This window comes from Papaver somniferum, unplaced genomic scaffold (assembly GCF_003573695.1).
Source record: "Papaver somniferum cultivar HN1 unplaced genomic scaffold, ASM357369v1 unplaced-scaffold_7, whole genome shotgun sequence".
Classification (NCBI taxonomy): domain Eukaryota; kingdom Viridiplantae; phylum Streptophyta; class Magnoliopsida; order Ranunculales; family Papaveraceae; genus Papaver; species Papaver somniferum.
The window spans coordinates 521,353-592,365 of record NW_020649859.1 but is presented as its reverse complement, the minus strand read 5'-3'; the positions used below and the strand labels follow the sequence as shown (position 1 = coordinate 592,365).

Sequence of the window (71,013 nt, the reverse complement as noted above, 5' to 3'; positions counted from 1 at the left end):
TACAGTTCGAAGTGGAATACTAAGGACTTGGGAACAAAAAGCTTAAAGCTAACTAAAAGCTAAAGAGAGAAAAAAGAAATAAATTTTTTTTTTTAGGATTGTAAATAGGCTTTATTTTTCATAATTTTGTAATTTTTTGGACTTTTTATTTGGACTTTATTTCTGGACAATTGACTTTATTCTTTTTTTTTAACCTACGGAAGGGTATTATAAAAAAAAATTATAAACTGTGTGCAGGGAAGGACGACGAATTACTTATCGTCTCGGCCCCTCGGGTTCGTACATGACATAGAGTCGTGGCCCGAGTCGACTTCAACGGTTCCCCCCCCCCGTCTGGTACGGGAGGTAAGTCCATCGAAACACTCGCGAATCTCCTGTAAGCGAGTTACTGTATTCCTTAAGGTGATTCATTGATTGAGGACGAATTTGGACTGTTTTTAAATTCCTAGTAAAGGGCAAGGCCTGGCCAATACAAGATAAGGGTTCGGATTTTTCATCACCGCTCCCTTCTTGCCCGCCTTAGGAAAACGAAACCTAACGCGAACCCAAGCTTAAAACTTGCGACTAGAACGAGACCGATAGGTAACGCGCTTATAGGAAAAAATTTCGAAGGATATTGGTACTTTCTTAAGCAACCTCGAAGTTCATGATGGTTTTTGTGAGTTGAATGCGTGACTGAGCGCCTTGTGATAGCGGTGAGCCTTGGGTATCAAAGCTCCACTGAGCTTCCCGCCTCAATTCAACTTACTTTGACTCGGATTGATTCCAGAGGGGTTTGCTCAAATTGCAACGAATTCCCTTTCGAAAGATAGAAGATGGTCTAGAAACAATCTAAGTGGAGCATCATGCTTTGTTTGCTAATTTTATAGGTTTGATTTGGTCGAGTCAGCCTTGTTTGTGATTGTGTAGAATTCCCTTGCAATTAAGAATGTCGAACTGGTATGATAGAAGCCATACAATGATTATCGACCTGATTTTGAATATGGACATCATCCTTTTTATGACCATGTTGGAATAGTGGTTGGGACGCCATCCTTTGGAAGGATATGGGTCATAACCTTGGTGAGCCCAATTACTATCCACACATGCATCAGTCTTACGAAAAGAGATATAGTACTACTTCTTCGTCTCTAGAGGATACAATCAAACTATTGAAAAGTAGTCCTTTTTATGATCTCTCTGTTCCTATTCCTCCTTTAGAAGAGTCCCTCAGGAAGTTAGCTGAGTCGACGCGTAAGTTAGCTGAGATAATAGTATAATTATAGACGAAAGAACTACAAAATGAGTGAACCTTCTTTAGAAGACCACCTCAAGCGGATAGAAGGAAGGTGAGACGAACGAAAAGAAATAGCTGAGACGAACGAAAGAATTCGAAATTACTTGAATTGCCAATATAGTGTATCCAATAATACCCTTGAGAATAAAGATAGTTATTTACATAATCAAGATAACAAGGTTAGAATTGGTAGCACTACTTGTTTTGATGAGGTTCGATCTTTTTCATGTTATGATGATGAGGATAGTAGTAATGAAGAAATTTATAGGCATAGTAATGAGGAATCTGTTACTCCCAATGAGATTTATAATGATAATATTATTTCTAGTTCAAATCCAAATAATTTTAATAATTATTCACCTATTCAAAAGGACGAGGATTTGACTAGAGATACAACCGTTTTAGACGAGGATTACGAAGCCGATAATGGTTTAGAGAAACGAGTTTATTCTGAGAATATTGTTTCAGAGTCTAGCGATTTAGAAATATTAGTCTTAGACGAAGAACATGAACTCGTAGAGATTTTAAATATGAGTGAGGATGCATCACCTGAGTATAATTTACAAGAAGCAATTGACCATTTTCAGGATTCTGATGATCTAGAAATTAGGAAAATTGTAGCTAGTCTATCTAGAGACACCCAAAATTCTAAGTTTGGGGGTGGTTATCATCCATGTGATTTCACTCTTAGAAAGGTCCCTCACTTGGGACTTGACATATGTGCCTCAACCATTTTACAAGATTACCTTCATACTCGTTTTCCCAAACCTAATGATGTCCAGGAAGAAGTTCAGTCGTTAGAAACCCATCCTCTGGTTGATGTGGTTTGCCCAGGCTATGATCCCCAGATTGACTTTGTTTTCCCACCAAATAGTTTTCTTCCAACTGTGGGAACGTTTATATTCCAAATGTGTCGAATATTAAGTTGTGAGACTAAACCTAAATGCTTTAGGAAATTAGAATCGATACATTTTCTTAAGAATGACCACTACTCTCATTTTGGTCAATTATGTAAGTCAAATATTATTGACTTAGATGATCCTCAGTTATTTAGGTTATTATTGTGCGCTTCTAAGATCATATTTGAGTTTTTCCAGACTCTAGGACCTAATGATTCGGATCCCACCTATGAAGAAACGCAGCCAATGAAAATTTTCTATTTAGACCCTTTTATAGAACCTGAACCTGAACCACAATTAGATATAAATTTCTTAATCAGGAAACTAAGTAAGGGCATGCTAGTCTTGTTCACTTTCTTGGTTCATTGCAGTTTCCTTTGGTCAGCTCTATTTAGTTTTGAAGATCCACAGTTATTTCGACTGTTATTTTATGGTTCGAGTTGACTAATCCTTTCCTAAGTCTGGATGAAGACTTTAAACTTAGCACTTCTTGGGAGGTATCCCATGCTCATGCAACACGGTAATATCTTTCCTTAACCTTCCGCTTCAAATGGTAACAGTTTCTCCTTGTTCATGCTTTTAGTTTCATCTTTAGAACATTGAGGACAATGTTAGATTTAAGTTTGGGGGTATGGGAGAAACTTTTTAGTTGCAATAAATAAACTCCATAGCCTAGAAATTTATGCGTATTAAGGTTTGCACTAACCAATCTAAGTGGATGGGAACATCTTGGTTATAGGAGTTGAGGAACCAATCTGATTAGATGGAAACATCGAAAGATTCTATTCATAAAAGCACAGAGCTCATGTGTTAGAAATAACATGATAGTTGCACCATATCTCGTTGAGTCCTTTTCATTTCTTTTTTATTTTTTCATTTTAAACTATGTTTCTCTAAGTGATTAGGTGGGGCACACGATTCAAGTTTTTACCACTGCTAGGGTGAATTAGAGTGACTGAGTTACTAAAAAAAAAATGATCGGACCAGTTAGACCAATCGGAATAAGTATTAACACTTGGATAACAATATGCGTGTGTTCACCCTGTTTCCGTCTCCTAAGCAAGCGTGGAATGCAGGACCCGTGGGAACTATCGTGTAATCTGCTGACAAGAAGCATGCGCTTGGATCAAAAAGATCTATTCATGCCGTTAAGTTAAAAATAAAAATGGTTATTGTTCTGTGTAGTCAACTGTTGGTTCCCTTGTATTTGCCAGTTTGTTGATCTAGATTTAAGTTATTAACCACTGGTTCCCTTGTATATTCCAGTTGTGTTGATATTAGTCAGACCGGTATCTCAGTTCATTAGGATAGGTTCATTCTGGCAGTGGCCTTCAGACAAATATGTGAAACATCGATCATTTGGTTAACATCAAAACCATCTACATTTTTCTATTTCCATCTCCTTTTTCTATCCATATGATTAGTTTGACTCCGAATATGATGTCCATAGTGCAACTATCTTAGTAGAGCTCTGTCACTTTATATGAATTTTAGTATGCTTGAGTACAAACTCGTGTACAGCAATTGGAATTTCGCATCAGGGTACTTCCTCCTATAGTCAATAAGTATGCCAACCAAGGAGATTCTTTAGTGCCTTCCAAGGTTCTGCATAGATAAGCTAGGGTCTGGAGTAATGGTTTTGTGGGCACACCTCTGGTAAACCCTCCCGAGATTAACTCGGTTTTATTTATTTATTTATTTTATTAGTTTTGCTCGAGGACTAGAAAATAATAAGTTTGGGGGTATTTGATAGACACATTTTTGTGTCTAATTTGTCCTCAATGTCCGTATTGTTGGAACTCTATTTTTGTACTAATATTGTGTTTTTATGTATTTTTAGGAAATAAACATTTTTGGAAAATTCGGCTCGAAAAGTTGATTTTGGCACCCGGAGAACAAGTGTTATTCGGACTCTCGCTTTTGGATAAGGGGTAACCTAATTACTAAGGGGCACCCCCATGTCACCCCCAAGGAAGCTGCTACTCGCACCCCTACTCTGGATAGGGGGATACCAGTTTCTTCCCCATTTGAAACGATTTTGGCGGGAAATTTCTAAACAGTTCTGGCAGAATTTCGATCGTCAAAATGAAGGGGTTCTGGGTCGATTCAATTGCTGAAATTTGGTATAGAGATGTGATATAGGTTAAGGAACATAGTATGGGTGACATGATCGATCAAATTTGGCTGGAATTTTCGGTATGATTCACACACCCAAAACAGAGCACGTGTACTGTAACACGAGCAAAATTGAAGTTCTTGTGTGCATGGGGGAGTTCTGCTGGCGTTGGAAGAGTGTTGAGGCGTGAATAAGTTGAATTGGAGCGTGCTGGACCAGAGAAAACGCGTGAAAAGCTAAAACAGGAAAGAAAATATCCGAAAATATTTTCTTTCACTGCCGAGGATTTGTGGAGTTATGTAGGAGATTCGATGCATGCTTCGGGTTTAAATAGAGTCCTTGGAGGTCAGAGAAAGGGTGTCGAGAGTCTGGGGGGCTGAGGAGAGCCAGAGAAGAAGAAATTCGAGTTTTCCCAAACTCGGTTTCTGCTGCTGGTGCTGCTGCTGATGAACATGAAGAACACGAAGAACGGACCTGAAACAACAGTCGTTTTTCTACAGTGATAACGACTCACACATGTGGGTCGTACATCAGGCAATCTTATTTTCCACAGCGTTTGCGACACAGCCGCAGCAGTCGTATTTTGTCACTGAGGGTCGTAGGTCTCTGGTTTTATTGTATTTCTCATATTCTCATCATTTGTAAACCATTTTTGAGCCATAATAAATTATTTTGAGAGCATTTTTACTATGATGAGTTAAAACCCAACAGTGGGACGACGGAGGAGGCCTAGCTTCATACATGGGTAATTTTATTAATTCTTTTTAAGACTTTTGCATTAAAAATTAATTGAAATATGATTTGATTAAATTGGGTGTTATTTGATTATATGGGTCATGCTTAGCTTAGGTGATTTGATGTTCCATGCTTAACATTTACAATCAATGTTTTGAGAATCTACTTTGGCAAAATAAGAGTCCATATATGTTTTGAGCGATTATTGTTGAGAATAAATCATTGAGCCCTATGTTATGAAGATTGGCCGAATCATTAGTCCCAGTACCTCTCTACCAATTTATCAATATTTTTGTATATAATTTTTATAAATCTAAAAATCCTTCACCTTCACAAGTCCGAGAGTTTGAACCTTCACTACTACAACCCCAGAAAATCATAATCACATGCCAGCCACATCTCTGCGCCAAGGAACGCCAACCATGCCAGCCGCACCACTGTGCCAATGGAAAACCATGCCACCCACATCTCCGCGCCAAGGCTGGCCAACCATGCCAGCCGCACTACAGTGCCAATGGAAAACCATGCCAGCCACATCTCCGCGCCAAGGCATGCCAACCATGCCAGCTGCACCACTGTGCCAATGGCAAACCATGCCAGCCGCACCACTGTGCCAATGGAAAACCATGCCAGCCACATCTCCGCGCCAAGGAACGCCAACCATTCCAGCCGCACCACTGTGACAATGGAAAACCATGCCACCCACATCTTCGCGCCAAGGCATGCCAACCATGCCATCCGAACCACTCTGCCAATGGCAAACCATGCCAGCCACATCTCCGCGCCGAGGCATGCCAACCATGCCAGCCGCACCACTGTGCCGATGGAAAAACATGCCAGCCACATCTTCGCGCCAAGGCATGCCAAAGGTGTCAGCCGCACCACTGTGCCAATGGCAAACCATGCCAGCCACGTGTGCCGCGCCAAGGCATGCCAACCATGCTAGCCGCACCATGCGCCAATGTCATGCCAAACCCTTGGCTCCACCATGCCAAGCCAACCGCACCTTGCCTTGGCCCCAACCATGCTAGCCGCACCATGCGCCAATGGCATGCCAAACCCTTGGCCCCACCATGCCCAGCCAACCGAACCTTGCCTTGGCCCCACCATGCCAAGCCAACCGCACTTTGCCTTGGCCCCACCATGTGCCAATGGCATGCCAAACCCTTGGCCCCACCATGCCAAGACAACCACACCTTTCCTTGGCCCCACCATGCCAATCCAACCGCACCTTGCCTTGGCCCCACCTTGCCATGTCGTCCGTCCCAAACCCTTGGCCCCACTATGCCAAGCCGTCCGCGTCATTTTCCTTGGCCCCACCATGCCGGCCTTCCCTATGCGGCTACCAAAACGAAGGCATGCGACGATCAACGACCACCCTTCAATCCTAGATGCAAATCCTATCCGTCCAAGGTCGCCAAACAACGCATGGTAACCTTTGCCCAAAATCCTAGTTTTGGCCATGCCAAACCGCGCCAAGGCATGCCATGCCACATGTGCCAATGGCATGCCAACCACCTTGCCGCGCCATACCATGCCGGCCTTCCCTATGCGACTACCAAAACGAAAGAGTGCGACAATCAATGGCGACCCTTCAATCCTAGATGCAAATCCTAGCCATCCAATGTCGCCAAACAACGCATGGTAACCTTTGGCCCAAAACCCTAGTTTTGGCCACGCCAAATCGCGCCAAGGCATGCCAACCACCTTGTCGCGCCATACCATTCCGGCCTTCCCTATGCGGCTACCAAAACGAAGGCCTTCAACAATCAACGGCCACTCTTTCATCTAAGGTGCAGATCTTAGCCGTCTAAGGTTACCATCTAACGCATGGAAACCTTTGGCCCTAGTTTGGTCGCGCCTAAACAAAGCCACAACCCTAACTTTTGGCCGCGCCTAAACTAGGCCATATTAAAGCCATATTGATCATGTTTTCAGGTCACTGGCTACCAAACGAAGGGTTGCAATAATCAACGGCTACCTTTCCTCTTAAGACGCAAAATCTCGACCGTCGAAGGTCACTACCGAGTCGGCAAGTCTCCCAATCTCAACTTTCCAGACAACAACAACGTGCTACATGTTTTCCATGAAAACACTCGAGACATCAACGCATGTCACAAACTGGGGGATGCTCATTGGGTAATGGTTTGGCGGTTTACAGCGTGCGGCGTACACTACGCCCGTTATAAGAAAGTGTCATAAGGATGAGGAGGTTAGTAAATACAGGGAGTAATGGTGAAACGCTTTCTTTTATGAAACATAAATTCCAGGCGTTACCGGTTACCACCTCCTCCCATTTACTCACCCGTTTTCCATTTCTTAATGAGACCAGAGTACGTTTCACTTCGACTTGGATAAATAGGCATTACCTATTTCCACCGAACAACAAGTTCAGGTCAGGAGCATACAACACTCAGAAAACATTTGCTAGCTTTCCATCTGTTAGCTTCCCACTTTCTGATACAAGTCGTAGAAAACAACTACTCTTCCAGAGTCAAGTATTCTGGTCTCAACACTTTCTTCGCTTCCCTCCCCAAAACCAACCCATCTCCTTCACTTTGTGACCGAAGCAAGTCTGGAACGGCCATTTCTTGGTTTAGGCCGGATTTGGACAGATTGATCCCTCGAATCTAAAGTACTCCCTTGCGGTACATTGTTTAGGGTTTAAATTCGTTTCTCACCCACACACCCGAAATTACCCAAATCAGCAGAAACCGTTTTCACCCTCAAACAATTGGCGACCACAGTGGGAGATTGATCTTTCGGTTACAATGTCAATTTTAAATCCTCGATCTCATACTTCGACCCAGACGTCAGGACGATAGAGGCAAACGATCCGCTCAGGGATGGACGACTGAGCTACCAGACGGACCGATACGATCCGCTCAGGGATCGACGAATCAGTTACTAGACAACCCAATTACTAGTCATGTTATGTTTCATCCCATGTCATCTACCGATACGCAACGTTCACGGTCCCATATCTTCCCTGAGATGTTTGTGTCAGTTACAATCATAACTAAAAGCGGCATCATCCTAAAACAGTTCATCCCGAATAATAATCCAAAACTTTCATAGGTAACACTTGTCTATCAACCCAAAGATCCAAAAAATCAAACCATAAACTTGGCGCTTTGTTTGACTTACAAAAAGAAAAAAAGGAAAACCCTAACGCCTGGTTCTTCGTGGAATCAGTCACCTACCCATAAGTACCCACTTTGCATAATAATGATTACCCGTCACTATTCATGAGGTAGCCGACGCTACTACGGTGATATTCGAAGAGGAATTGTTTACGATGAATTATTTCTACAAGTTTATGAAAGGCATCCCTACGGCTAGGGTTTACAACAGTTCAGAAGAACAATATTTCTACAGATTTATGGAAGCATACCTATGGCTAAGGTTTGCACCAACACAAGAAAAACAAAAAAACAAATTGAAAGAGAGACGCTGGAGTACATACCTGGAATATGCTTTCCAAATTTATTGCTACCGCGCCACGCAAAGCCAGCGCCATGCCAAGTTAGCGCCTTTCCAAGCCAGCGTCCACGCCAAGCCAGCGCCCAATCCAAGCCGATCTAGCGCTAACAGCTTGCATCCATCCAGCGCTAACAACTTTCATCTTTCCAACGCCAGCAGCTTGCATCTCTTCCAGCGCTGACAGCTTGCATCCTTCCAGCGCTAATAGCTTGCATCTTCCCAGCGCCAGCAGCTTGCATCCTTCCAGCGTTGCTCTTGAACGCTCAATAGAAGGGAATCAGCAATCCAATTTCATCACACGTAGAGATCAGGAATGACTTCTCCAAAATCGAGGCAAGGAGATCAGCAACCCCTCTAAGTTCAAAAAGGCTCTCTTCCCATCAGGAGATGCATGATTGCGGGGGACTTCGCCCACAAAATTGTGCAGTCTATGGTGGAACATTTATGAGAGATTTTATATTTTACCAAGGCGCAACGTCAAGACATATTTGCAGCCCTCAACCGCGTTGTGTCAGGAAAACATCTATTTCCATCCAAGAAGCCGTTCCCAAAAATATCTATTTCCAGCCAAGAAGTCGTTCCCAAAACCCTACCTCTCTTGGAAAGCACGATAGATGAAACTGGGGACTCCTAACCACTGTTCGCTTGAAGGGTGTCCAGTTTGACAGCATACTGATTGAACCAGCCTCTCCGTTTCAACGTCCTCCAGCAGCGGCTCCGCTTCAACATTCACTTCAGCAGCCGTTCCGATTCAGCATTCTCTCCATAAGCTACTCCAGGATCGAAGTCGAAGCTTTAGCGTTTGTCTTCTTAAATTTCAACATCCTCTCCAAGAGCCGAAGCCGCCTCAACGTCGCTTCCTCCTGCCAAGGATCATACCGGGGCCGCCACTCATTCCTGCAAAGGGTCGTACATCCACGCTCCCCATGTTAGGATCATAATCGCAGCCAGCCAATTTTCGTACTCATGACCGCCTTTTGATCTATCCCGCCAAAACTCATGATCATAGACAGTTTGCTCGCTTACGCATCCACCCAATCCTTTTACTTCCATGGGTGCCCATACAATTCCATCCAACCCACTTTGTTACCACGAAAATGTAGTCTCTTCTGATTACATCTGCTACCAAGAAATGTTACCACTCATTTGTTGATACCATCCAGAGCTTCACCACAACAACAATCTCTACAAAGATGAAAACATGTAAACCATACTTGGGGACTGAGGATATACACGGAATCCGTTCACTGTCAAAGCTCATAAGACACAGTCAACCAAAAGTTCATAGCCACAACAAGGTCATCTACTCTTCAAGGATGCACTGCAATAATATCATCACCTCTCTGTCTAGAAGACGCCTTCAACACTTTGCGAGTCCGCGGAGGATCCCAAGCCTGCTTAGAGGAAAACAACTTCAGAAACTAAAGAAAAATGCGACTGGGGACTGCTCATCGCACTCGACGACCATCAAAAACTCATGAGATAACTCCAGAGACGCGGCTGAAACATTTTCTTGAAGAAAAATAGGAAACCACGATAAACAACATAACTCTCTCATTTCTACCTCTTCGCTATCCAGAATATTTCGTCCATGTGATATTCTGAGCATCCCAGCGTCGCATCCAAAAGAATACAATAAGCTTGTATCAAATCCCGTGGACGTGGAGTCAAGACGATGCAATGAAAGTAGGCTACACATGGGGACTACCAGCATGGGACGCTTTCACTCCCCTCAACCAAGTTATTTCTGATTTCAACATCATCACTGTCGAAATTTTACGAGCCACGGGAATTTATCAACACAAAGCCGTACATGTGCATCGAAGACTCCAAAAGCACGCCAAAGAGATACATTCACATGTTCGGCGGTGCCATCGGATCTAACAGAAATATAACTGGGACTGCTCACCGCATCTCATTCCATAAGATAGTCCAAGATTCAGAAGATGGTTTGAAGGATGTATCTAGGAACAAAGTCCTTGAAGACTTGATAGCAGCACGTAGGTAACGAAACGTCTCCCAACTCATCTATTTCATCCAGTGGCTCCGGAAGATTTCGACCATACAAGCATCCACAACATACTGTCATCGCGATCAGAAAATCCAGGACTGAACAACCTAAAATCAAGGATGACCGACAACGCAACCACATCCATCCGTCCCAAGAATGCAATGGAGTTTGGTAAATTTTGGAATCCACTGGAGAAACACTGCAGACGAAAGCACGGATCCGGACGAGCGACAGAAAAAAGAAGAAGGTTAGTACCTCTTTTCATATGGACGAAGTTTCTAGAGTTTGCACAGAATAAATTTTCCTTCTTGCTCATTGAACAGGAATAGATGATTCGGCGCGACTATGTTACCCCGAGCCCGCAACATCCCTCCTGAATTCTTTCTGAGTTTCACCGTCGAGACGTTTTCACATCCTAAACGAGCTCAAAACCTAAATATTCCCACGTTGGGAGATAGGAAATTCTTTTCCGGTCAGATGGAGGGGAGGACCGTCAAAATCCGAGTTCGTACGAGAATTCTACAACGATTTTAGTAAGGAGCACTAATTAGGGTTTCGGCATCCCAAACCCTGATTTCAACAAAGTTGCCAGGCGTCATCACCATCGTTTGGTGGCCGAAGTTCCAGCGCCATCACCACCGTTTGGTATCCGAAGTTCCAAAACGATGGTGATGACGCTGGAACTTCGGTTATCAAATGGTAGTGATGGCGCCTGACAACTTTGTCTAAATTAGGGTTTGGCATGCCGAAACCCTAATTAGCGCCCCTTACTAGAATCGTTTTAGAATTCTCGTACGAACTCGGATTTTGACGGTCCGTCACTCCATCTGACCGGAAAAGAATTTCATATCTCCCTACGCGAGAATATTTAGGTTTTGATCTCTTTTAGGATGTGAAAACGGCCCGACAGTGAAACTCAGGAAGAATTCAGGAGGGATGTTGCGGGCCCGAGGTAACATAGTCGCGTCGAGTCATCTATTCCCGTTCATGGAGCAAGAAGGAAACTTTATTCTGTGCAAACTCTAGAAACTCCATCCGTATGAAAAGAGGTATTGACCTTCTTCTTTTTTCTGTCGCTCGTCCGGATCCGTGCTTTCGTCTGCAGTGTCTCTCCAGTGAATTCCAAAATTTACCAAACTCCATTGCATTCTTAGGACGGATGGATATGGTTGCGTTGTCGGTCCATTCTTGATTTTAAGTTGTTCAGTCCTGGACCTTCTGATCGTGATGACAGTATGTTGTGAATGCTTGTATGGTCGAAATCTTCCGGAGCCACTGGATGAAATAGATGAGTTGGGAGACATTTCGTTACCGACGTGCTGCTATCAAGTCTTCAAGGACTTTGTTCCAAGAGACATCCTTCGAACCATCTTCTGAATCTTGGATTATCGTATGGAATGAGATGCGGTGAGAAGTCCCCAGTTATATTTCTGTTAGATCCGATGGCACAGCCGAACATGTGAATGTATCTCTGTGGCGTGCTTTTTGAGTCTTTGATGCACATGTACGGCTTTGTGTTGAGAAATTCCCGTGGCTCGTAAAACTTCGACAGTGATGATGTTGAAATCAGAAATAACTTGGTTGAGGGGAGTGAAAGCGTACCATGTTGGTAGTTCCCATGTGTAGCCTACTTTCATTGCATCGTCTTGACTCCACGTCCACGGGGTTTGATACAAGCTTATTTTATTCTTTTGGATGCGACGCTGGGATGCTCAGAATATCACATTGACAAAATATTCTGGATAGCGAATAGGTAGAAATGAGAGAGTTATGTTGTTTATCGTGGCTTCCTCTATTTCTTCAAGAAAATATTCCAGCCGCGTCTCTGGAGTTATCTCATGAGTTTTTGATGGTCGTCGAGTGCGATGAGCAGTCCCCAGTCGCATTTTTCTTTAGTTTTTGAAGTTGTTTTCCTCTAAGCAGGCTTGGGATCGTCCGCGGACTCGCAAAGTGTTGAAGGCGTCTTCTAGACAGAGTGGTGATGATATTCTTCCGCTGAACCCTTGAAGAGTAGATGACCTTGTTGTGGCTATGGCCTTTTGGTTGACTGTGTCTTATGAGCTTTGACAGTAAATGGATTCCATGTATATCCTCAGTTCCCAAGTATGGTTTACATGTTTTCATCTTTGTAGCGATTGTTGTTGTGGTGAAGCTCTGGATGGTATCAACAAATGAGTGGTAACAGTTCTTGGTAGCAGATGTAATCAGAAGAGACTACATTGTCGTGGTAACAAAGTGGGTGTGATGGAATTATATGGGCATCCATGGAAGTAAAAAGATTGGATGGATGTGTAAGCGAGTAAACTGTCCATGATCATGAGTTTTGGCGGGATGGATCAAAAGGCGGTCATGACTACGAAGATTGGTTGGCTGCGATCATGATCCTTGACATGGGGAGCGTGGATGTACGACCCTTTGCAGGAAGGAGTGGCGGCCCCGGTACGATCCTTGGCTGGAGAAAGCGGCGTTGAGGCGGCTTCGGCTCTTGGAGAGGATGTTGAAACTTAAGAAGACAAACGCTGAAGCTTTGACTTCGATCCTGGAGCAGCTTATGGAGAGAATGCTGAAGAGGAGCGGCTGCTGAAGTGAATGTTGAAGCGGAGCAGCTGCTGGAGGACGTTGAAGCGGAGAGGCTGCGTCAATCAGTGTGTTGTCAAACTGGACACCCTTCAAGCGAACAGTGGTTAGGAGTCCCCAGTTCCATCTATCGTGCTTTCCAAGAGAGGTAGGGGTTTGGGAACGACTTCTTGGCTGGAAATATATGTTTTTGGGAACGACTTCTTGGCTGGAAATAGATGTTTTCCTGACACAGCGCGGTTGACAGATGCAAATATGTCTTGACATTGCGCCTCGGTAAAATATAAAATCTCTCATAAATGTTCCACCATACACTGCACAATTTTGTGGGCGAAGTCCCCAGAAATCATGAATCTCCTGACGGGAAGAGAGTCTTTGTGAACTCAGGGGGATTGCTGATCTCCTTGCCTCGATTTTGGAGAAGTCGTTCCTGATCTATTTGTGTGATGAAATTGGATTGTTGATTCCCTTCTACTGAGCGTTCAAGAGCAACGCTGGAAGGATGCAAGCTGCTGGTGCTGGGAAGATGCAAGATGTTAGCGCTGGAAGGATGCAAGCTGTCAGCGCTGGAAGAGATGCAAGTTGCTGGCGCTGGAAAGATGAAAGATGTGTAGCGCTGGATGGATGGAAGTTGTTAGCGCTGGAAGGATGCAAGTTGTCAGTGCTGGAAGAGATGCAAGCTGCTGGCGCTGGAAATATGAAAGTTGTTAGCGCTGGATGGATGCAAGCTGTTAGCGCTAGATCGGCTTGGAATGGGCGCTGGCTTGGCGTGGACGCTGGCTTGGCAAGGCGCTAACTTGGCATGGTACTGGCTTGGCGTAGCGTGGTAGCAATAAAGTGAGAAAGCATATTCCAGGTATGTACTCCAGCGTTTCTCTTTCAATTTGTTTTCTTGTTTTTCTTGTGTTGGTGCAAACTTTAGACATAGGTATGCCTTCCATAAATCTGTAGAAATATTGTTCTTCTGAACTGGTGTAAACCCTAGCCGTAGGGATGCCTTTCATAAACTTGTAGAAATAATTCATCGTAAACAATTACTCTTCGAATACCACCGTAGTAGCGTCAGCTACCTCATGAATAGTGACGGGTAATCATTATTATGCAAAGTGGGTACGTACAGGTAGGTGACTGATTCCACGAAGAACCGGGCGTTAGGGTTTTCCTTTTTTCTTTTTTTTTTTTGTAAGTCAAACAAAGCGCCTGGTTTATGGTTTGGTTTTCTGGATTTTTGGGTTGATAGACAAGTGTTACCTATGAGGGTTTTGGATTATTATTCGGGATGAACTGTTTTAGGATGATGCCGCTTTTAGTTATGTTTGTAACTGACACAAACATCCCAGGTAAGATATGAGACCGTGAACGTTGCGTGTCGGTAAATGACATGGGATGAAACATAACATGGCTATCGGTTTTATCATTCCCGTAAAAACTTAAAATAGTAAACCATGTATTTGTCTAGGCAAGACTTACTCGGTTTTTTGGATCTGCTAACGAAAAATGAGTCAGGTGCAAGTCCGAGTTTTTTGGAAGCACCGCGATTGTGGAAAGTCCCCAGTCGTCCCTGAGTCACTTGATAATGGAGTCGTCGATCCCTGGGCGGATCGTTTGCTTTTAACCTATGGGAAGTCCCCAGTCGCCCCTTGCGGTGTCATGACTGGTAATCGGGTCTTCTGGTAACTGAGTCGTCGATCCCTGAGTGGATCGTATCGGGCCGTCTGGTAGCTGAGTCGTCGATCCCTGAGCGGATCGTATCGGGTCGTCGATCCCTGAGCGGATCGTTTGCCTCTACCTTCTTGACGTCTGGGTCGAAGTATGAGATCGAGGATTGAAAATTGACATTGTAACCGAAAGATCAATCTCCCACCGTGGTCGCCAATTGTTTGAGGGTGAAAACGGTTTCTGCTGATTTTGGTAATTTTGGGTGTGTGGGTGAGAAACGAATTTAAACCCTAAACAATGTACTGCAAGAGAGTACTTTAGATTCGAGAGTTCAATCTGTACAAATCCGGCCTAAACCAAGACATGTCCGTTCCAGACTTGCTTTGGTCACAAAGTGAGGAGAAGGGTCGGTTTTGGGGAGGGAAGCGAATAAAAGTGTTGAGACCAGAATAGTTGACTATGGAAGAGTAGTTGTTTTCTACGACTTGTATCCGAAAGTGGGAAGCTAATAGATGGAAAGCTAGAAAATATTTTCTGAGTGTTGTATGCTCCTAACCTGAACTTGTTGTTCGGTGGAAATAGGTAATACCTATTTATACAAGTCGAAGTGAAACGTACTCTGGTCTCATTAAGAAATGAAAAAAGGGTGAGTAAATGGGAGGAGGTGGTAACAGGTAATGCCTGGAATTGATGTTCCATAAAAGAAAGCGTTTCATCATTGCTCCCTGTATTTACTAACCGCCTCATCCTTATGACACTTTCTTATAACAGGCGTAGTGTACGCCGCACGCTGTAAACCGCCAAACCAATACCCAATGAGCATCCCCCAGTTTGTGATATGCGTTGATGTCTCGGGTGTTTTCGTGGAAAACATGTAGCATGTTGTAGTCGTCTGGCAAGTCGAGCTTGGGAGACTTGCCGGCTCGGTGACCTTCGACGGTCGAGGTTTTGCATCTTAAGAGGAAAGGTAGTCGTTGATTATTGCAACCCTTCGTTTGGTAGCCAGTGCCTTGAAATTAAGCATGCTCGGTATGACTTTAATATGGCCTGGTTTAGGCGCGGCCAAAAGTTAGGGTTTTGGCTTTGTTTAGGCGCGACCAAACTAGGGCCAAAAGTTGACATGCGTTAGCTGGTAACCTTAGACGGCTAAGATCTGCATCTTATATGAAAAGGTGGTCGTTGATCATTGCAGGCCTTCGTTTTGGCATCCGCATAGGGAAGGCATATATGGCGTGGCGCGGCAAGGTGGTTGGAATGCCATTGGCACATAAGGCATGGCATGCCTTGGCACGGTTTGGCGTGGCCAAAACTAGGATTTTGGGCCAAAGGTTACCGTGCGTTATTTGGCGACCTTGGATGGCTAGGATTTGCATCTAGGATTGAAGGGTGGCCGTTGATCGTCGCACGCCTTCGTTTTGGTAGCCGCATAGGGAAGGATGGCATGGTATGGCGCGACAAGGTGGTTGGCTTGCCATTGGCACATGTGTCATGGCATGCCTTGGCGCGGTTTGGCGTGGACAAATCTAGGATTTTGGGACAAAGGTTACCATGTGTTGTCTGGCGACCTTGGACGGCTAGGATTTTCATCTAGGATGAAAAGGTGGTCGTTGATCGTTGCACGCCTTCGTTTTGGTAGCCGTATAGGGAAGTCCAGCATGGTAGGGCCAAGGCAAATGGCGCGGACGGCTTGGTATAGTGGGGCCAAGGGTTTGGACGGCTGGCATGGTGGGGCCAAGGCAGAATGGTGCGAACGGCTAGGCATAATGGGGCCAAGGCATAATGGTGCATATGGATTTTTATAGTGGGGCCAAGGAAGAATGGTGCGGGCGGCTTGGCATAGTGGGGCCAAGGCAGAATGGTGCGGACGGCTTGGCATAGTGGGGCCAAGGTAGAATGGTGCAGATGGCTTGGGATAGTGGGGCCAAGGAAGAATGGTGTGGACTGCTTGGCATAGTGGGGCCAAGGCAGAATGGTGCGGACGACTTGGCATAGTGGGGCCAAGGCATAATGGTGCGGATGGCGGCATAGTGGGGCCAAGGGTTTGGACGGTTTGGCATGGTAGGGCTAAGGGTTTGGCATGTCATTGACGCATGATGCGGCCAGCATGGCTAGGGCCAAGGGTTTGGCATGCCATTGGCGCATGGTGCGGCCAGCATTGCTTGGGCCAAGGGTTTGGCATGCCATTGGCGCATGGTGCGGCCAGCATGGATAGGGCCAAGGGTTTGGCATGCCATTGGCGCATGGTGCGGCCAGCATGGCTAGGGCCAAGGCAAGGTGTAGTTGGCTTGGCATGGTGGGGCCAAGGGTTTGGACGTCTTGGCATGGTAGGACCAAGGCAAGGTGTGGTTTGCTTGGCATGTTGGGGCCAAGGGTTTGGACGGCTTGGCATGGTAGGGCCAAGGGTTTGGAAAGCCATTGGCGCATGGTGCGGCCAGCATGGCTAGGGCCAAGGGTTTGGCACGCCATTGGCGCATGGTGCTGCCAGCATGGATGGCATGCCTTGGTGTGGTAAACGTGGCCGGCATGGTTTTCCATTGGCACAATGGTGCGGCTGGCATGGTTGGCATGTGTTGGCGCGAAGATGTGGCTGGCATGGTTTGCCATTGGCACAGTGGTGCGGCTGGCATGGTTGGCATGCCTTGGCGCGGTGATGTGGCTGGCATGGCATGCCATTGGCACGGTGGTGCTGGCATGGTTGGCATGCCTTGGCGCGGAGACGTGGCTGGCATGGTTTTCCATTGGCACGGTGGTGTGGTTGGCATGGTTGGCATGCCTTGGCGCGGAGACGTGGCTGGCATGGTTTGCCATTGGCACGGTGGTGCGGCTGGCATGTTTGGCTTGCCTTGGCGCGGAGACGTGGCTGGCATGGTTTTCCATTGGCACGGTGGTGCGACTGGCATGGTTGGCATGCCTTGGAGCGGAGACGTGGCTGGCATGGTTGGCATGCCTTGGCGCGGAGACGTGGCTGGCATGGTTTTCCATTGGCACGGTGGCGTGAGAATTAGGGTTTGGTATGTACGAAGATGAAGTCGGTCAATACTAAGGGTTCTGCCATGGAACATGACACATGTATAAAAAAAAGGTACCCTGGTAATTCTTACGTAGGAATGCTGATTGATTTAATAAATGCGCTAGTGCTCATAGTGACGTCATGTCAGATGTATGGTTTTACGATTGTAACCCTTAGCTAAAAACCACCATCAACAACGGGACACTATTAAAATAGCCCACAAAGGGCAAAAGGCGAGGAGGAAATATGTTATGTACAAAAGTCCACAACTGTAAGCGATACCTTATCCATTTAAGGAACTGATCACTCATTGGCTTTGTCATCCATGGTTGGACCAACAATGCATACGATAACTCCTCAAAGCCATGAAGTACCGACGCATAAACAAACAATGCCATAAAAAAGACAAACTATTATTTATTCCAACAAAGAAGCCACATTACATAACAAAATAAAAGAAGTTATTGGATCGGAGCATCGTGTCCACGCCTCTCTGGGAGCAACTGACTTAATACCCGTCCGAGCCTCATCCGGAGCAAAAGCCACCAATTGGGGCACGAGCGATCCCATCCCTACATGAACACCTCGGATAGGAGCAATAATCGGAGACCTCCATCCAGCCAACGTACCTTCACCTCATCACCAGCCTCCGATGCTAAGGCATAAAAAAGGGGCAAGGTATATATATACATATACGTTTGAATATAAAGGCAGTATTTTATACCTCAGCACCTCCAGCAGCAAATATTACTAAGTGAAAAACGTGTGAACACAAACACGCAGTGCAAAGTGTTCCCAAGACCAATCGCAAGAGGAAACACAATACATGAAGTGTTTCCAAGCTTGCCGGTAGAAGGAAACACAATGGTGAACACGAAATCCCCTGGCAGAAGGTTCAGTCACTTGACGAACGGATAAGGCTAAAGACGTTATGCGAAAAGATAGGTCTCTCCGAGAAGACATTGATGATGATCTAGAATCCGGAGCAAGACAAACCGAAATAACACATGAATGAGAAGACATACCGTCATGTTGGAGAAAGTGTAAGAAAACACCTCGCCGCCAAGGGGGACGAGGAGGGAAACGCTCAACACACATGGAGGCCTTCTACAAAAAGGACTCCGAACTCTACAGAAGGGAAAGAGGAGGAAAATGAAACTCATACCCTTACCACAAAAGGATCCTTCTTAAATAGACGTAAAAATCCTCGAAAAAGCCAACCGGTTTCTTCAAACCAAAGAAGGTCAAAGACGCGGCAAACAAGACGATAAGAATCCTGAAAGAAAAGTACAAAAGAAAAGATATCTTCCCTCCCATAAAACATAAGGAAATCCTACAGGCACCTTAAGGCTAATAGACAAGTACACACCTGGCGATAAAGGACGGGACGGTCACAAAGTTTTCTTCCCATCATGCCCTCGGCAAGTTGCAAAGAAAAAGATCAAAATGTGAGGGTAAAATACCCGATGGCCACGTGTCAATATCCTAAGGGATGAGCCCATGATAAGATGATAAGATAGGAGCACCGAATCATCCTTTAAAACAGAGAGTTTGTTTGAATCGAGACGCCTGCTACAACGTTACATGAACGACGCATGTAAGGAGTAGTCTAATCAGCTCATACGGTCAAGTCTAAAAAGAAGGACCGCATTTAATGAAGGATAAGGGCAAGATGTGGGCAGATCTATATCGTGACAAAATACTCGGACGATCTATACTGCAACCTAGAAGTGACAAAGCACGAGGTTCTCCAGGGAAGGGCCGCACGATATGGAGGAGAGCGAGACAACTCGGAGGGAGAACCAAGTAAGCCATCACGAGGGATAGTATAGAACCAGTCCTAAGCAGCGAAGACGATGTACGATGGGCCACCAGCTCGGACGATCAAGCCTTCACGAGTCTAATTTCCCTATAAATACCAGTCCATGTAGAAGGAGTTGGACAACTTATGTATTATTAGATGGTCTTTATACAGAGAATTCCTGAGAGAGATCTAGACAGAGGAAGAGTAAGAAATCTAAGTGATATTTGTAGCTCTTTCAAGGGTAAGACCTTATAATCAATAAAGAAAACATCTTCTTTCCCGTGGATGTAGGTTTTCATGGCCGAACCACGTTATATGCTTGTGTTAATCTTTACTTTTCATGCTCTTTACATTTGATCATCTTGAATCTTGCATGTTTTAGTAGTTTATAGCCTTTAGATCTATTTGGGTGTAGTCATCAGAAAAGATGCAACTACAACCGAGGCTATGTTTTCAACAAGAAGAAAAGATCGATGACATCCGAAGACAATGGAGAATAAACTAGATTAAAAAGAAACAATGGAATTAGTGTTACTCAAAGCTTGCTTCATGCACAGAGTTAGAATTGATTCTCCATGAATATTCTATTTTTATGAATAAGCATGAAATATGCAGAATATGACCTTGTAAATGATGAAGAAGTATTCTACTTTTAGAATCTTGTTATAGGACGGATGGGTTTTTTGGGTTGTATAGGGTCATCAAATAGTAATCCATAGAACCCCTTATCCTGATATTTTATGTAATACCTAATCTACCCTCAATTTGATTAGTGCTAATTAAATTGATTAAGCAAACTAATCAGTATTAGTGAATGGATTAGACTAATAATCTTTTGGAAATCAAAACTTGATTTTCCTTGATTTTGATTTTGAAGAAGGAAAAATGGTGATTTTGGTGAAATATTTTTGAAAAATTTGAAGAAAAATGATGAAACCATTCGTCACAGAACTCGGGATAACCTTATAATCAACTCCCAACATCAATTTTATCGATTCAAATCCATTAAAAATCAGAGAAAAGTCTGAATATTTTACCTGTTACGGCTGAAAAAATGTGTCAAACCAGCCGTAAATACGTAATTACGGTTGGGAACTGAGGAACTCCCAGCCGTGAACACATAAAACGGATGGGATGTGAAGAACTCCTGGACGTTATTTTTCCCAGAATCACCTGAGTCTGTATTACGGCTGGGCTAACATATTTTTCCCGTTTGCAAATGAATATGTAAGTTGAGAAATTTTGAGTTTTAACATGAATACATACTAAGACTGAAAATTAGTAATACTTTCGTTAATTAGACCACAATAAAACCCATTACATACTTAATAGATCCCCATTATAAAGTTGGTTTTAATAACATCCCTTTCGATGTATGAAGATGTCTTTGATGATGACGAATTGAGCTTCGAAGTTGAAATTATAACCTTTCCATTTTCTCCATTCTTTCTTAGCATGAGCTATGACTTCTTCATCAGTCTCACTTCTAAGTCGAAGTTTCTTGCATATACGAGGTAAAGCCATATATTCTTCCATTTATTTTGTGTATGTCTGAAAATCGAAGATACAATTCAACCCCACCGCGGTTGTTAGTGTTACCTGTTAAACTACAAAAAATTTCAAAAATCTTACTCCAATATGATTTACTGGCTAAACCACATTTTCTTCGTTATTCTCCCTTCTTTGGATAGCATAGTACAAAATTTTTGCAAAGAGATAAGTCATCTTCCAAAGTAAAGAGTACATTACATTGAGTTTGTAGGGGTTTTGGTGGAGATTATTGATGTAGAAGGTGTGATTTTGATTTGGAATGGGTGGTTATATGGAGGTGGAGTTAGTTCAAGTTTAAATAAGTGGTTGAACAACTAGAACCTTCTATAGATCATTCTTCAAAAGGAAATATTTTTCAAAATTCAAAAAAATAGCCGATATGATGTAGTACAAAAGGAAATTATAGGTGTTTACGGGTAGAAAATCGATGGGTCGACCAAGCCGTAATTAAGTATAAGCCTGCAGGGTTTGTGGTGTGTCGGATTTACGGCTAGTATTTCTGGCCGAAAATAATAGTTGTTACTTTCTATCTAAACTAGGCCTGGATATATAGCCGTAACCAGGAGCCATTTCTTTTTGGGTTATCGGAGTAATATAAGGCTAGGTATTTCCCGACCGTAAACAGATTACGGATGAAATTCCTAACTGTTTTGACTTTACGGATAGGAACTAGAAAGGTTGACCAAGCCGTAAACTAGAGTTATAACTTTATGTCAGAATTACGGTTTGGAGTCCTAACCGTAACAAAGATACACGGTTGGATATATAGCCGTAATCAAGAGCCATTTTCTTTTTGGGGTGACCAGAGTAATATACGACTAGGTATTTCCCAATCGTAAACATGTTACGGAAGATTTTCATAACCTTTTTCTGGGTAACGGCCGGGAGTTTCTAACCGAAAACCTGTGCAAGTTTATTTGACAACAATTATATGTATTTACGGCTAGGTTATGTGAAGCATCGACCTAGCCGAAAGTGTCCAAAACTTTCAATAATGTTGATTTTTTCCTCGTTGTTCTTAGATTAGATAGATGGAAAGACTAACTTTCATTCATACATCCAAAAATATAAAAATCCATCCGTCCAAATCCATAACCAAAAAACGAAAAATAGTAAATAGACAAGATCTTAAATAATAAAAAATCCATGAAGTAAAAAACTAAAAAACCAGTAAATATTCATACACTTGATTCCTCCTCCAAATCCGAGTGCAAAAACCCATCCAAATCGTCGTTCTCTTTTTCCTGTTCCACAACCTGTTCTACAACTCTAGATTTTTTACCTCTTCCACTACCACCTTGAATTGAAGTCTTTTTACCTCCACCACGATCACTTGTTCCAGCACGGCCACCTTTTTTGCCTCTTTCAGACCTAATTTTTTTGAAAACAAACTGAATAATCAGTAAAACACTTAAATAAAGAGTGGGTTTTCCGATTCATACCTTATTGCAGTCATATCAGGAGCCTCGGGGCTGGTTCATCTCCTTCATTCACTTCTTCTTGATCTTCAGTTGATGAAGTTGATTTCTATGCTTCAGGAGGAGGTGGATTCGACGACGATTGACCTAGATTTTCCTTCGGTTTCATGGTTTTATACAATGAATTTAATTGACGACGATTTTTTTTTTGAATCGACGATTAAATCGTCTCAAACGAAGAAGAGAAGAAGATGAAGAAGAAGAAGAAAGTGAGGAGAAGATGAGAAGAAGAAGAATAGAAGGGAATGAGTAAATGATTTCCGTTTTTTTTTTTATGATTTTCCGTTTTTTTATTATTAAATTAATTAGTTAATGGAAGGGTATAAGGGTGATATGTTAAAATGATTGAGGGTATTTTTGAATTTTTACATAAATTAGGTCTCCATATCCACGTTTTAGTTTTGATTATCATTTTAATCCCCAAAAACTCAGCCCCCTATAATTCTATTTTTAAGCCTGGCAAAAATCTAAAGCCAATTTTTATGATTGTTGAGGTGATTTGGTTCCCCATTTTGTTGACTGAGAAAATTAACAAAAAGGTGATGTGATGTGATGTCCATCATGATAAGTTTTCCCTTATTAAAACTTCTATAAATGTGTGTTGACGTTTTTTCCTTGTTTTAGTTTGATTATTTAGGGAAAAAAAGAAGCCAAGAAACACGTACTTTTACATCAAAGAATTCCTATCTTCTACCATCAAAACCCTAATCGTAAAATAGATATTGGTTGGCAGATAGAGGTTTAAGCCTTAAGATAAATACCTTTTGGTTGATCATGATCTCTTCCCTAGAAGAAATCCCTTCGATTTTACTGAGCTCCCTGCGAAGGCTTTAGAAGTTTAAAGCAATTCATTTAGTAAATATTAGAGATGGAGGTAACAGTGGTTGTCGTAGTAGCTATTCCAACGGGTTCTTACTTTTACTACCAGTCAAACAAAATTTTAGTTTTTCAATGCGCGGTTTGAAATTTTTTATCTTGCTTCTACGAGAATAATCAAGATGTGCGATTCGGCGCACAACGGAAAGGTTCAAATCCAACTTGTATGATTTTTAGTTCAGTTGGCTTATTGATTAGGCAAACTTGAAAGAGTAAAACAATTAACTAGTTCGAAGCATAAAAACGAAAAAAAAAAAGAAGCTACCCACCATCATTTTCCTGCTCGGATCTGGTCTTTGATAAGATCCAAGCATGGGTTTCCTTGCAGATCATAGAGTTATTATTTTAATTGCTTTAAAAAAGAGATTTGGAGGTCGGATCTTACACCCGTGGCCTTTCTGTTTTTCTTTTCAAGTAACAAATAGATCGCTCAAAAAAGATTACTTGAAAAATGAGGAAAATTATTTTTATTTTTTGAGACACGCGATAGCCGAATCCTTATTTCTACCCGAATCCAGCCAATTAGACTGGCCACACCGTCAGATTCAACCCGTCAAACCCAATTGTACAACTACTTTAATACAAACCTTTATGCTGGGGATTTAAGCTAATTTCTATGGGCTAGATTTGGATGCTACACTAGCCAAAAAGCGTTGCACATTTTCCGACACTACTTCTCTTTCTATATATATCTCGCATTCCAACTAGTAGCGAGATAGTTTCGTCGAATGGTTCAACGCAGGCAAAATCACCTTTTCACAGTTTGATTCAGCGTATATTGATTTTTTTTTGGTCCGACGGCTGAGATGTGTTGTTTCATTCAGCGCAACCTAATTTTACTTTTCACTGTTCCATTCAGCGCAACTATTTTTCGCTGTTCCATTCAGCATATCTAGATACTAGATTGGAATGACCATAAAACTTAGCTGCCAATCTACATGCTAGATTAGAACATCATCCGAGTTCGCGTTAACCCCTGTGTTCCTCTGGAGTTGATGGAAACCATTGAACTATATAGCTTGGACCCAAAATGAGGCCCCTCCTCCTATCCCATACCCCCTTGTCAATATCACACTCCCATACGCACGCATCGTATCTCACACGCTTATTCAGAAATGTAAAAATTAAATAAAATAATTCCCACAGTCATTTTCTTTTGATTTCTCTCCTAAAATTTCTCCCAAAAAAATTAAATAAAAATAAAAATCCCCCCTTTGTTGAAGAAGAAGAAAGAAAAGAAAAAAAAACGGTCTCTGTTAATGACGACCATACTCTTCTTGAGCTCTCTCTGCATCACAGCAGAGATCTCAATTCCCAACCCTAATTGTTTTAGGTAATTTCATTTCATTTTTAATAATTCGTTTTGATTTAGATCGAAATTTACAGTTGGGTTTTGTCAGATTTATAGATCTTTTGATTCATTTCTGATTTGGGTTTTTGTTGTTGTAGATGATTAGAGAGTGAAAAATCAAGAAGGGTTTTTTTTTTTTGATTATGTCTGATATTATTGAGGGAGGAAAAGAATCAACAAAAGAAAATAATAATAATAACAATACTAATAAACAATGGGGTTGTGGAGGAAAGTCTGGTACCGTTGTCAATTTACAACGTGTGAGTTCGATCGTCAAAGATATTGGAGAGCCTTGTCTTCATCAATCTCCTACAAAAGTAAGTTTCTTTTGCGATTTTTCGTATTCATTTCTCCAAAACAATGGGGTTTTTTTTTATTTTGTTTCAAGATTGCTTGCTTGTCATTATTAGGAATTCAGATTTTAGTTCAGATGTGTTGGAATTTAGTGTAATGTGTTGTGCGAGACACTGCACGGTGGTCATTTCGGTGTGATTTATAGGGTTTTCCTGTAAAATGTGTTAGCTTCACACGAGTCGATATGTTTTCAACTTAGTAAAACATTCAAAATGTATGATTATGGGGGAAATGAGAGTTTTGTTTTAGATAGTAGGAGACAGAACTGTAAAATGGTGTTGTCGTTGTTGTTCTTAGATACGAAATAGGAAAACAGTGATTGCTGGTGATGCTATTTTCATTAGTTTGCCTAGAACTACAACAAGATAGGTTTGTTTGAGGATTTATAGTGTCTTTCGAATGGATATGCCGTTGCTGCTTCATTATTGATAGGAAGTGTGGCACTGAGACATTACACTTTTTCTATCAGATTGTTCGTTCAAAGCAAAGGACCATTCGACGGGACATCAAGTGTTCTTTTGGACAGTTGAATTATTTGAAGAATCGGTTGAGGAAGCTAAAGATTTTTGCCTCAAGTTGCTTACCCTGTCGTAGTCGTATCATGGTAGGACAAACAAGAGAGTCTGTGTGTCTTACAGTTCACACTAGTAATCATTTGATGCATCTCCATTCATTTCCTTTATACTGGCTTAGTAAAGCGTCGAATATGTATAAATGTGGGCCATGCCATGTTTTCCATCTCCAGCTGATTCATCTTATATCAAGTGGTAGTAAATTTTTGTACTTATGATACCGCTTAAAAGTGATTGATACTCATGGAATTTGGATTAAGCTAGTGGATTGGTTGACAATCTCACCTTTCCGAAAAGGAGATATCGAAACTACAGCTAAATTTAGTGGAAAAGGAACAAAATGGGATGTGAAAGGTGAACAGTTTGTATAGCATGTATGTGATCCATTTTTAATGTGGAGTGGAGCCTTTATTTTACTAAGGATTGTTGGAGTCTGGTTTTAAGTATCTCCTTGCAAGAAGATGCTCTTTAAGTGTTGGGCAGAAAGAGAATCCTCATGATTTTTATTTCATGTTCTTCATTAGGTTCCATATGATCTTCTATATATTTTTTTTTAAATTTACATCTACCATGAAAATAGATCACATAACAGTGTGCCTTGAAACACTGCAGTTAGGGAATTAGAAGCGGAACTTGCAACAGGATAAACGGAAAAGTCCCTTAACATCTGAAATTATAACATTCATAAAAAATGCCTACTGAGACTTGGGCCCTTTCTATTGTAGCTTAATATATCCCACACCAGAGTTTTCCCTGCTTTTGATTTCAACTAGTTTACTTTTAGCACTTTGTTCATTCTGTTTTCTGTTTGTATTTAAAGTTAATAACTAACTCCCTTGTCTCAATTGTGCAGAGTAGCAAGATGCTCAGGCCGGATAAGTGGCGAGCCACATTTGATAGTGATGGGAAGGTTTTCGGTTTCCAGAAGGCCCTTAAGTTGATTGTCTTGGGGGTAAGCTGTTTCACAGTTAAATTATTGTTACTTCAGAAAATTTCTTAGTTTAGATGCTTAGGTTCCGTTCTGGGATTGGTAGTGTCTTTACACAATTAGAGATGTCAGTATGCTACCTTCCATGGAGTATAATTATTAATTACTTACGCATTTTCATTTGCTAAATATGTTTTTACTCTGCCCTCTGGATGTTCACCGGCATTTGGGAGGGTAATGTGAATAAATATTCTTTAGTAGCAATACCTTGCATTTGAAATCTATCTTGAGATTTTCGTGACTCACACGTAGCAGGTGAACCTTGTGATGAAAGAGATGATCTTAAATACAAAGATGTTGTAACCCTTGATCAAAATAATGTTCTAAAGTTACCACTAGATATTCTGATACACTGAAACCTAGTAATTAGGTCTTTTGTCGAAGTTTATGTCCCATCTCATTAATCTAGTGTATACGAGGTCATCCACGGATGACGGATGGCAACTTTATAATGGCAGACTTGTAACATATATTTTAGTTTTAAAAATTCTGAAATTTTGTATTATTTTGAAATCGTGTTCATTGGTATCATGTTATCGTTTTCCATTGCTTTTCCATTGATGTTAAAGAATTCTATATACTTGGCAACTGAATGTTAAAAACCTTTATATCTGCTGAAAGGTCTAATAGATATGCCTTATTTTTTGCACTATCAGGGTGTGGATCCATCAATACGGGCCGAAGTATGGGAATTTCTTCTTGGTTGTTATGCGTTGAGCAGTACATCTGAGCACCGAAGGCAGCTGAGAATGGCCAGGAGGTTAGTAGTGTTTCCTCTTCTGAACATAGCATCAGAGCCCGATAATTTGCTTATATGTAAATTAGTTCTGATCGTTTGCAATCTTTCTTGGAATATTCTAAAAGAACTGTTTTGGATGTATCTTGCAGGGAGAAATACAAAGATTTAATCAAGCAATGCCAAAAGATGCATTCAAGCATTGGAACTGGTTCTCTTGCTTATGTTGTAGGTTCCAAGGTGATGGATGTCAGGACTTTGTCTAAAGACAGTGGTAGAAGGGAAGCAGAACCTGAAAGTAGATCAGCTTCTCTTGATGCTGCAAATGTGGCAGAGACTTCGGATCAGAATAATAATTGTACAACTACGTCACATGTCTGTCAAAGGGAAAGCTCCGAGCTGTTGAGCGTCAGAGGAAGCATAGATAGTGCTGCATTTGATTCTTCACGAGCTATGGGTTCTTTGGACCCACCCAATTGTGTTTCCCCAAAAGCTGGGAAAGAAGTTCATGTGTCACATGATGATACTGACAGTTATTTTGATTTTCCTCATTTACCTGTCACAGATTTATTTGATAGAAGTGACAGTGATAAGAACGAGTTTAGAGGGAATGATGATGATAGATTATCTTCCGAAGAAAAACTAGATTTGGAGGATGAAAACATGCACAGCTTTCAAATTAACAACAATGTAGAACTGTTTTTGGAATCAAGTGGTCTACACTCTGATGATGTCTCACGTGCAAGTGAGTCTGAGCACGGATCTTTTGGTTCGGATGCTCACAAACAAGTAATACAGTCAAGAAACTTCGAACATGAAAGTGAAATAAATAGGTTGAGAATATCTGATGTGCCTGAAACAGCAGTGATGAGTTCAACAACGTCTGAAGGAGAGCCTGTCAGTGAAGAAAGAGTTTCTGAATGGCTTTGGACGCTTCACCGAATAGGTAATCCACTTATTTTGTTTGTTGAAATACTGATGCAGGGTAGAATTGCATATCTAGGTATGCTAATTGTAAAGTGTTTTTTGTTTAGTAAGTCTTACGGTTTCACCTAAATGATACCTTTCCAGTTGTTGATGTTGTAAGGACGGATAGCCATCTTGAATTTTACGAGGATGCCAAAAATATGGCCAGGATGTCAGACATTCTTGCTGTATATGCATGGGTTGATCCTGGTACTGGATACTGCCAAGGTTGAATTTCTGAATTCCTTTCTTCTTCTGTTTTCCAGTTTATGCTCTTATTTCATTTATTCTGTAATGAATCAGTCATTTCGCTTTTTTATATATTAATTTATGACAATGTAATGCAATTTGATTATATAGGTATGAGCGACTTGCTCTCTCCTTTTGTTGTATTGTATGACGATAATGCGGACGCTTTTTGGTGCTTTGAGATGCTTCTTAGAAGAATGGTACTCTTGGACCCCAATCATTATATGTCATTATGTTATGTTGGGTTCTGTTATTATGTTCATGAGATATTTACATTTATTTGATTTTTTCTGCAGCGTGAAAATTTTCAGGTGGAAGGACCAACTGGAGTGATGAAGCAGTTAGAATCTTTGTGGCGAATCTTGGAACTGACAGATAAGGAAACATTTTCCCACCTGTCACTAATAGGTGCTGAAAGCTTGCATTTTGCTTTTCGGATGCTTCTGGTGCTTTTTCGTCGGGAGTTATCCTTTAATGAGGCTCTTTGTATGTGGGAGGTTGGTTCTCCTAGCTCATCAAGCTTTTTATAAGTTATATTTGGTTAAACCCTCAAGTGGTCTTATAATACATCTATGACACCAAGATTTTCTCATTAGGCATACACTATGTTCCATAGTTTTAACATAGTGACTGTCGCCTTGTGGTTAGGGTTAGACCACTTTTGGTTGCTGTAGCAACGACCTAGGTAAGGTGCATTTTTTGTTCCCTTTGCTTGACCTTGTAGTGGTAATTATAAGTTTCAACTTATAGCCTTTGGCTTAGAAATTATGAGGTTTCAGTGTATTCTCGTTTCACGTGTACGATATGTTCTTAGTTTTTAACCCATTTTGTTTCTTTGGCTTGTTTGCACTTCTGCAGATGATGTGGGCTGCTGACTTTGATGAATCAGTAGCTCGAGACTTGGAGGAAAACTGTCTCGATCCATTAGTTGTACAGCTTCCAAGGTATTCTAGTTCAGAAACAGCAGAAGAAAGTGTAAAGAGTAATGGAAGTTCAAAAACCGCAGAAGAAAGTGTAAAGAGTATTGGAAGTTCAAAGGGAGCTCGCCCACAACCAAAAACTGGGTCTGTTGAACATTCAGTCTCATATGACAGTGGAATGAAAGCGGAAGCTAGTTATCCTTTTTGTGGCTTGACTAGGAGTTTTTGGTCAAAGAACGACCGCATGCAAAACTGTACTATAATTAGTTCAACACGGAATGGCGACGATGAATTACCTGTCTTTTGCGCAGCAGCGATTCTTGTTATCAATCGCCACAAGATCATCAAAGAAACTCGTTCAATTGATGATTTGATAAAGGCAGGTGCATATCTTTAGTTTGAATTTCAGATGTTTTTTTGTTGACTGCTCATATCTAGATTACAATCACTGGATTTTTCTCCTGTTTGAAATTATCCAAATAGTTCTGTCATATCGTTCAAACGGTTACGCAACAAGTATCCTTGTCTAATAGTTGCATGCAGTTTTTGTTAACCAATTAGGAGATATAATCATATTTAATTCTGTTGCAGATATTCAATGATAACTTGCTGGATATAAACGTTACAAGATGTGTACGTACGGCCATCAAACTCCGAAAGAAGTATTTTTACAAGGTAAATATACGTTTTGTGATATGCCAAATTTCGAATTGCCCAAAAATAAGAACTGTATTTATTTTTACATGAAACAACAGTTTTTGCTGTGTTCTTCGATAAGTTACTGCATTTTGATTTAGGTAGAAGAATTAAGCTTGGTGTACTGATTGACACCTCTCTTTCCATACATCTTTGCACATACGCGATGCATAAACTAGTTACCAGTGTTACAAGAAAGTTGATTATCTTTGAGAATTCCATCTGTCATTTTTATTCTAAGGACTTAAATAATTGCCAACTCCATGTTCATTGGTGCATGGTGCGGCCTTGGCAATGAGAAACAGTAATATTGTTCTTGATTTAGTGATTTGTCATCTGAAAGCATGTTAGAAACTAGAAAAAAAATTCTCTACTAGTATACGAAAAAGTTCTGTATTCAATCCAGATACTTAGCTCATATCTGAAAAGTTAATGAAAGTCCTTTGAAAACTCTGAAAGTATCATCCTGCTGAAACAATCCCGGTCTTAGCTTTTTCAAGTGCTATTTTTTTTTAATATAACTTTAAGCAATGTTTTATTTTTTAGATAATCAGGCACAAAAGAACAGGCAGTAACCCAGAGAATATATAGATGTTATCGAATTTCCAATTGTTCACTACATGGAAGAGTCAACCGTTGCCCCCATGTTTCGTGTGTTTGCTATGGTGGCATTCTGAGTTGTAAATTGATCCGCATTTCCATCGAGTTCGACGTGACACAACTGTCATTTGTCGCTTTTATTGAGAAATTTCAGAAGCAGGAAGAATAATCCGCCATTTGAAGATTCATCCAGTTGTTTATACTACTAGTTCGTCTTACATCTTTTTTCCAAGGTAAATTACGTACTCTGTTATGTTCCATTATCCTAATCTTAAGTTTGGGTGATTGACTAATAATGCGATTGCCTTCAATTTTGTGATGGATGCTGATTTTCTCCCATTTGGTTATTTTGTGAATATGAAATCAACGAAGGAACTGTGCGGAAATGAAGCCTTCTATTTAGTTGCAGAGAAGTCCGATTTACAGAGCTGCTACCATTTGACAGATAGTATTGTTGGTAAGTGGCAAAAAACACGACATATTCTTTTTCCTTTGTTTGTAAAAGGAACATGTATCAGTATCACTTGTCATTTCTTCTTGCTTCTTGTATATGTGAATATGTTGAAAAAAATTTTGTCCTGGAAAGAAAAAAAAATCATTGGGTAGATTCCAAACTGTAACTATGTTTTAGCATTTATAGTATAGAGCACTTTTTAAAGGATATCTATTCATAGATCATTCTCATTACACTTCTCGTGCACCCCAAATGTTTATCCTTGTCTGTGTAAAAATTAGAAACAGCTTATTTACTATCTTTAGTACGCTTACAAACAAATGGTAAATCATCATCTTTATTCAGTTATGATCCACTTTTGGCATTCTGCATCTGATGGCAATGCACAGAGATAAAGGTACTCCGAAGAATATCTGCATTGGTTCTTGAATGCACCAGCAGTTGATTAATAACCGCTGGATAATTGTAATCAAGAACCAGAATGTTCTCAATAGAACAGTTTCAGTGTATACTTTTTTTTTTTTTTTTTTTTTTTTAATTTCCTTCAGCTTCTTTCTCACAATCCTGAAACTAAATTGTGTAGGCAAAATCTTTGAAGTTGAATTATTGGGTACGTCTGGATAGAGTAGACATCAGTCGAGTCGTTTTCTGATGCTGATATGTTATTTTATTATGTGGAGTTTCGATATAGTTATCGACTCATCATCGTATAGTACCAAGAAAAGAAAATCAAACCAAGTGTACTATTATTCGAATATCATAAACAAGATTCAGTACAAAACAAATAACACTACAGATACAAATCCGACACTGTTTTTGTAAACTGCCATTTCTTCAAAGAGGGAAAGGTGCATTCCGCCTGACTCAAAAGTTACATGAATCTGATTCGAATTTCTTCAGTAAAACTTTTGAATCCTATCCTATAACATGATAGGTGTTAGGTTTTTTGCTCGAATACTCCAAAAATCATATGTATGAGCATGCAATCAAAACGTCAAAATATAAACAATGAGCAATCTGAGATCTGACCGAATGTTCTTTTAGTTCCTGGATCTGACTCAATATGTTTGTTTTTCGGGTAAGATCTGACTCAATTGATTTAAAAATAGCGTATTTGGATACAATTCTGTTTCTGACTTCTGCTTCTCCAGAAAGCAGATGTCAGAAGTCCAGATATTTTACTTCACAAAAAATCGATTTTTCTGCTTCTAGAAATCGTTCTGAAATTCCACACTCATTGATTTTTTGCTTTTTGATTTCTGGAAATCATAAAGTTACTTCTGGATGTGTATCCAAACGTGTTATAAATCACTCAGGGATTAGGCCTAAGTCAGGTTGCGAGTCAAGTGTGACTCAAACTAAATGCAAACGGTCCTAGTCTTGTCGAGTCAGGAGTCTGAATCAATTCTACAGAGCGTCGTCGGTTGGAATAATAAAAATACTAAAAACACGCATAACCGAGTCAAATCATTATTCAAAACGATTCATTACAATGAGTTTCTCGTGAGTATTTTATTTATTTTTCCCGATTCGTTAATCTAAAAAAATCCCAGAGAGATTCTAGTCAATACGTTTTTTCCTCAAGGACAAAATCGTAACTTCATTACCACCTCCATTTTTTTTCCTGAGCAATTTCTCATTTATATACACACTTCTCCGATTTTTCAATTAACAGAAAAAAGAGATTTACCAAGAGATTTAAAGCAACTAAAATTTCTGCTTTCTGGGTTCCGTACAAATCTTTCCCTCTCAGATAAAGCCCCTTCTGTGGAGCTCCCTTTAGTCTAAAATTCCCCGAATTCATCCTCTGTTTTTTTACAAGATTTCTTTTCTCTTTTTTTCTTCAGTCTCTGGGTTCGAATTATGAATTTCTAGGGTTTGGGTTTTTATGGGAGTTAGTGAAAGTACACAACTTTGGCGGGAATTATTGAGATTTGGTAGACAATTCTGAAATTTGGGTTTTTTTGTTTTTTAAGTTGATTTTTGGTTACAATTATGGCTGCAAGTGCAAACCCATCTGGGAATCAAGAAGCTGGTGGTGGTGGTGGAAACAACCCTAGTAATGGTCATAATAATAATTCTAATGGAGTTGTGAATGGTGGTGGTGTTGGAAACCCTAATAATGGTAGTAATGGAAATTCGGCTGTTCCTGTTGATAGTGAAGATTATATCCGTATGTTAAAAGGGTTAAAACATGCTCCTGTTCCTGGTTTAGCTTTAAAATGGACACCTGAGGAACTCACAATCTTTGAAGATGGTCTTACTAAGTAAGTACTACTCCAAGTCCAAGATTACTTCCTTTTTGTTGTGAAATTATTCGATTTTTTATAAGAATTTGTTGAATTACTCTTGTTGAATCTTGGATTTGGGTGTTTAGCATGGTTTTTGACATTGGATAAGCTCTATGTTCATTTATGCAATAGCTTCTTATGGTAACCTAACTTGCTGGGAGATGGCTTACATTGTATTGCAATTATTAGGTATGCCGCGGACACGTTTCTAGTGCGTTGTGCAAAGATTGCAATGGAATTGCCAGATAAGACGGCACGTGACATTGCACTTCGTTGCAGATGGATGACTGTGAGTTCTTCCTTATTGCACTTAAGTTACGTGTTTATTTGTAGTAACTTTGATTTCCAACAAAGAAGTCACTTGGATGCTATTTCCAGTTTCATGTTAAGTTTTGTATTTAGTTTTTTACTGAACGCATTTTTTTTTCCAGAAAAAAGAGAATGGCAAGAGAAGGAAAGACGATCATAATCCATCTAGGAAGAGCAAAGACCGAAAGGTAAGATACAGACTTTGTTTTTGCTGCGTGTGTGGCCTTTATGTGTGTGTTCTCATGCTTGTGCTACTATAGGAGACTGTAAAGTGAGAATAGATGTAGTAACAGCAGAGATTGCCAGTCATAGCTGTCGTTTCATTGAGCTGCTTAGGGATTTTCACTTTTTTTACAAGCGACTGATTCTCTTACTTATGCAAGAGAAAGTGATAGCGAATTGCTCTGAAGTATCTTAATTTGAGTTCTCGCGTATGCAAACTTTGGCAGCATTCGTGTTCAAAAAATTTTGCTTTATGGTTTCCAACAGCTCAAAATAAAGCATAAGAGATTTTTATTGGAACTTTTCTGTTCGACCTGGTTCTTAATTGAGATATCCTTTTCCACTAATCAAAATGATTCTTTATCAATGTCCATGTAGGAAAAAATTGCGGACCCCTCTACAAAGTCAGCATCTCACCTAGCTGTTCGACCCAATGTTCCTCCATATGCGATGCCAATGATGCCCATGGACAGCGATGATGGCATTTCCTTTAAAGGTATGTATCTTGGATTTGATGACAGTCCTACTACCGTGAAAGAATATAAACATGGCCAGTTGATAAGGGAAATGTGTATTTGGATCTGTGTGCATCACTGACAAAATGTGTTTATTTATTGTCTCCAGCCATTGGTGGCGCAACAGGACAGTTGCTTGAGCAAAACGCACATGTTTTCAATCAGATATCTGCCAATTTTGCATCCTATCAGGTAAGCTTATCATTGCTGTGGCTGATTTTTTTTTTGCTTGGCTTAGATTTTTTAGGGTAACGACTAACGAGACTCTGGATGCAAGCAAAAAATTCATCAAACTGGGTGGACGAATTAGCCGAAGTGACACCCTGAGCTTATCTTTTATGTTTCTGTTTACTGCAGCATCAGGAAAACATCAATCTGTTTTGCCAAACTCGGGACAACATTCTTAGCATCTTGAATGAGTATGTTGCCGTTTCTTTTTTTTTCTTCATTATGTTGTGCTTATGTTCTGTCACTCTGGGACATGTGGATGTGAGTATGGGTTGGCATTAGATAACAAATAAAATATTATCGTACACACAAGGGTAGAATGGGTCTATGTTCTTTCTCTCAACCACAACTACTCTAAAACGGGAATGGAATTAAGCCAAATTTAAAAACAGACTTAGATCCCGATTTCCCCATACTATTCATCACTGAGTTTGACAAGACCAAACTCAGAGGAACTGCTTTCGACTGTGGCATGTAATTGTGACCAGTATCCCCTTCACCTTACATTGAAGTTCCTACCTGTACTCAGTCACAGTCGTGTCACTGATATTTGGTTAGTTATCTAAGTATCAACCTGCACGTTATCAGATAATTTAAGATCCAAAATCTCGACTTGTTATTGAAGATGTTCTCTGTTCTGTTTGATATGTGTTTTAATTTTCATCCTGTTTGCATGTTACACAGCTTGAACGACATGCCAGGGATAATGAAGCAGATGCCACCACTTCCAGTGAAGATGAATGAAGAGCTAGCCAACACCATACTCCCAAGGTCGTCCTTGTCCATGCATCAATAACAGTAACCGCAAGACAGCATATCCCTCTCTCTGCCCAACTGACGCTTTCCAGCACAAAAAACCTAAAGGAGTTTGTAGCTGATGGACACAGTTCACGTTTCCCATTCGAGCAGGACTGTAACACCACATCCAAGCCCCATGCTCACCATCACTAAAAATTTCACTGTTCGATATAGGTGAGTTATCCACTAGGTCCTTCCTCTCCATCTCTCTGTTTAAAGTAATAAAGTAGTACAATTGCCCACTCAACGTTTCCAGAAAAGTCTTTCCTTTTCCTTTTTTTCTTCCGCTCTTTAAAACCATGGATTACTGCAGTTTGGTGGATCTGGGGTATATATATAAATGTGGAATGGATGCTTAGTAACTGTTAAGAACAAACTATACAGAACTGATGAAATATAATAAATTAGTCTTTCGTTGTACCTGTTCTATACCATTTTAGAAAAAATTTCTTCGTGTATGTTGGGACTTAACTCTCACTTACAGTAGGACTAGGAGTCTTCTCACAAGACAAGACATTTCCATGCCCTAATATATTAGGACTTGGGTCTCTCTTGGGCATGGATTTTATATGTCTTCAGATTCTCTAACTGTAAGTCCCTGAATTTATTTCTCATAATTGATATCTCAGAACACACATATTTCTGAGATGCAATACAACAACTAAGAAAACACAAGGAAAACATGGGTATTTAGTCGATGTTGTAACAAATTTCCTCGAAGAGGGCTAGCTGTTGCTGGAACAAAGTCAGGTGCACATCTACGCTTCCATCACCTGTAACGGAACGAATCAGGTATATTTGACCCTCCCAAGGATCAAATGAAGGCATTATAGTGAAAGGCTTGCCCGTGCCGAAATCCAAATCATTGAATGGAAAGCCAAGCCAGCTTTGGACTTCCACATTGGGCCATAAGGATGGCACTGTCATGTGGTCAGTTTTCAGTGGCATCAGACCATCGTTGTGCAGATTTTCGTTTGCAAAGTCTATAAAAGATTTGAAGTACTCATCATTCACCTTCGCCACTGCTTCATGTATCAACTCTGTTGTTCGGCTCAAACATTCATCCAAAAGGTTCTTCCCTTTGGTTTCAGGGTATGCCCAGAGTACCAAATTGCTGATGTACTCATCAGGAACGTGAGGGCTCAACCTTCTCCTCCCGTTCACCGAGATCTTCACATGTCTTCTGAGAATCAGGAAGTCCTCGAACCCTTGTAATCACCCTCCATAAATGAGCAACCGAACCCTTGTAATCACCCTCCATAAATGAGCAACCAAGCACTCAAAGGTGCTATAGGCTAGCGTGAGGCCACCACCATTGTCATCTGGAAAAGCTAGTGATGAAGCCTTGCTCTTGAGGTTGGCTATAAACTCCGATGTGAAGTGAAGAACTTGGTGTATCAAATCATCTTTTGTGTAATGAGGCATCATTGAATCATTACTGAGCTTCCTTTTTGTCGTCTCAAAATTTGTATGATCGAATTTGATAATAGATGGGTTTCGAGGAACAAACATGTTCCTGTCATGCAGAGGACGAGGGTGGATCTCGATTCCACGACAAGCTTGAGCCCAAGCAGTCATGAACTTGCTCATAGGTAGACCATCAGCCACAATGTGGTTGGACGAGAAGCTCAAAACTAATGAACCACAAGTGAATCTTGTGACCTGAACTAGAACCAATTCCTTCAGTCCTTCAGAGAGTAGGCTAAGCTTTAGAAATGTGGGAACTGTAAAAGGCATAGCCTGATCAAGAGTGCAGTCTGCTGATGCTTCAATGAACCTCAAACCTTCATCATTGATTACAGCTTGACCGTCATTATCTTCACCGAACCTACCAGCCCATTCTCGGTACTCCGATAACGCCTTCTGAAGTCCTCGTTCTAACACTGTGTTTGATGGATTTGGTGGTTTATAAGCATATAGTGAAGATACATATTGGTCGTATGCAAGCCTATCAAAGATAGTAAGAGGGGCGTGCATTGTGGTTGAAATTGGCTGATCATCATTGTAGATTGGTTGCAAAAGCTTTGAACTCACTTGTTCGATCATCACAGGCGACACTATATCTGCTAAACACGCGCGCTCTCCACAACAATATAGAGCCGGGTGAAAGCCTAGATAGTACCTCCTGATCAGAGGATGAAATGTCTTCAGCTCTTGTCATCAGCTACCTGTATATGTAAAAGAAAACTTCAAAGTTTGACAACAACCTCTAAACCTTACAGCAATTTTTCTTGAAAAAGATTTTTTTTTGTTGAAAACAATAGTCTGGAAATCAAAGTACAATAGATGGATGTAGTAACATCTATGTTTCTTATCAATTCAAAAAAAAAATAAATATGTGCATGTTAATTTAGGAGTTCGGTACAACTATTGCTCTACACTTGTACTGAAAAATCAACCATTCCCACCATCTTTTCTTTCCTTTTTTTGGCTAAAAAGGTAAAAAGATAGGAAAACAAAAAAGCACTAAACATTATCAGCCAATTTCAAGCACCTGGAAAAGGGGAATGGATGGGTCAGTAAAAGACAGTGCGCAGTTATATTAATCCTTTTCATCATGTTTAATAACTATGATATCCCTCGTTGTGAAATGATGTGTGTAAAGGTCTACCTTTAAAGGTCAGACTTAACTGCTCATGCAAATAGGAAGAAACACAGAAAGGAAGAAAAGAAACCTATTGATGTCAGATAGTACCCAATTCAGGAAATTGAAGCAAGAGATAGTACCAAATGAAATCCGAAGATTTACCTTGAGACAAATGAAATCTGACCTTGACATCAATCCAGGAATTTTATACATGTCGATGAGCATCGTGGCCTAATAATACAAACCCTACATAAATAAATATTAGATGCATCTTTCAACAAGGAGATGAAATCTTGCGACTTGAACATTGAACCAAGTCATAGAAATAGTGAGATTAATCAACATATGGCACCAAAAAAAAAATCACCAAGACCAGGCCCAGCAAAACCTGATCCTCTTGCCAAGGAAAGTTGGCTGTATAAGGTATGTTTGGAACGAGTAGATTTTCTGTACATAGAACTTAAAAAGGGACACTGAAAAGTAGAGAACCACTCGAATCATTTTATTAATCATAAGAACCTCTCTGAACTTCACTAAAAAAACACGGAAGAAAAGATTCAGAGTACTCTACATAAGACATAGAACTTAAGAAAGGGGAAATCAACATAATGAACATCTAGAACAAGCTAATGATTTTCCCTGTGAATTGTTGTTCTTCTCAATCACTTCATGTCGTTAAGATCGTACAGTTCATATGCCAACTATGTATTGTATCTCAAACCAAATTTTCTGCAACATAAAAAAGGAAAAGATACATTAAAAAAAGAGGTTTTAAAATTTAAAGGGAAGGACTGAGCATGTAACAAGGCCAAAAGTGAGCTACTAAAACCAAAAACCACTGGGGGATTCAGACGTCAATTCACACACCATCAGAAGAAGAAAACTATTGATGACAGATAGTACCAAAAATCAAAAGGCTTATGAAAGGGAAAGAAATATTTCTTCATCTCTACATATGTGATTCCTTACACTACGATATAAATATTATATAATTTGCATGCAGAATCGAAGAAAACCTGTATAATACCTAAAGGAAATAGAAAGACAGTTGATCAGGTTACTATATCTACTCACCCTTAGCGTATTTATCAGATTAACTCTTTATCACTAATACGGTCTTTTATTTAATACATAATGTCTGTTTTTTCTTCTTTTCTCATTTAAATTAACTTAACTGGTTGCTGTACAAAAGATTCTACACATGTGCAGGCTGTATGTATGACGCCATGGCTGCAGTTAATCATGCTATTCAACACAATCCACTATATCCCCAATCTATAAATCTATGACAGGAAGGCATTCTTTCTAGTTCAGGGTTCATAGGGGAGAATAGAGATACCATTTCGAGCCACAGTCGGAGAGAATCCTTTTCTTCATTCCACCTAATACAACAACCAATCCATCTAAACACAAAACAAAACCCAGGGTGGGAACAAATAATCAGAATGAGAATAAAAGAGCTTCGATCCTTCACACGCAAAAAAAAGAAAAAAAGAAAAAAAAGAAGGTAATTCTTTAACTTTGACCTGTCTTAAGAGCACCACTCTCGTGCATTTTGAAACATTCGCAGCCATGGGCTAGGGCCTTTCTTCTCCACGTCCCAGTGCTTCGGATACCACGGATACTGCCACATTAGGAAACATCGCTCTGGATGAGGCATCATCGCAAGGTGCCTTCCATCTTTAGAACATATTGCCGCCACTCCCAAGGGAGACCCATTAGGATTAAAAGGGTAAACCTCTGTTACCCTCCCACTATCATCACAATATCTCACTGGCGCTAGGTTAGAGTTAAGGACATGATTCTGAATTCCGACATCAGGGAAATAAGCTCTCCCCTCACCATGAGCAGCCCACACACCCAATGTGCTACCCTCCATTCCTTTGAACATTATTGCAGGTGAATCCCCAATTGTCACATTTGTGAAACGACATTCAAATCGACCTGATTCATTGTGGATGAACCTCGGCTGTGATGGGTCACCACCCTCACCAAGGACGCCACCAACTTGGGCTCCTGGAACCCATCCCAGTAGGGCCATGAGTTGACATCCATTGCAAATTCCAAGGCTGAACGTGTCAGGCCTATTGTAGAACTCTTGGAATTGGGTTAAAAGAGGTTGATTAAACCGTATAGAGGCTGACCAACCTTTAGCTGAGTCCAATACATCTGCATAACTGAAACCTCCAACGAACACAATCCCCCGGAACTCATCAAGGGAGATGGCTCCACTAAGGAGGTCCGACATAGTGATGTCCCAAGGCTCAAAGCCAGAAGCATAAAATGCAGCAGACATTTCCCGATCTCCATTACTCCCTTCTTCTCTGATCACAGCTACCTTTGGTTTAGATTTCACAGCCAGCCATTTCTTATCTGTAAAAGCTGGAGTGAAGGATAAATTCCATGAAGGTTCATGCCTACTTTTCAATCCTGTTTTTTCCAACTCAACACATGAAGCCAGTCTTTGGAACCCCTCAAGCTGAAAACTAGTTTCCTCCCACATGTCCCTTAGGTAGGATGTCTCTTGTTCCAACTGAGTTACCCCATCTACAGATAGATTTATCAAGGGTGATCCAGTTACTTGCCCTATGACTTCAGCAGTAATATGGGCCTCGCGAAGCCTTCCTCTAACTGTATCCAAGTTCTTCTTGCTAACTTCAAGGACAAGACCAAGCTCTTCTGCAAAGAGAGTTTGGAAGAGGCTCGTACCGTGTGAATTCAAGTCAAGATGCAACCCACAGTTTCCAGCAAATGCCATCTCAAGAACACACACAATCAAACCACCATCACTAATATCATGACCTGCAGATATCAATCCATCTGTAAGCAGCTCCTGTACAACTCCGAAGGCTCTTTTGAGGTGCGGAACATCATCAATGTCAGGGCACTCATCACCAACTTGGTCGAACACTTGTGCAAGAGCGGAACCTCCTAACCGGCGTTTTCCCTTGCCCAAATCAATGTGTATCAGGACACCATCATCTGCAAGCTTCAAATCCGGAGTCACTGTCAATGTTATATCTGGGCAAGTGGTGTATACACTGATGACAAGATTTCCAGGAGCCTTTACGACTTCGTCAGAAGCATGGGCAGCCATGGACAAACTGTCCTTTCCTCCGTCTATCGCTATACCAAGTTCAATCATCGCTTCTGCCAGAGCGTTAGCAGCATCAAACATCGCTGCTCCTTCCCCATCAAGCTTGGCCGCATACATCCAGTTCCCACTAGCCTTAACATCAGAAAGAGAAGTAATCTTAGCCCAAACAAGATTTGTAAGTGCTTCCCCAACAGCTAATCTAGCCATAGCAGTTGGGTCTAGCAAACCCTTGATTGGTTGCTCCCCGATAGCACATGCACCACCAGTATGCCCAGTATATGACTGAGCAATGACTGCAACATCAGCAAGAGTAAGTTGCAACGGCCCAACCGTTTGCTGCTGTGCTACAAGACCCGTTACACATCTGTCAACTTTTGTTGTCAAGAAACGTTTCGAACACACAGAAGGAAGTCGCAATACCCTCTTCAATGAATCCATTAACGTCGTCCCTGGGGCAATATCAAGTGGCTCTCTTATAGGATCAACCCTAGTAAACTCGAAGGATTTCTGAGGCATGTCTCCAAGCACCTTTTCTAACTCAAGATCCACAGCAGGAGGGGGAGGAGGCAGTCCAAGCGAACGACACCTATCTGTAGCAAAGCTGTCTACTAGTGTCACTCGTCCTTCACCACTGATAGTTCCAAGAACAGCCATAGACACCCTTTCCCTTTTACAAATTGATTGCAATAAATCACGACTTTCAGGCTTCACCAGTATCGCATCTTGCTCTTGATACTCAGCACCCCATATCTCTAGAACTGACATAGTATGGTCACCAACAACAATTGCCCGGATATCAATCTCGGCACCCTTTGGGTAGATAATTTCCTTTACAACATTACAATTTCCACCAGCACCCTGATCGTGGATACTGATAATTGGGTTTTTCTCCCCCATCTCAATACAAGCACGAACAACTCGGTACAACTTCTGTGCCATCTCTGCATCTCCTCGTTGTACAGCATTAAAATCCAGGTCCGCGTCATTTTGCCCACTAACCATGCTAGATGCAGCACCACCTCCCATCCCAATTCGATATGCTGGACCCCCAATCTTCACAACTAGCATTCCAATATCAGGCTCTCCTTTAGTTATGTGGGTGTGATCAATCTGCCCAATACCTGCACTGAACATAATTGGCTTTAACCATTCCCGCCTCTCCCCGTTAGGAAGTCTCATACCAAAGGTTCTCGTGTACCCCTGAATCATGGGCTCACCAAATTTGTTCCCATAATCTGATGCACCATTACTTGCGTCAATAAGAATCTGCAGTGGCGAAGCCAAGTTTGATGGGTACTTGAACGCCGTATCCTCCCATGGAGCATATGAACCTTCAATGTGAAGATTTCCAACACAATAACCAGCAGTGGAGGCCACGACATAAGAACCCCTTCCTGTTGCATGGGTATCTCTAATCCTACCTCCTGCCCCTGTCTCAGCCCCAGGATACGGTGCTACAGCACATGGGAAGTTGTGGGTTTCTGCAGTAAATAAAATATCAAGGTCTCGAGCACTTGTGTCCAAAGGACAAGTCAAACCAGGCAGAGTCGGGCGCAGTTGGTTCACCAGGAAACCTCTAATCGCACTTGAGTTGTCTTTGAATCCAATAACAGAGTTGTTGGGGTTAGCCTTCAAAGTGCTCTTCACAATCTGGAATAGTGTGCTACTCATGGGTTTCCCATCGATAACAAGATTCCCATTGAAAAACCAGTGTCTACTATGCTCACTGTTGGATTGCGCGATATCAAAGAGTTCTACGGTTGTTGGATTTCTTTTTATGTCTTCCCTGAAAAGCCTAGTGTAGTACTGTAAGTCTTGCTCATCAAATGCTAAACCCATCTTCTCATTAATCTCTTCTAAAGCTTCCCGTCCTCTCTCCATAACATGGATGTACTGAACTTCCTCTGGCTTGACACTTGTCTTGAATGATATTAGCTTCTCAGGATAGATACACTCTGTCATTCTATCATGAACGATTGCAGCAAACTCAGCAACCTGTTGCTCTTCTAGCCCACTGCTTCCCGGACCAAAAGTTAATATGTACCGTCTGGACCTCTCCAAGCGGGTAACCTCCGTCAAGCCACATGCTCTGCAAATTGATACAGCATTAGCAGACCATGCAGTTGTGAAAGACAAACGAGGTCCAACCTCGACAACCATAGAAGAAATACTTTTCCGGTTTTCCTTATCAAGAAAACTCTCACTCCCTAAACTTTGAGGCTCGTACGTCTCTCCCAAAAGCCATTTAAGCACTTCCAGCTTTTCATTTGAGAGCTCTGCACTTATTCCAATATTAAAGCACTGTTCAGTTTTCAAACCCATGATCTGACTTGAGATCTTTGTCTGAACTGATTTAAGAAGCTCTGCAGTTGCACTCTCTTGGAGAAATGGAATCCGGAAAAAATGTATGACTTTGTCAATCGACTGTTCAGTCTCAACAGAGTCTGCATCCGTATAACTGCCCACATTTCCTGAAACCACTGCTCTGGGCTTTAGAAGAGGCAGGGTCCTTGATGATGATAGAAGACTTCTATTGATTATCCCTTTTGAAGGGCTTTGTTTTTGTAACGAACCCCAAAGCAGCTGGCATTTTCGTTTACGGAGACTTTGTTGCAAAAAAATATTTTGCCTCTGTGAACCCTGTAGAAGAAAAATCAATTAATTGACAGAAGCTGATATGTATATACTCCAAATACTTGTAGAAAAAAAGAATATAACTGATCATACCTGCAAGAACTGCCCAACTGTAATCTCCCCCGCAACAGCCATTGGGTTAACTGAACTGAATCAAAAATTAAAACTTTCAATACAGACCTTTCAAACAGTTGGATTTGTGAAACTAAGAAAGATCCAATCATTTGTGCTGAACTATAAAAAGAATTTGAGAATTTGGGACCCCTAATAAATATACACCAACGGTTATCTAGTGCCTGAATACTCTAGAGACCTGCGCATTATATATTTTGGCAATACATGGTTTGGTGAGTGGCGGCGACTGGCCTAAACCAGAATACCCGAAATACCCGAAAAAGGCTTTAAGTAGGTGGGTTTCAAACGATTCGAAAACAGGCCAACCCTTGGTACCCATAACTCTCAATGGCAGGACCTAACTCACAAGAGTCACAACCTTCATAAAGTTCTTCCATGTTTTATGCTCTAAGCATCTATCTACAATAAAGTTGGTACAATGTTGTATGCTCTAAGCATCTAACTACAACTTTCTCATTCTACAATGAGGCTAAACCCCGATCTCCAATAAAAAAGCAGTCATACAAATAAGGTTATTAAATTAGATTAATACATAATCATTCTGTATAGAAATGTCTTCCGGTGGTTTTCAACTTCGATGAAACATTCCAGCGTGTTACTACCATTGAAAAGGTGTTAGTACATGAGTCATTTAGAACATGTGGAGACAAGTACCTGAGATTTGGCATGCACTAAGACAAGCCCTCTGGGGATGTCGATTACGAAGTTTCTTGCCAGCTGCGATAGTTAGAATGAAATCAATTACAGGCAAAAGTTCCTGAAAAGAGAAAACCATTCCAAAGGTTATAACCTTGAATAATTAAAACAAAAAAAAATTATTGAGTCACAACCAAGCTTCTTTTGATGTTTGAACTTAACCTTCAAATCAACTCAATTTCTCAAATTGCATTCAGAATTAAATGATGTTATTAGGAAAATTAACAAATAGAAATAAGCATATTTCTCAATTCAGTTGCCATAATTCAGAACTAACAAGCAACCAAATTCCACGGTACTGATTAAAAGCAGATATATAGAAGATGGAGGCAACAAAGAAGATGGAGCTACGATACTGATAGGCTAGAAACAATCTGGGTACCTTAACCAAAAGATCATAAACAAAGACTAGCAGTTCACATGAAACTAGAACAGAAAAATGATTTACATGATAAGAGCCTAAGAAGGCATAGATTTACATGTATCTGTATGATTCTGATGAAACCTATTCAGTATAAAAATAGCAGACATGATAACTGATGAGCAAAATTAATGATGAGTAAAATAGTCATTCTATAATTTCATTCTGCATGGAACAACTTTAATTTTCTATGAATATCGAAGAGTCTTGAGAAGCTAGATTATGAAATGTGCATTCAACAAGAGGCCCGAATGTAATTTAACCTTGCCTTATGAAATCAAAATAAAAAATTGAATTTCCAGTAATGATGTATAATGTTTGATGAACCAGCCGCACTTTGTCTGTTTTGAGCAGTTTAGGCCACATATTGTCTATCAAATCACATGTTACTAGTAGGTCCTCTTTTATTTTGTTTAGGCCACATTCGAAGTTAAAATCAGCAAATTGAACCTTACTTATATTCAAATGTGATTAATGGGTGTGACTTTAATGGTAACCTGGACACTTCGGCTAGACGATAATCACTTGCAATTAAGCTAAAAGAGTATACATAACAAATTAACAAGTCTCTAATCTAGATAATCTTCAAACATCATAGGAAATCACCCACACTTTCTGCTAGACAATCACTTGCAATGATTTGATTTACTTTGGCTAGACAACCATTAGCAATAAACTATCTAATCGGATACATTTCATACCACATTCGATCTTAAACAGGGCTCATAGCAAAATCAGAAATTAGCATCCAATACTACTTTTTCTTCTTGTTTTTTCAGATTAAAGTAAAATCAGAATCCTGGGAAATCAAATAGCCAAGACGAAATAGAAACTGACGGAGAGAGATGATACCTTGTTGCAGAGAAAGAAGCACTTCACTTCTTCTTCATGCAGCAGCAGCTACCTGTCTGTACTCTTTTTGGAAATGAGATTTTGTTAGGGTTTACTGAGAAAAGAAAAAAAACAGTATAAAACGAAATTTTTTAACATTTTTCTGTTTTCGGAAATAAAAGTTATCAAAAAAACGGATTTAGAAAACACCTGCACCGAACACGTTATTGTCACCTTTTTCTTTGTTTTTAACGTTTTTGGAAACGAAAATGATTGATACACCGAGCAGTTTCAACCGAATTGGATACTGTGTGAGAGGGAGGGTGGGGTCCACTCCTGCCTCACTTCATATCCCAATGTTGAGAGGAATGCCAGGACCGTCTGATCATCTCTCGGTGTCCACCTCGGTGCTACTGTTCGGTGTATGTAGCAAAACCCTTTTGGAAAAAGAAAACGGTCCTTAGATCCTTGACCAAACAGGCCCTACAGATTTTCCGTTTTATTTACGTCGAATTTCACGTTATGATGCCCAATTATATGTTTATACTCTCCCTCTGTTTCTGGAAAAAAAAAGTATCATTTTTAGTCTAAAAATAGGCTAAATAGGCTATTTCTATTTATTAAAATCATCAAGTGGTCTGATGGTTCTCATGCTCCCTCCCACTGCGGAGGTCAGGGTTCAAACCCTTGTAATTGCTAAAATTCCTAAACGAATGAGATTTAGGAGTACTCTAGGGACCACTGTACCAACCTATCAAAGAAAAGACTATTAATATTTATCATTTCCTTCAGATAACAGTTTCAGGGCAAAGCTCTGCAAATCGGGCGAAAAATCGGGCGACTCCGATTCTTGACCGGCCCGTTCAAAAATTTCTTCTTCGATCTTTCCCTAATCCTTTCTCATGCATATCCATGACTATGTCTCTCTTGTTTTCATCGATTACCCACTACTGAAATTCTTTTATCGATTAATTTTGATCTCTCCTATTGTCTGAATATATTGTTTTTATTGTCTAAAGCTATAAACCCTAGTTTATAGGCATCGAATTTTTTTAATTATTCCCAAATCTCTAATATGTAATTATTACCATGTGCTAATTTTATATCTATTTTTGTTGTTTTCTCTTTTTCAGTTTTCATCCCTTCTCTCCTTTCCCAAACCTGATTGGGAGGACTAGGGTTTTCTTACGGAGCAGTGGAAGCAGTGACGGCATACTTCAATACTATTCGTTACTTCAAAATCATTGTCATTGGAAAGAGGATTTTCATCAAATATTTAAACAAATCGGATTCACCTTATTTTCTCTCAATCTCCTCGGATTCCCCATTTGCTCGTGCAAGTAATTCATTCCTGCACTCTTCTTAGTAATCATATCTAAATTTGATCTTCCAAGGCTTGGAATTCAGCTTTCTCCCCAAGTTTTTTACTGTTTCTTACTTCAATTCCAAGTCAATAGCATGCTAAACACTTGGCAAAATTCAAACATTAGTCTGGATATGAAGTTCCTGCTTATTCATTTGAGTTGCAACATCTTCCTTCCCACGAAAAATTTCTCACCAGAAGAGTGATGCTATTGAAATACCCCTTCTTTTTTTCTTCAAAAAAAGCTTTGAGAAAGTTCAAAGATTTTCTTTTCAACAATTCCCAACCTCCAAATCCTACTGTCATTCCAATGGCCAGCTCATCCTCAAATGTTGATACTCTTTCAAATAACCTTCAAAGAAACAGCAATGTCTCTAAAAAACAAACAAACAAACATGTTAGTCTGCAAGGAAAAGGAAGATTTGTTGAATCTTTTGCACTGATTGGATATGTTTGTAGAGAAAGTGAAGTTACCATAAATGTTGTTAGCTATGCAATTAGGCAGAGACGGGGTGCAGAAAGAGAAGCTGTTATCATATCTACTGAAAGAAGGAATGTTTTCATATTTAGAATCCACTCAAGAGAAATTTTTCAAAGAGTTTTAAGTGGGAGGTCGCATGCAGTTGGTGGACATTTGTTAGTTCTATTTCCTTGGCAGTTCCATATGAGTGTTCAGAGAGCTATCTTTCAGTTTGAAGTGTTTTTTGTTGAATTTAAGCTCAGAGCAGATTTGGACAGAGATAATATTCCACATCTTATTGCATCTCAAGCTGGTGAACCGATTACCATTTATAATAGAGACCCAACTGGAGTTGTAAAAGCAAAGGTCAGAGTGGATATTAACCTGCCTTTAGTTAGAAAAGTTCATATAACTCTGGAAGATGGGGAAAGAATTAAAATTGCAATCTTTTATCTGGGGTTTCCATCTGCAACATATAGGAGATGTTATGTGTTTAATCACAATGAAAACTACTGTGGGATGATAGCAAATGTGGCTTGGATTGCTGTGCCGGTTCTTAACCTGCAAGGAGTGGACCTTTTTGAAGAATAATTGGAAGAACTAGTTCAAGAAATACAGCAGAACATGGGGATTCAAGAGGGAGATGATGGTCAAGTTAATCAAGAACCAATTCTTAATGCTCTGGAGGAAGGAAATGAGACTGCTAGAGATAATAATATGGGAAATGGGCATATATCAGAACTGGAGGATGTGAATGATAAGGGAGAAGAAGAAATTAATGAGGTGAATAAGAATATCTTCATTGAAGACTCTATTGCTGAGAATTCTGTAGATGGATCATACTCCTCAGAGATTAATAGAAGTGATGTCAGAACAAATAAGAGAAGAAGAAAGGAAGATATTATCTCTGATGCAATGGAAATGGATGGATATATCAAATAAATTGATAGAGCACTACACATGCTTGTTGAAGAGGTTGTGAATGATAATTCTACAAAGGTTTTGGGAAAAGGTGAATCATCCTCCTAGCTAATCAGGTTCCTACTTCTCTTAAAAATCAAAAATATTATATCTCTACCTTTTATTTTAAAATTTCCAGCATTATTTATCTTACTTTCCTTAATTTCTATACTTGCTACTTAAATTTTTTTAAATTCTTATTTAGTTATATTCTCTCTGGTTTCTGCAAATTTGATACATACTTAAACCTATTTAAAGTTGTTTTGGACGAAACCGATTTCTTATTTTTAAAACAAGAATACTATAGAATCAGTATTTTTTTAGTATCCAAAATGAAACTACTATCATAGAATGTGCAGGGGATTGGAAAATCCCTCACAAAAAACCACTTGAAATATCTATTAAAGAAGCAAAACCCTGACTTTATGTTCTTAGCAGAAACAAAAGCAATTGTCCCTAGAATTGGCCTCTCTGGTGGGTTGCTTATTGCTTGGCACAATAACATAAAAGTGGCTTGCATTGCTGAGTTTTTTGATATCTATTTTTTTGAAGTGCATGACTGTTTTAATAATATTTGAAATGTTGTTTGTATGCATGGTTCCTTGAATGACCTAGGAAAAAAATTGCAATGGTATAAGATTAATCACTTTTGTAAGCTGAATCCTAGTATTCCCTGGATCATCATTGGTGATCTGAACTTTATTTTACATGTAAATGATAAGCATGGTGGAAAGAATAATTCTCATGTTAACAAATTTCATTCATGATAATATACAGTCCTTAGGATTAATGGACCTTAGATACCAAGGAATTCCTTTTACTTGGTAAAATAATAGGGAAGGTCAGGAAAACATTAAAGAAAGCATAGATAGAGTCCTTGCCTCTTCTAACTGGTTTACTATTTACCCTGATACTATTATTAGTCATTTGTCTAGAGTAGGTTCTGCTCATACTCCGATTTTGCTAACTTGTAAACCTGTAAAATTCAATGTGCATTAACCTTTTAAGATTATTAGAACTTAGTTAAGTCACGAAGGGTTCAAGGAAATTGTTTATGAAAACTGGAATTGCAATATTAGGGGTTCTTACGCTTACAATTTTCAAAAAAACCCTTAAAAACCTACCTTACTCTCTTTCTAAATGGAATAAATCTGTTTTCGGGAATATTTTTCAAAATATTGAAAATCTTAATAAGAAAATGGAATATCTTCATTCCATTAATCCTTTAGCTGTTCTAGAAATTAAGGATATGCAGAATAACTTAGAATTGTGGTATAACAGAGAGTATGATTATTGGAATCATCTTTCGAAAGATAAATTCATTAAAGATTTTGATCGGAACACCTCCTATTTTCACCAATCTGCCAACAACAGAAGAAGAATTAACCATATACACACGCTTAGGGATGAAACTGGTCTTTGGATAGATGATAACTCTCAAATTCATAAGATGCCAATAAAACACTTTAAAACTATAAGCACTACTAATAAGGTGCAACACCTTGATACTCTGAATAGCCTCATCGATCCTTGTATCAATGAGGATGAAAATAATATGCTCATCAGAATCCCTGATGAATTAGTACTCTTTTTAATATGAACCAATGGGGAGCCCCTGGACCAGATGGTTATCCATCTGGTTTTTTCAAAGCAAACTGGGATGTCGTTAAGTTAGACATTATTAATCTTGTGCAAGACTTTTTCAGGAAAAAATACATTCTTGAAGAAATGAATTATACTTATATAACTTTGATGCCTAAAGTTCAAAATCCTTTTACTCCTAATGATTTTCGCCCTAATGTCTTAGTAACACTACTTATAAAATTATTTCGAAAATATTAACAAATAGACTGAAACCTCTGCTTTCGAAACTTATTTCTCAAAACCAATCTGCATTTATTCCTGGTCGTCAGATTACTAATAATATCATAGTTGCGCATGAAATTCTCCATTCTATGAAGATTTCAAAGAAAAAAACAGGAAATATGGCTTTAAAAATCGATCTTTCTAAAGCTTTCGGTAGAATTGAATGGGAATTTCTAAATCAAACTCTGATTTCCTTTGGTTTTTGTGAGGATTGGTGCCATCTTGTTATGCAATGTATTTCAACTACTTCTTTTTCAGTTCTTTTAAATGGTGTGCCTGGTGATAAATTCAGTGTCTTTAGAGGTCTTAGGAAAGGGGATCCCTTGTCCCCTTACTTGTTTATTATTTGCATGGAAGTGCTTTCAAAACTTCTTTTAAAAGCTGAAAATGATAAACTGATTTCTGGAGTCAAAATTGCTAGAACTGCCCCCCCCTGTTTTTCATCTGTTTTTTTGCAGATGATTGTGTTTCTCTTTGCTAAGGCTAGTCTTTATGAAGCTAAAAACATTGTTAACATCTTAAACATGTTTGGGGAAATGACAGGGCAGGTCATTAATTTTCAATCCGGAGTCTATTTTACGCCTAAAATACACAACAAGCACTGTAAAGTCATTTCTAAAATTATTAAGGTTAGTAATATAGCAAAAAATGGCAAATATTTAGGAACCCCTCTTTTGTTTGATAGAAATAAAGTTAACAGTTTTGAACCCTTACTTAACAAATACTACATTGTTCTCCAAGGCTGGGTTGGGAAGATGTTTAATTAAGCTGGACGCACTGTTTTAATCAGACATGTTCTTAGTGCTTACCCTAATCACCAAATGCAATGTCTTTCTTTCCCGGAAAAACTCTTGATAACCTTGATAAAATTCAAAGGGATTTCTGATGGCAAAAATAAATAAAAAGAAATGTTATTACCCTAAAGCGTGGCCTAGTACCACTAAAGATGTTCGTCAAGGTGGCATGGGAATTAGAATTCTCTGTAAACATAATCTTGCATTAATCACCAAGTTGGTTTGGAGGTTAATCCATAATCATGACTAGTTGTGGGCTAGAATTTTAAAGCATGAATATTTTAGAAATCATAACCCCCTAAGGAAAGCTAGAAAGCATAAAATATCCTGGATTTGGTCTAGTATTAAAAATGGTTTGGATGTTATTAAGTCCAATAGTGGTTGGCAGATTAACAATAGAGAGCTACTAATATTTGGACTGATTTTTGGTTGCGTAATCAAACTATGTCTCCGATTATTTCTGATAACAACATGCCTATGAATGTAAGTGATTTAATTAGTTTAGAAGGAAATTGGGACATGAATATTATCAGGAAGTATATTGATACCTCCTTTCATAATGCTATTAACTTTGTAGCTATAAATCTTAGCTTACAAGATAGAATCAGATGGAAGTCTACTATCTCAGGAAATTTAACTACTAAATATGTTTACAATTTTCTGACTAATCTAAAGATAGATAAGAATGAATCTAACTTTTGGGAGAAAATTTGGAGTCTAAATATTCTGCCTAAAGTTAATATGTTTTGCTGGAAAGTTGTTTCAAATGCTCTAGCTTTAGGGAAGAATAGGTCTAAATATGTTAAAGAAACAAACCCTTACTGTCTGCTCTCTGAAACGCATGATGTTGAAGATGAAATGCATTTGTTTGTCAATTCTCTGTTTAGAAGAAAAGTCTGGAATGCTTTTGGTCTTAATAACATTTATAATTATAGAGGAAATCTGGACATTATGCATTGGTTTAAATTTTGGTTGAACAATAAAGCTTTCAATGACAAGCATGATTTAGTTTCATTCATTATCTGGTCCATCTGGAAATTTAGAAATAGTGTGCATTTTGATAATGTTGTGCCTGAAGTGCAAGTTAATTGATTTATTAAAAGTTTCCCACCAGAAGTTAGTTATATCAAGGGACATCCATACCAGTCATGTTTCAGTTACTATAAAGAAGCAATGCAATGATAATTACATACATGACAGATGTTCATTTGACTGGTTTATTTATTTTGATGCTTCTTACAAATGTTCATTTGACTGGTTTATTTATTTTGATGCTTCTTTCCTTGAAGCTGATTTTACTATGGGTTATGCAATCTCAATTCTGGATAAAACAGGAGACAGGAAGCACTGTCGAGCAGGCAGCAGTTGGGCTTCATGCCCCTTAGATGTAGAAGCTAAAGCAGGAATCGAGGCTCTTAGGTGGAGTGAAGGATTTGAATCTCAACAATTGTTGCATGATTAATGACTATCAGACCTTACTGAAGATTATGAAAGCAGAAGCTAATCCAGAAGTTCAACCTCGGAAATCTCAGACAAGCATCAACATATGCAAATTTTTCCTTAAGTATTGTAATTCGGTTTCCTTTATGTATTGTATAAACCTAGGAAGTTTGTGGATTTTGAAGGTAGATTGGCTAAGGAAGTAAGGTCTAGGTGAATTAGTTACATCTCTACGGAGAATATGACAACAAATGAAAGAATCAATATCCTAGATAGCGCTAATCTTGGATTAGATCCCATCTTATACTCCCTCCGTCCCACTATTAAGTGACCTATTTACTTTTAGATTTTGTCCCACCATTAAGTGACCTATATCACTAAACAAGGATATATTTCTAAAATTATCATTTTAATTGATTATAAGAAATATTAGAAATATGCATACTTTGATAAGCATGTTTATATTCGTTACGTAGGTGTTTTAAAATGCTTTTCAATGGTATGAAGTTTGTGAACATCCGTGGTGTAGTTTGAGAGGTAAATCATTTCAAAATTTCACTAGTTATTATCCATAAGGGTATAATTGTAAAAAATGCTTAAATATACTCTTTTCCCTTTCTTGCCTTAAAAATTGTGCAAACCTGAACTAGGTAACTTAATAGTGGGACGAAGGGAGTATAATGTAAACTTCCTTGTATAAATAAATAAAAGTCTTCTTATCAATTTTTTTTTTAATCATTTTCTTCATTTTAGCCTAGAAATAGACTAGATCGAAAGTGATAATAACTCTTATTTAGAAATGGATGGAGTATAACGTATACTCACAATCAAATATTTGAGAGGACTACTGTTTTTCTGCGGCTTCAAACTCACTTGAAAGAAATGACATTGGATTTGGAGTATTGGTAAGCCATTTGTAACATCTTTGAGATTGCAGTAAGATTATGAATTGTACATATAAACATCTCTATCTGGAAATCAACTGGGGACCAACAGTGTAAGAAGAAGCTTACAACTTCAAAACCTCCCCAGGTTTCTAAAACTTCTAATGCGCAAAACTCAAGCAAAATCAAATCGGACGCCTGTGCAGTCTTTGAAGGTCATGAGTTATCTTCCCAGTGCCAAGCAAATTCTGCAAACCAATAATGGGCTTGACACTGGGCAATTCAGTGTTAATTCTCAAAATAACTTGGTCCTAGTCACTTGTAATCATCTATTGAACAGAATTATCGTTGAAGAGGAAGGAGCCTGAGCACATTACTGAACCAGAAACCACGAAAACACTGGCTAACTTGGCAGAAAGTGTGACAACGAGTCTGTCCAAAGATTCAGTAGTTTTTAGGCACTGCGACATAACCTATCAAAGTCATCTTAGCGACCAGTGCCATATATATAATATGGGTGCAGTTGAAACCTCAAGGGCAACCTGGCCAACCTGAGTGCTTAATATCTATGTTCTTGATATTTCCGTGAATAAACACTCTGGGTTCCTTCACCTGCAACAGTGCGATCATAACAAGAACAAGCATAATGAGTTGTGGTTGTCGTGTAATATTTATAAACTAGACGAAGGGGTTTATGCTGTTACCAGTATGATTGGTGGGAAGCCTTTTTGTAAACGAAGCCTCGAGAAGCCATCTACGACATGTAAGCATTTGAATCCATCGATGCTAGAATGTTCACTGTTACAGACGTACAAATTAGACATCAGAAGGTCTAGTATTAGGTCGACTGTACATAATCATCTACTTAAGTTTAAGTATATATACCACTATCATAATGTGGCGCCTCAAGTTGGCGATTATATAAAGGCTGTGGGTTCACAAAAAAAACAACAGATAATGAAAATACTCACTTCAAAAGGTAAGTAAAATTTCGATGCTGAAACTCCATAAAGGGAATCTTTTCTTCTTTGGAATACCTGTTTCCATATTACAGTTCCCCATTATTAAAATCTAACACGTGGAATCATGATTATTTTGACATATTCAGAGTAGGAACTTATACTCCCATGAAAACAATGTGCATAATAACGAAGGCCAAAATGAGAATAATATTGGAAGTTGCCTGCAATATCATGCCGGTACCTAGCGATGACTATACCAAACAAAAGACCCGAAAACTTGTCTATAAACCTGCTGATTTACAGGATTTACATAACTTCACCAATTCAGGATACCATCATAGTAAAACGAGCATACCTCCATGGTGGGCTATTCTCACAAAAGCGAGAAATTCCATTCATTGCTGATAATGTGTCAATGTGGAGCATTTGAACTTTCAAACTGCTGTCATCGGGCGCTGTTAAAACAAACATCAACGGAAGTTCAAACATCAATCCTTATCGCTAAAGAAGATTACAGTGCCATTCATGGATGGACAAGGATAACGGAATTATTTGGGATGGAAGATAATGAGGGGATTTTTATTTGGGCTAACTCCAGCTTAAAACTGTTAAGTTAAAAGTATCCAACTCTAGGCCGAGAGCGTCAGCTGAGTTTAGGCTGGCTGACCATAATTTGATCCCAAATCTTGTCTACAATCTACATGCATGTTCCAGAATCCACACTATGGACTAAGCTGAAGGGTAAAAGGGTGCAATACTTGCATAAGCTCAGATTGGAAAAAGTTTCTAACGAGATTCAGTATCAGGCGATCCATAGTGTAATACAATATTTCTTAATGATTAAATTAGGTTGTAAAGAGATCTCACCCATCTGATGTAAAGCTTTTAGAGCATAACCGCTTGGGTAGTTTTCATAGGATGCCATGAACATGACAAGACTGCATCCTACACTGGAAAAAAAAAGAAGACATGAGTGAGTAACAATATTTTATGCGTTACCAATGATGATCGTTAACAACACCAATTACTCATCCCACCTCATCAGAAGAGATCCAACGACAGCAAAATTAAACCACTTCCAAACGCCTTTATTCCTATTGTTGTATCTGGAAAAAGATAAAAATAGACAACTTTATATATCTTGTGATTCTTGTTCTTTTCCTTACAACAAGAAATAGACAACTTTAATTATGTTAACTCCACATATGCCATCTCTCTAACATATTGTGGGTGGAAATTTATGAAAAATGTAAAAGACATAAATAATCCTACTTCAGCCTAAGAAAATTGATAACATAGAAAACTCCAACGCTTACAGTCTGCTAGCAGTGACGGCTGCTGACAAGTTGAAGATAGGAACTGAGCCGATGATGAAACGAAGCTCCTGTAGGATAACAATAGAAGTTTAAATACAAGCACGCCTGAAAAAGTGTTGGATTACATCAGATTTACGAAAATGATGTTAAAAGCTTAAGAGCGTTACTTTATGAGGAAGCTTTGAGTAAAGTAGAATAAATGAGAAAACTGGAAGAATATACCGCAGCATCCGTCTTTCAAGCACTAAACCAAGCTGCAACAAGAGAGAACAAAAATGCTAAGTAATTTATGGTCCTTGTTCATTCATGACTCCATACACTTCATTATCATTACTTATTCCAAACTCACCAAAGCCAGAGGATATGCCGCAAGTAAAGAGCGAGGAAGAGCTGAAGTGAAGTACCAATGGAAAGCATGTGTCTGAGAGGAGGCAATGTTAAAGAATATCAAAATAAATTGTTTATATCTTACGCTTAACAAAAAGCTAAATGTTTAATAGCTTTAGGCAAAGTCAAATGCAAGAGATATTCTAGCTAGGGCTGCAGAAAAAACGGGTAGTCTCTATAGTTAATATACAGAAACAAAGAAAATAATTTGTACAACTTTTAGGGCTGTCGTAGTATGAGAAAATTTTCTGAACAATGAAGGATACACCCCACTCCGAACTCCGGTTCAAAACCGAGTTAAACCAGAACACTTCAAATTCAGGCCACAAGAAATGCTGCCACATAACTGTATCAACCAACATAGTGAAACCTGTATGGAAAAGAATATCATCAGGACATGCTCCTAAATATTTTTGTCCATGCTAACAAGGGCTAATGAAATTGACATGATGGGGCTAATGGAGCTGCGAACCTACCCATGCATAATAGAGTAAAGCAGATACAGCATTTAAATGCTTCCCAAATTGATATCGATCTTGACTGCATGGTCAAAGTAAATACTTAAAAAAAATAAAGTTCATTCTAGTCATGCAGAAAGATATGTCGCAAAATATTTTATAAGCAGCAAAAGCAAGTTCCCCTGATTTGGTAGGTGTAGAAAGAGATCTCCAATTTGATGTTTCCTTTGCTGCTATAGTTAGCGGAGCTAGGGAACATATTTATTGTTGAGCAATGTTGTCCCTCGCAGCTGCACGGGACAGCTTATTAGCAACTCCTTAGCCATTGGATTATGTTATGCACCGTTAGATGAAGTTGACTTTATCTTTTCCAGAAAAATACAGCTGGCAAAGTTACGATCAGACTACTTCTTACAACTCCCTATCTCTAATATCATCATAACTTTGACGGCTGTATTTATCTGGAAAAGACGAAATCAGCATTGTCCAATGGCTAGGGAGCAGCTAGCCTATTAAGCAGTCCCACGCAGCACTGCTCTTGTTTGTAATGCTACATTTTGTATCCAGTCATGAATAGTTGCATGGCCACAAATGTGAAAAAGTCTTAATTTTGCTAATTATGTGGAATCTGATTGCAATGGGATTATCCAGATCACTTCAAGAGCTACAAATCACAATGATATGCATCCATATTTGAGTGCAGACTTTACATTAGCATTTTGACATTTGCAACAGATTATTGTTCAATGGATACAAAGCAGACTACTTCTTACAGCCTCAAAACACTTTACCAAGATACAGTAATAACAGAAAAGGCCCTTATAAGCCTAACCACTCTTCATCTGTTCCCCCCAAATAACCAAAACAAAAAGCTCAATGCATAGTAACCAAGTATTCAAACAGTAATTCATATCTACTATCCCTAACACAAAATTAATTATTTATTCACTTGGAAGGGAACTGCACAATTATGTGACCAAATCTTTGATGCGGGTCTTTGTTTGATATGGATGTGGACGTGTCACATGTTTAGTTAGCCAAATAGTAAACAAAATCTGTAATAGATAAGCCTTTCCCGACATCTCTAAGTTTTGTATCCTTTGGAAATATCTACTGCAGATATTGTTTGATATTAACTAACTTGTATCCCATGTCACATTGTGGTTGGACCCATACACAGACATCAAACACAGAACACATCGACGATCTACAGTTTGATGAAGGAAATCATAAGATCTAATGATACCTTACAATATTAACTAAAATTTTACAGTAAAAATGCAGAATGAAGACGTACCAGCAAAAGCTCTAGGCCAACAGGGCCAAGAAGCAAAACCATATCACACCTAAAGATAATTGCGGCAAAAATCTGAAATTTGAAGATGAAACATGAGGTAAGCGAAGAGGGAACGAACACGAGGGAATAAGAAGAAGCAAACATTTGTAATAGATTGTATATGAATCCAGTTAACAGTATAAAGGAAAACAGTAAAGAACGTTGAGTCAATAAAGACTAAGTAAATGAATAAGGAACAACAAATTCTATGCTCGTGATACACATCAGTAAATTAACCAAGAAAAATAATAAAGAGAGGTGAGTCAATAGAGGCTGAGTAAATTAACTCAGGGACAACAATTTAAGCTTTAAGTCTAGCAACCCCGTAATACGGAGCTAGAGAATAGGAGTCTATGAGTCTCGTTAAAAATAAAACTTAAAAGGTTGGATTCCGGATGTAGAAGGAGTTAAAAAAAACACACGCAGCAATGATACTCACAAAAGGGTAAATCTTCAACTTTTACATCTAATAAAAGAAAGGATAACATGATAAAGCAATTTAGTCCATGATAGCGTTAAATTTTTTTGACCATAGCATTAACCTCGGGTATTTGAAAGGATATTTTCTAGACTTCATTTTCAAGATACTCACTTATTGTTTCTGCTCATGAAAAATCAAATATTTTGCGCGTCTCTACGTGAACCATGCATGGAAATAAAGCTGCAGATTTTGATGGACCCAACCTTGGAGGAGCCTACACTCCGGGAAATATTGGAATTCTGAAGTTTCTAAAGTCTAAAAGGATGATTAAGTGATACATCCATGTTGCCTCTACTGCTTGCAGAAGAATAAGAAAAGGCATATACAAATGAGCTCCAAAGCATATACGTGTAATCATTTGAAAAATCTCTCACTAGGGAGCCTATCGTGGAATGAGGATAGGAAGTTCATATATGTGAGTCAGCTTACCAAACATCTTAAAGTTTGATGTGGACAACCCTTCAACCAAAAGCCATAAGCCAAGTTAACTGCAAAATACCATTAACGAGCATCAGTTGCATCTATGGCAATAATTTAACTAATGTTGCATGTTTGATAGGGACAGTGGATGTCTTTATTAACACAAAACAACTTTCTCAAGGTAAAGCCATTTCCATGTCTGTAAATAAAAACATCCAAGTTCCACATCAACAATGTACTACAGGTATGGTGTTCAATGCATATGAAGTCACCAAAAATTCACGTCTCATTTGCCTTTCGAGTCTTTTCATCATTTTGTGAAGAAAAAGCATTGGTATGTTTGTGCATTGAGGCATGTTAATTTCACATCACAAGATACTACCATCTTAAAATTCAGCAGCCAAGTAATTAAATTTACAGATGAAACACAACACAATGCAGTGATATGCTGGGAAAAGTTGATCACCTAAACCGGAAGCTAGTATGTTAGGAAGAGGTCGTGTACAATAGAACAACATGTGAAACTGACAAGCTGTTATTACAACAAAGAAAGCTTCAACTTGGTAACCGAAGATCCTTTTAACCTGCAGTAAGACAAATTGATATGATTCTCTGCTTTCAAAACAAATAAATGGTGATAAACTTTCTTGGAACACGCATTAAGTACCTGGATCCGAAAGAACCGCAATGTAGACAATATGATACACCCGAGAACCATTCGAACTAGAGGAATACAATCAAAAATAATTAGCATTATTGAATCTACTAGTCGATCTAAATATTTTGTTACTGATTAAAAATGAAATACCTGATGGAGTATACATTATTGAGAAAAGAATTATGTACTATCTCATAAAGGAACAAACCTGCAAAAAGACTACAGAGCTTTGGCATGTTCAATAAATGCATTGCTAAGGTAATTGGTGAAGTCAAAAGCGATACTAGCAAGGCACCTACAAGACAAAACCAATGTTTAACATGCCATAAATATTGATAAGCATGTCTCATATATCACTACTATCAATAACAAAGAACTGAAAACCAGTTATTGAGAACCTCCAAGTGAAGAAAAATAAAACTATATCAATATTGAAACGAAAGAATTCGGAAACAAGTTCAAATCCTCAAATGGAACATAATCTACAATCTGAGAAACGATTACCTATGAAGGTACGAGGAACAACTCCGGGAAACTCCAAATGGTCATACTGTTACATATATAATAACCATTGACAAATTCAGTGAACTTCTCAACATTTTGTACACAGAGATCAGTACGGCGAACAAATGTGATGGAAATGGACAAACTTACCCTCTCTATATGAAGCCGGTGATACAGTATATCATGCATTGCCTACAACAACAACAGAACCAGAACAAGAACACTGTGTGGGTGAAACATGGTTGATGACGTATCTTTGACCAAAACCAAAAGTTAAAGCATAATGAAAACATAAAAATACTAGCAAACTAATACCAAATTGAACCTGTGACTGAAGAATAAAACGGGTAAAAAGAGAGCACACAGCTCACTTTTTGTATTCAGCAATAGAACAAATAATGCTCATTCAAAAATAATCCCTGTATGATGTCCCTCAGTTCATACAAACAATAGAAGATGACTAATGATAAAACAATTCATGAATATTCTTAGCGCCATGAGCACCTCCGCAACACCTAAACATGAGCAACAACAAATTGTTCTTTGAGGCATGCTAGGGTGCAGGTCAGTTGCATGCAATTGTGACGTGACGCCAATCCACACACCCTAAATCCTCAGAATAATGAACTCTTTGGGTTCACAGGACACCACGTCAACATCCACATATGACTCACAAGTAAGTTTCGTGCGCCCTAACATTAAAAGAAACCGTTCACTGTATCAATTTGAAGCTAATGTGAGTTTCATCGGCCAATATCCACCCAGCTTAATGGTTCTTATGCAGTTACCATGATTACTAAACTATATAACTTGCTCAAATAAGGGTTTCATAATTACTCATCAGAACCATACATCATCAAAGAGATGATGAAAAATAACAAATACAAATATAACAGAAAGAGTATTTCGCTTCAACAAAATACCTGAACATTGAAGCTCTCTTCAACCTTAGTGTATGGGACCATCAAGACATAAAACATAGCAATGAATCCCAATAGTAAATCCCAACCTAAATCGTATTCACATTGTCAGAAATTCTTCAAGAACATTAAACAAACAAATCGAATAAAAAGATATACATAAAGACGAAGCAAACCCTTACCATATGATTGAAGAATTTGCCATGACCTATTTTTATCTGTTGAAGACATTGTTCTGACTTGCCTTTTTGTAATCAGTTACAAACATGAGAAAAACTCAGTACTGCATATCAACACCCAAACTCTTCAATATAAGATTTCCTACATTATTCTTCCTCACATTACTCCATTTTGTTCACACTAATACACTTAACAAGCTAAAATCAAACCAAAATATTTGATCTGAAATCTGTTCAGTAATACACTTCTAAGATTAATAATGAAGATGTTTTATCTTTAAGCAACATTCGGTACTAACTCAATTAAAAAAACCCTAACAACAAATTTCCCCAACATTTTGAAACCCTTGGTTTCAATTTTGTGAAAATGCAAGAAAAATTGAATATTAAGAAGCACATCGAAGAGCAATGCACACCTAATTAAGTAATTATCACCAATTTCTCCAGCTGCTCATTGATTTTGAGCAAAACTAATAAGAAAATTTATCAAAAAAAATCGCTTTTGTCACTGAGCTTGTGATGAAGGCGCTTGTACTCTTAGAGGTAGCAGAGGATGAAGAAGAATGATAAGAAGGTGGTGCCGGTGATGGACGAGAGGGAGGTGATGCTACTGCTGTGACTAGGAAGAAGAAGACTCGAAAATAACCTCTAGTCACTCGACAATGGATTCAATTTAAGGCTGTGCCGGACTGCGGAAAATTATAAACTTGTTTGTTTGGGTCCGAGTCGTCCGACACACATCTGAATCTGACTCGGCTCATCGTTCGTTTTTTCATTTTCTCATGGCTGACTCGAGATCTGACTCGGCTCCTACATCTAATTTCAAAGTTATAATAAATCATATTACATGGGACTCAAATTATAAACGGCCCACAATTTATCGGGTACATAACCTGGATTCAAAATTTTTCTATAACTCTACTATCTGATAATTTTTGAGTCAAATGTAATGAGTCAGATTCAAACAAGTCAGTTGAGTAGAAAAAAACAAAACAACCTGTTAGATTAATCAGTTTACAGAGGACCGAATCTAAAAAAAAACTTGGATTATTCAATTTGATGGTCCACCAAAACCGAACGAGGATCTACCGATTTACATAATATAAAAATTATTTCGAGACAAATGGTTCGATTCGTTTTGATTATATAGCAGTGATGTTCTTATGTTTCCCTATCATTTAGTTTTTTTTCCTGTTAGGCTGTTTTTGCTTTAGGCTGTTCTTAAGTTGTGACCTTATGCACAAGGCTTACGTGTTCATCAATTTATAATCTTTGTTGTGGATGGAAAAAAAAAGTAGATAACATATGTTTGGTTTGTCATGGATTTAAGGATTGAATTTGTTGTGGATTTAAGGATTGAAAAGGATTTTGTTTATCCTTCGTCATATACTACTTGTACTACTTGAGTAATTGCTATCTTAAAAAATGTGAAGGTATGCTTTGAGAATTGATACGGAATTCTCTATTTGGGATGGATCCGGCTTCCCATTCTGGCTAAATGCAGGAGTGTAAATTAGGCTGGGCCGGACTGGGCAGTCTAGCCCGTTTTCTTATCGAAGCCAGGCTATACATGTCTTATATTGAGCTACCCGAAAAGCTTGCTAGACTAGGCAAGCCAGAGAAAAACACTTATTTTGAGACGCGAAGCCATTGGGAAAAAAACAGTTTAGTCCAAAACCGCATCAAAAAGTACAGATTAGTCCATCTTGAGTTAACTAGGTACAATTTAGTCCAAAAATTATTTAAAATAAGAAAAATACATATACAACCTTTCTGATTTACAATTTAGTCCAAATATTTACAGTTTCGTCCAAAGTGGATCATGATGATGTCACCAATTTTAAATAATAAAAAATAATTAAAAGACAATTAATCCTTCGAACACTCTGTCCAAAATCGCAAACTTTATATATTCGGAAAGTTGTTTTCGAGATCTACAAAAAGAGTACCCATATGACTATATAATTTTATTTTTTTTAAAATCTTAGTTTACACTGGTAGCTTTCATTTTGTACATTCAACTCAAATCTTCTATCCGTTTATGTAGCTTTCCAATCCCAGCTGCACTTCTCTGCAGTAACACTACCCATTCAACAACATAAATTACTGCTCCTCAGTACCACCAACACAAATTTCAGATTTCATCTCTGCAATTCCATCGACATTTCATATTTATTCACCAAATCACCACTTCAGAGTTCCACCATCTCAACAGCACCAGTTACTCAGCTGCAACACCATTTTCTAAACTGCAACACAGAAGCAAACCCAATGTTCCAAATTTACCATAACATCACCTACAATTGCTTCATAACCAGTTGTAGCTCATTCATACCTTGTAATAACTCAGCCAGCCACAATACACGACGCTTCTTCATTTCGTTCTCAGCTTACTCACTGCAGACTCTAAATCACACAAAGTAACATCACTATCTCCATCTCATATTCATCAAATCCACAGTTCAACACCCTTGAAATCTCAGTAACACCATCTTCTTCCAGACTCTAACAAGCATAAACTCGTAATAAAACCAAACACATCTTTCCTTCACTGCAGACAACCACATCTTCTAATTCATGTACCACCATAAACTGCATCCTTTTTTAAACCACAGATACAACCACAAATCACTCATAAGTTCTTCTCGAATCTTAAACAACAATCAATTTCAATTGGAGAAACAACCTCAACTGCACTCTTGTTCAATTGCGAATCATTTTCAATTCAGATGATCATGAAAAAAAATAAAGATTCAGGTATTAATATACTAGGGTATGGGTACGTGAGTACTAAGAGCATATAAAATTAACATGTGTACATAATTTTACACATTAACAATCAACATGTGTACATCAATGAACATATTAACAACATGTGTATAATTTTGTACACATTAAGAATCAATATGAACTTACCAGTCTCGCTGACAGCCTTATGCACAAGGTCCTTGACAAATCTACAGTAGCATACAATCAATAAAAAAAGTTGTTGATGGACATCAACAATAACAAATTAACAAACTAAAATATGTAATAATCAGGTACTTAAGAATTTTACGATGCACTAAAATATATATAATCGGAACATTTACCAACGAAGAAGTAAATACATGTGTACCAATTTGTACATACTGTAACTATAAACTTTACTCCTTTAGCTGAAGCATAGACATAAGCAGTTGTGCACATTCTCCTGGAAGATGGAAAAGAAAATCCCAGCTGAACTGTTTCAACAGTATAACTCATCGAGGACTATGATTGTTACTGCTTCAACGGTTCTGGCAAAAAAATGTTCGAGAAAAATGAGTTTGACAAATTAAAGGTTTATAACAACCAAGAGGAAAAAAAAGACACAGAATGCAAGTATAACAACCATAATGGGAGTCTCTAATCAATGCCAGAATTAAATATATAGGCGACGCTCAAATCATATAACATGACGGTGAATGTTGAAACTTGAAACTGGAAAATGACGGTTTTTCAAACCTTGATCAAAACTAAATGAGTTTTCTTTGTTAAGCAAGCACAACTAAATTCAGATGCAAAATACCCTCGTCAAGTTATTATTAAGTTCTGAAATTAACATTTAGCCGCCAATTAAATACGAAATTTCCTAGCTGCCACTAATATGTGGTAAAATACCACCAAGTAGATCAAACATTCATGAGAATACAAATCTTAACAAGAAATAATCAGGACTATTGAATATGTTAAATGTCCAAAAAATCCAATAAGGTATCATAAGGTTTCATCTCTTGTAAAATAAACTATAATTAGTAAGCAATGTCTTTACTTAACAATTACAACATCTAAACAGTACGAGCTACCTAATAGCCACATACCAAATATTCACTTCGGATTCGTCTTACTGACATAGTAAAATGTTATCTCCAATTGGTGATCAAAGGAAGCAGGCTAAAGTGATTATAAAAATTACTACCGAGCAGATTCCAGTTTGCTACTGTGAACTGTTCAATAAGCAATTCATAAGGCTCTATATAGAACTATTGAAGTGAAAGAGATAAGAAACTACTACCATGTATATAACTATGGCCTAAAGTAGATGTAATTCCCTGGTATCATCTTAAATATCATCTTGTTAATAAGATAATTTTCAGAAGTGAATCATAGCCTCATCTATCTGATGCGGTAACGGTCTGCACAATTGCAACTTACGCTGCCTAAAAAATATTTGGTAACAACAAATTAGTTACGTGTTTGACAAGAGGAACACAAAGAGCAGAGTAAAGCGTCTCTTCTGATTCACTAACCTTTCTTGAGTCGGGAGGGAGAAGTGTGTTTCTGTCGTCTGAAAAATGCACAGAAACATCAAACTGCGTTTTTTAGCGACAAATCATGTCCAAAAATGTATAGAGCAGTCAAAATCTCTCCTCTCAGCATAGCATCCAAGTGGCTCTCAACTTGACGTGGATCCCAACATAGTAGAAGTATCTTATACACAATACCAGTAGAAACATAGTCAAAATCAATATGTGTACAATTATGTACACATTAAGATCTACATGTGTATAATTATGTACACATTAAGTCTCCCTACTTCTACATATCATACCAAATTAAAAAAATAAAGTGCTTAACAATGTACACTTGTATTACAAAGTGCACAACAATGTACACTTGTATTATTGGTGCACTAATATGTACACATGTAATTTTTGTCACATGTACACAAAAATGTACACTTACACTACAGGTGTACCAATATGTACACATGTAATTTCTGTCATATGTTACTATGTACCAGCTTATGGTAAACAATAAAACTAAGAAACAGATTAGCTGACCACATAAATTAAAAGCCAAAGTAGAAAAGCAATATCATTTTCTTCTTAAAACAGGAATTTCTGCTTATACAGTACTAAGACTAAGGTTCCATTTCCTCCTCCTAATGGATTTTACTCAAACTTTAGAAGCATACTTATACTCAAACTTGAGAAGCATAGTTATAAAATATACACAACCACTACTTATTTAAAAAAAATTATAACCTGGATTCTACTACCTAATCAAGTTGCCTATCTTGTTCATGGTTATATGTACTGGCTACTAAATTCAAGAGTGAAAACAGGTGAACCCATGAACTTAATATAGAAAATTTATACTTACAACAATGTTGAGATATATTCTCATGAAAAATTAAATTCATATCAAACATATAACTTATCATAAAGAATTCACATTTAGCATATGATAGCCGTAACCTCAAAACTATATTGATTATCTGTAGCAGTGCGTAACTTTATTCCATTCCCTCAAATTTTATAATTTAAATATGTTGGACCCTATTTTGTTTTGTGTATAATAATTCTAAAGAAATGCATGCACATATACAACATACATTGACAACTTCTAGTTTGGGTAAAATAGGATAATGACAATTCTAATTTAGCAACACTGAAACACCCACTATGGATAATTTAGCAACATCGTATTGACTTACCTATGGAAACAGACATCGATAACATTTGGATGAGATCTATCCAAGACTATCAATTACATTTTTACTGTATGAGTATGCGTCTTCAAATTTTTAAGTCTTGGTACACCACTGATATTAACTCTCCCGCAAACCATTACCATACCAGGATTTATACGCGGAGAGTCTCCAAAAGCAAGCTAAATGACCAGCTTCAATGTCGTGGGATCAACATCTTCGAAACCGAAATATACCTCAGTGTCGTGGGATCAACATCTGCGAAACTGAAATATCAATGGCACAGTAAAAAAGCTCATGCTTCAATCAATATCAGTATATGTAACAATGGTTGTGCATCTCACAGCCAAACAGTGAATTCACATTGATAAATGTTCACCCATTACTTAAATCATCTAATGTTAATAAACTTCCAAATAAATAATTATCTAAAAGTGTGTATTAGCATTTAAATTATCAAAAGTGGTTGTGTTGCCAGCACTATAGCCGGTGTTAAATTCATTAAAAGACTCTGAAAGAGTAACCTGACTTTATTAAAAAATCATGATCAACTCAAAATCTTACTCCATGGCCCAATATCATATCAAATTGATAATCAAACAAAACCAATGCTAAATAATCTATATAAAAATCCAAAAATCAAATAATTAAAAGGAAAAATTGTTGTTACCTACAAACAATATTGTCTCTCCAGCACTAAATCCAGAAGAATCATCATAAAAGTAACAACCCAATACTGGGCCTCCATGCATAAACTCACCTTTCAATACGTTAGCATTCGCATCATACAATTTAACACTCTGATCAAAACAAAAAAAAATGATTAACACCTAATAGAAAAAAAAACTAGGTTTAGTTCAATTAACTTACATATGCTTTTAAATTAGGGATTTATGATAGTGTTGATGCCGATTATATATGAAAATTGAGACCTAGTTGATTTTGACAGAGAAGTTATAGATCCAAATGTATAGATGAGACTAAATTCACATATATCAGAAATTGAAAGATGAAATTAACAAAAAAATAACAAAATTCAACAAAAACAGTTCTAGAACACATAAAAAATAAACCAGAACCTGGAAGAGTTGAATTAGATATGGAACTTACTTTTATTAACAGATGCAATCATATCTTCTTCGTTCAATTCTTTTGGTTAATTGTAACTAAATTTACTCTTGAGATTTACATATGAGCGAAATTAAACAACACAAAATCTGTGATCTTCGTAAATTGAGTGAGAGATTTAGGACTAAATGGAGTTGAATAAACTAAGTCAAAGATGAACATATCAAACCTTAGAAAATGAAAATAGAAGAAGAAGGAGGAGGAAGAAGAAGAAGAAATGAAGAAATCCAATCGTCACTGTCTCCATTTCTCTCTCCGAAAAATCCAAGATCTAAAAAATGAATGAGAAAACATCAAAAGGATAATTATGGGAATAAGAAAAAATCGCATTTTCTAAATCGGCAGAAATTTGGACTAACTCGCAGAAATCTGGACTAAACTATTCGCGCATTTCAAAAATAGGACTAACCAGTACTAGGCTTCCGAGGCTTGGACTAGAGCGTCGAAATCCCAATAACTTTGGGACTAAACATCAATTTCTATGAAGACATTCCATTAACAAACCCAAGCCAAACATGCTAAGCACTTTTTGTACTTTCAAAGTTTTGTGATAGTCGATTTAATTCCTATTTGGAATTTGGAGAGTGAATGAACTATAATTTAAAATAATCATAAGTAATTAATCTTCTAAATGTAAATATAGAGGTAGAATAATAATATAAATAAATAAAACAATCATAATTAATTAAGATGTATATTTTAATTAATTATCAAAGTATACATCTTCACTCTCAAGGCTTTACACAACGGAAGTCTTTTTTCTTCAAAGTATACATCTTCACTCGTAACAATTTACTTTAACATAAAACTAAAAATCTTAAGAAACTCAAATGGGTACTAGGCCGGATTGTTTGGACAGGTACCAGGTTAGGATATTAAATTAGAGAAGACCGAGTCACGCCCATTTAAACTAATCCGGCTAGGTGTTACATGCCCATTTTGCGACCTAAAATTTTCTATTGGACATGACCGGCAATACTCTGTGTTTCGGTAAAGCAACTTCACCCACAAGTACTCAACCTTGCACACTTGCATCAAAGTATACATCTTCACTCTCAAGGCTTTACACAACGGAAGTCTTTTTTCTTCTCTCTAACTCGATCGTTATGTGAGAGGTTTGCCACGTATCAATCCATTTGACAATCTCACAAAATCAGCAACATCAAACAAATAAAATAAATAATAATAATGAAACAAACCCATTTTATTGCATCAAAGGAAGATAAACAAAACTTTTCCATACCCGGACTACAATTGCCTCACCATTGAGGACTTAATTCTCTCGAGGCCTAGCCTTTCATCTCCTCTATGTAAGCCTACTGATTTACAATGCCTTTTTATACAGTAATTACATAGCCAAAAACCGAGCATGACCGAATGCACAAGACTTGGACAGGCAAGTATCCAAGAGGTAGTTTCCATAGCCGCCTTAAGTTGTGCATAACTGGCCAACTTAACTTTACCCAATTTATTCCACACTTGTTCCAAACGGTTTTGGACACTCTAATATGGTTATAATCTCACTTTATAATTGTTCCAACTTGTCTCGCATCATTTACATGCTCACAAAGTCAATAACCAACTTGTAACCATCTCTTGAGCCATAATGCACCACTGTTGTGCACATTACTGAAGTTGGTCTTGCGTCAATACTCAGCCAACATGGCCCTGCAATCTTCTTGGCCTAGGCCAATGTACGAACAACATTGTATACAATCATCTTGGCCATATTCTTAGCTCATTCTGGTTAATCATACATCATATGCTTTACTTAGCCAACTTGCTCGACAATAACAATGTATACTCTTGCATTAATAGCTTGCTTGCATTATCCAAGCTTTGTCCAACCTTAGACTAATACATAGGACAACTCTTGGCATATTATACACTCTTGCACCATCCTTGAGTTTGGGACAACTCAACTCCATGGATATGCACCAATGGCAACATTGTATGTTGCATTTTTAATATGGCCTTGTCTTGTCTCCTTCGATGAAACTTTATTGTATCGGCCAATAAGCTTCATCACTTGGCCACTGAGTTTACATTGTAGAGCTATCTTGGCTTTACTTACCCTGCAGGGTCCCGTTATCTTAGAGCTTCATGGTCTATGCAGTGTAGCGCCATCATGATTGAACGGTGACTAGGACGGTTATGTTATAACACGTCATTATTGCGCTTCATTAGCCGTACCTGTAATAGACCTCCGCCACTGAACGTAACCAAGTATAAACTCTATACTTGTCTAAATCTTCGTTGCATGCACTCTCAAAACCATTTCTTAAATTTAGCAATCTTTGCTGGCTTTTGCAAAACGCTCTTAGCCAACTTCCGTGCTTTAGCATCAGCATCACTTAGCTTTACTGCATTTCCATCGATCCTATTAACTTGAACTTTCTTGTTGCGTTGCGCATACGTTCCAAATCCACTTCAAATCGTATATCAATACTCAAATACAAACTAAAATTCTTCTTGCCAATTCCCTAATTAGGCTTGAATTTCACATAAATTATTTTCGCCTAAGTGTACGCAAGAAATGATTTTTCCCAACTGGTCACTATGATCATTACCATAATCTTATGCCTTCACTTTACGATTTTAGTTGCACCACACAACATAACAGGACTATAATACAAGACTTGGCCTTACTCTTCAATCATGTTGCGCCTACGCCATTCGCATGCCAAATAACCAACACCTTGTTGTTCTTTGCTTGCACTGTCGCAACACTATGATTGAAATGTATGACTTTGGTACAGTCATGATTTAAGACAACCCGAGACATCCCACCAGCACTTTGGACAAGGTATCCTCTTCACGCGCCTTTGAAACTAACACGCCTCACTGTTCCTTCAAACTTCTACGCTTAATTAATGTAATAGGAAAGCAACATGTTCTTCCAAGCCATGAGTCAATC

General features: G+C 38.8%; 5 protein-coding genes and 1 pseudogene across 9 annotated transcripts; 2 read left to right on the top strand and 4 right to left on the bottom strand.

The window, feature by feature from the left end:
• Positions 1 to 24,654: 24,654 nt before the first annotated feature.
• LOC113343912 (small G protein signaling modulator 1-like) lies at positions 24,655 to 31,689 on the top strand. 3 transcript variants are annotated; one of them, XM_026588004.1, is made up of 13 exons: positions 24,655 to 24,808; positions 24,925 to 25,143; positions 25,650 to 25,784; positions 26,606 to 26,704; positions 27,397 to 27,500; positions 27,629 to 28,422; positions 28,548 to 28,670; positions 28,803 to 28,891; positions 28,988 to 29,188; positions 29,550 to 29,994; positions 30,203 to 30,286; positions 30,854 to 31,140; positions 31,280 to 31,689. In XM_026588004.1, exons 2-11 carry the CDS (start codon positions 24,970 to 24,972, stop codon positions 30,211 to 30,213), a joined length of 2,175 nt encoding a protein of 724 aa, XP_026443789.1. In that variant the 5' UTR covers positions 24,655 to 24,808; positions 24,925 to 24,969; the 3' UTR covers positions 30,214 to 30,286; positions 30,854 to 31,140; positions 31,280 to 31,689. The 3 variants fall into 3 exon arrangements, with proteins under 3 accessions (XP_026443789.1, XP_026443788.1, XP_026443790.1); XM_026588003.1 differs by having other exon boundaries at positions 29,550 to 29,990; positions 31,280 to 31,502; XM_026588005.1 differs by lacking the exon at positions 25,650 to 25,784 and having other exon boundaries at positions 29,550 to 29,990; positions 31,280 to 31,502.
• A 1,352-nt stretch (positions 31,690 to 33,041) lies between these two features.
• LOC113343918 lies at positions 33,042 to 36,144 on the top strand. The gene is made up of 7 exons (XM_026588011.1): positions 33,042 to 33,628; positions 33,842 to 33,941; positions 34,084 to 34,149; positions 34,562 to 34,679; positions 34,808 to 34,890; positions 35,056 to 35,117; positions 35,611 to 36,144. Exons 1-7 carry the CDS (start codon positions 33,357 to 33,359, stop codon positions 35,720 to 35,722), a joined length of 813 nt encoding a protein of 270 aa, XP_026443796.1. The 5' UTR covers positions 33,042 to 33,356; the 3' UTR covers positions 35,723 to 36,144.
• Positions 36,145 to 36,190: 46 nt separating this feature from the next.
• On the bottom strand, positions 36,191 to 38,564 carry LOC113343917 (agmatine hydroxycinnamoyltransferase 1-like). Its single transcript, XM_026588010.1, has 2 exons — positions 38,474 to 38,564; positions 36,191 to 37,892 (listed from the first exon to the last, which is right to left on the bottom strand). The coding sequence occupies exon 2, from the start codon at positions 37,768 to 37,770 to the stop codon at positions 36,940 to 36,942; it is 831 nt and encodes a 276-aa protein (XP_026443795.1). The 5' UTR covers positions 37,771 to 37,892; positions 38,474 to 38,564; the 3' UTR covers positions 36,191 to 36,939.
• A 228-nt stretch (positions 38,565 to 38,792) lies between these two features.
• Positions 38,793 to 46,269, bottom strand: LOC113343850 (probable phosphoribosylformylglycinamidine synthase, chloroplastic/mitochondrial). Its single transcript, XM_026587958.1, has 6 exons — positions 46,147 to 46,269; positions 44,832 to 44,934; positions 44,136 to 44,190; positions 39,838 to 44,048; positions 39,651 to 39,714; positions 38,793 to 39,040 (listed from the first exon to the last, which is right to left on the bottom strand). The coding sequence occupies exons 2-4, from the start codon at positions 44,843 to 44,845 to the stop codon at positions 39,843 to 39,845; spliced, it is 4,275 nt and encodes a 1,424-aa protein (XP_026443743.1). The 5' UTR covers positions 44,846 to 44,934; positions 46,147 to 46,269; the 3' UTR covers positions 38,793 to 39,040; positions 39,651 to 39,714; positions 39,838 to 39,842.
• A 7,505-nt stretch (positions 46,270 to 53,774) lies between these two features.
• On the bottom strand, positions 53,775 to 62,163 carry LOC113343855 (dol-P-Man:Man(7)GlcNAc(2)-PP-Dol alpha-1,6-mannosyltransferase-like). Of its 3 annotated transcripts, none has more exons than XM_026587965.1 (21): positions 61,930 to 62,163; positions 61,517 to 61,617; positions 61,338 to 61,423; positions 60,565 to 60,606; positions 60,415 to 60,460; positions 60,119 to 60,205; positions 59,920 to 59,975; positions 59,719 to 59,836; positions 59,262 to 59,320; positions 58,313 to 58,384; positions 57,034 to 57,097; positions 56,824 to 56,927; positions 56,520 to 56,591; positions 56,338 to 56,424; positions 56,171 to 56,238; positions 55,892 to 55,960; positions 55,722 to 55,804; positions 55,210 to 55,309; positions 54,864 to 54,929; positions 54,597 to 54,690; positions 53,775 to 54,504 (listed from the first exon to the last, which is right to left on the bottom strand). In XM_026587965.1, the coding sequence occupies exons 2-21, from the start codon at positions 61,563 to 61,565 to the stop codon at positions 54,424 to 54,426; spliced, it is 1,503 nt and encodes a 500-aa protein (XP_026443750.1). In that variant the 5' UTR covers positions 61,566 to 61,617; positions 61,930 to 62,163; the 3' UTR covers positions 53,775 to 54,423. The 3 variants fall into 3 exon arrangements, with proteins under 3 accessions (XP_026443750.1, XP_026443751.1, XP_026443749.1); XM_026587966.1 differs by having other exon boundaries at positions 61,517 to 61,578; XM_026587964.1 differs by having other exon boundaries at positions 61,517 to 62,163.
• Positions 62,164 to 70,364: 8,201 nt separating this feature from the next.
• Positions 70,365 to 71,013, bottom strand: part of LOC113343886 — a 51,443-nt pseudogene continuing 50,794 nt past the window's right edge.

What these genes read in the sequence shown, in the direction of transcription:
- LOC113343912 (XM_026588003.1), top strand. Translation starts at nt 24,970, where the DNA reads ATGTCTGATATTATTGAGGGAGGAAAAGAATCAACAAAAGAAAATAAT. An exon ending in TTAAGTTGATTGTCTTGGGG is followed by an intron (nt 26,705 to 27,396) that starts GTAAGCTGTTTC and finishes TTGCACTATCAG; the next exon opens with GGTGTGGATCCATCAATACG. An exon ending in TGGTACTGGATACTGCCAAG is followed by an intron (nt 28,671 to 28,802) that starts GTTGAATTTCTG and finishes TTGATTATATAG; the next exon opens with GTATGAGCGACTTGCTCTCT.
- LOC113343918 (XM_026588011.1), top strand. Translation starts at nt 33,357, where the DNA reads ATGGCTGCAAGTGCAAACCCATCTGGGAATCAAGAAGCTGGTGGTGGT. An exon ending in TTCGTTGCAGATGGATGACT is followed by an intron (nt 33,942 to 34,083) that starts GTGAGTTCTTCC and finishes TTTTTTTTCCAG; the next exon opens with AAAAAAGAGAATGGCAAGAG. An exon ending in GGAAGAGCAAAGACCGAAAG is followed by an intron (nt 34,150 to 34,561) that starts GTAAGATACAGA and finishes ATGTCCATGTAG; the next exon opens with GAAAAAATTGCGGACCCCTC.
- LOC113343917 (XM_026588010.1), bottom strand. Translation starts at nt 37,770, where the DNA reads ATGATCGAACAAGTGAGTTCAAAGCTTTTGCAACCAATCTACAATGAT.
- LOC113343850 (XM_026587958.1), bottom strand. An exon ending in CAGTTGGGCAGTTCTTGCAG is followed by an intron (nt 44,049 to 44,135) that starts GTATGATCAGTT and finishes TTTCTTCTACAG; the next exon opens with GGTTCACAGAGGCAAAATAT.
- LOC113343855 (XM_026587964.1), bottom strand. Translation starts at nt 61,565, where the DNA reads ATGTCTTCAACAGATAAAAATAGGTCATGGCAAATTCTTCAATCATAT. An exon ending in CTTTACTCTATTATGCATGG is followed by an intron (nt 56,928 to 57,033) that starts GTAGGTTCGCAG and finishes TTTTCCATACAG; the next exon opens with GTTTCACTATGTTGGTTGAT. An exon ending in AATTTTACTTACCTTTTGAA is followed by an intron (nt 54,691 to 54,863) that starts GTGAGTATTTTC and finishes CGTCTGTAACAG; the next exon opens with TGAACATTCTAGCATCGATG.